General features: G+C 36.5%; 2 protein-coding genes and 1 long non-coding RNA gene across 4 annotated transcripts; all 3 read right to left on the reverse strand.

Annotated features, from left to right (window-relative positions):
- Positions 1 to 11,492: 11,492 nt before the first annotated feature.
- On the reverse strand, positions 11,493 to 12,105 carry LOC123320864. Of its 2 annotated transcripts, XM_044908323.1 has the most exons (3): positions 12,011 to 12,105; positions 11,755 to 11,954; positions 11,493 to 11,675 (listed from the first exon to the last, which is right to left on the reverse strand). In XM_044908323.1, the coding sequence occupies exons 1-3, from the start codon at positions 12,085 to 12,087 to the stop codon at positions 11,590 to 11,592; spliced, it is 363 nt and encodes a 120-aa protein (XP_044764258.1). In that variant the 5' UTR covers positions 12,088 to 12,105; the 3' UTR covers positions 11,493 to 11,589. The 2 variants fall into 2 exon arrangements, with proteins under 2 accessions (XP_044764258.1, XP_044764257.1); XM_044908322.1 differs by having other exon boundaries at positions 11,493 to 11,954.
- A 2,932-nt stretch (positions 12,106 to 15,037) lies between these two features.
- On the reverse strand, positions 15,038 to 15,181 carry LOC123320906. The gene is made up of 2 exons (XR_006538819.1): positions 15,152 to 15,181; positions 15,038 to 15,094 (listed from the first exon to the last, which is right to left on the reverse strand). It is a non-coding gene; the product is annotated as an uncharacterized LOC123320906 (long non-coding RNA).
- A 49,472-nt stretch (positions 15,182 to 64,653) lies between these two features.
- LOC123321070 lies at positions 64,654 to 68,665 on the reverse strand. The gene is given in 4 exon segments (XM_044908574.1): positions 64,654 to 64,900; positions 67,717 to 68,209; positions 68,339 to 68,396; positions 68,504 to 68,665. Coding segments are annotated over 4 exon segments (960 nt in total).
- Between the last annotated feature and the right edge of the window lie 3,424 nt (positions 68,666 to 72,089).

Raw genomic sequence — 72,089 nt, forward strand, 5'->3', positions numbered from 1 at the left:
TTTTCATTTTTTATTTGTGCTTCCACTAATGCTTGTTTCTTGACGGATAAGTTCCCATATTCTTCCATAGTTTTATTGCAACTGAGGGGATTTTTCAATAAAAATCTATCGCTAGGTGATGTTTGAGACTGCGTGGTTTGGGCCACTGTTGCTGTCACTAACGGTGTCTGGGCCACGGTTGAGTTCTCGGACACTGTCGGTGCCTTGGCCAATGCTGCTATCTGGGCCATTGTCGGTGACTGGCCTGTGGGTTCTTCCCCATGGTTCCTCAGCATCTCATTATCATAATGGGAATTTTCAATTACCGCTTCCACAATAATGAAATTTGAATTCTGTGTATTCTCCTTATCTGGTTCATCCTCCCGAATGTATGCATTCTTCGCTGGTTTTCAGCACGCGTTTTTCAAATGTTTTCTTCATGTTCCCAAATTTCGCCCTTAACGTTTTGACACTTCTAAAACATATACCAGAGATGCTGTTAAATTCTTCAGCAAGTTTGGTTCATGTTACCTCTGTTGTTTCATTTTCTAAAATATCACAATATTTTTGGACCAAAGTGGTCAAAAGATCCTTTTCTGAGTCTGGAAAGTTAGGAACTCTTTTTTGACTCATATTCACTTAACGCTTAACCTCTTCTTGTGTGAATTTTATATTTTCTGATGGTCCTCCTTCGGAATGTATGCATTCTACGCTGGTTTTCAGCACGTTTTTTCCAAATGTTTTCTTTATGTTCTATATTTAGACCTTAACGTTTTGACTCTTCTAAAACATATACCACAGATGCTGTTAAATTCTTCAGCAAGTTTGGTCCAAGTTACCTCTGTTGTTTCATTTTCTAAAATATCACAATATTTTTGGACCAAGTGGTCGAAAGATCCTTTTCTGAGACTGGAAAGTTATGAACTCTTTTTTGACTCATATTCACTGTAATGAACCCCAGTTTTCTGAGGAAAATTGGAGTTCATCTTAGTGAATTTTTTCGTTTTAAATTTCCGTCTTTGAAAATATTTTAATTCTCGAATATTCCGTACGTTCATTCCGACAGGCAGAGTAAATGTAAAAAACCGCTTATCTGTATTTCACGTTGTTTTTCTTACATGCCGCTGAAGATTTCAACGTTTTTCATCTGTTGATATGCGATAAACCGGAGCTGACGACGTTTTTCAGTCTTGTCGCATTCTGGAATTTTCAGATTTTTACCGTGAGAGGGGATATGCCTATAAAAGCAAATTTTCCCCCCGCGACGGTCACTTTTCGACTTTTCGACTGTTACTTCAGTTCGTCGGCTGACTTTTGAATTTTACTTCAGTGCTTTCCTTTCGCTTGAGTATTATTTCGCTTTCTAACGTGGTTTCTAACTTCTAGTATAAATTCAGTTGATTTTCCGTAGTACTTTCGCCGTTGAGAATAATCATTTTGTGTTATTTGCATCAGTGCTTAGAATTAATTTTTTTTAGTTTTTCTTTTTTAAATCCTTTGAGTTTCGAGTGCTTGAAACAAAGGAGGTAGGTCCCCGTCTGTACCGTTCAGTTTCTTTGTTAGACCTACGCCGTTACTTCTTTAACTTTGACACTGCTGTACTGTATCGTTTCCTGTTGTATTTTATCGTTCTTTACCCTGTTTCGCGAGTCTGACTTTTCCCTTCGCTATCAGTCATGGCGTGTTAACCCTTGGGGTACTGAAGGGAAAGTTCCGTCAACCCCCCTGTCCGCGTCATAAGTGTTAAATCCGAAATCTCTTCTTTTCTGTCAGTCATGGCGTGTTAACCCTTGGGGCAGAGAATAAGAGATACCGCAAGTAGTCAGTGAAATCCCGTAGTTGCGCTAAAAATAGACATTTTCTTCGCTGTCAGTCATGGCGTGTTAACCCTTGGGGCAGCGAATGAAAGTCTCGAACAGATCCGCCCTTATTGTGTTTCATTCCCGGAGAAATACAACTACACACCGATACCGTATAGCAAGTCCTTAGCATTCGTCAGTTCTGGTTGGCGCATTTTTATTGAACCGTTAATTTTTCACTGCACCCGGTATAAATTTCATAAAGTGCTCGTGACCGGATAAGATTTCCCGAATGTATTTTCACTGATAGAATCACTCATATTTTATATCACACATATCTCCCTTGTACATGTGATTAGTTTCCGAAGTTGTGAATAAACTTTTACATAGTTCGATTTTGACTTCTTCGTTGTCGCTACTACCCTAGACAACACCGAGCTCTGTCTCTGGCTAGCAGCTACCCTGGTAGGTTTGCTATTCTTCCTATTGAAAAGAATAGCTGGCGCTCGAGATTAAGGCTTCTCCGAGAAACGCACGTTACAAAATGGCGCCCGAGCAGGGACCGTGCAAAATCTAGAAGGAAACAACAGAGGTGAGAAACATTAACCGGACAGTGAGTGAATTCCCGAAACAGTGAGTAAAACCTAAGAACAGTGAGTAACTATTTCTTGAACCGAGAACTGTGAAAAATAAACTTGATCTGTGTTTTATTACCTGCCACTCTGTATTGAACTGTTATACTGTGAATTGAATTGGACTATATTCTGAAAATTTTCCTATTGTTGAAACCTATTGGAAATTATTTAATTATTCCTTTTGCCGATTACTTTATTGAGTTATTGAAAACTGAACTGTTGTTGCGCCTTAATATCAGTGAAAATTATTTCCGATTTCTTATTATTCCTGATTTATTGAATAGAACTGTTTTAATTTCGCATTGAAGGTGAGTGAATTTCCGAACATTGAAAATTTATTGTCACAATTGGTAAAATTTAATAGGTTTGATTTACCTATCAGTTTAATAGTGAATCACCTATTACCCTATTGATAACTTGTCTACCTGCTTTTATTTTCTTTTGACCTGTACTGTTGAAACTTACCAATTATTGCTGATTTTTCTGAAATCTATTGCGATTTATTTTCTGGATATTGAACTGAAAAAAACTATTTGGAACTTAACCTGTGCGTTCTGGTGCGATTCGAATTTCGGGACATTTTCCGGACTATACGAAACGACTTGCGAGTGAATGCGGTATTTCGCGAATATTTTCGGACTTTAGTGGGACTGATTGAAATTTTCGAGTAACGTTGAACTTGTAAAATTTTTGGTGCGATACATTTTAGTGCGCCGGGACTTGAACTCAGACTTATTCTGATATACCGGGACTTAGACTTTATTTTTTTTTGGGGTTACATCGATACCCACTTCGAACTTAAGTGAGTAGGTTAGCTAACGATTAACTCACCGGGTTGGACTTAGAACTTAAACAGATTGTGAAAGACATACCGAGTGTGAAAGATTGGTGCGTTCTGAATCGGACTTAGTTGAAAATAATATGTCGAACATGGATGTGAACCGGTTACTCAGTGATGAACTTACATACGAATTACAACTGAGAGGACAATCGATACCGGGTACTGTGATGACTAAACGGAGTCTACTACGACAAGTACTTCAGTCTAATGAACCTCTATTACCCCCAACATCATTGAACCCCGCCTCGGAGATTGAGATTTGCCAAAATAAACTCACCGATTTAGTGGAATCCCTTCAGAACTTCAATCATGAGAATGCGGCTAACGAATTTTCGCGAATTTACACCCGATTAATACACATACAAGGAAGGCTGGACTTTATTGTTACTGCAGACACAACACGGTTACAACTAGTTGGACAAATGAAGGCGACTACAGCTGAGGCGTTGGAAACACTACAGGAGCTACGTCAGAAGAGTAATCGTGAACAGCCGCAGCCATCTAACCGACATCAGAGGTCTCTCTTAGATGTGGAGGTGCCCAGTTCACCTGGTGTGTCACCGATCCAACCGGAACGGATTTCAGGGCTCCGAGAGCCATCACTTATCGACTTGGGAGATGGTGTCGACCCTCCTGTAGCAGTGGAGGTCTCACATACTGGAACACCTGTAAGGAATCCAACATTAGAACAGGTCATGAATGAGACAAGACAGACATGTACAGCGTTACTGCGACAGTTGCCAGCGATACCTCTCACGCAGTCACAGGACTGTAGAACAACAACACCTGAGGGTCTGACACAGGGTAGATGGATTAATTCTACACGAAGGGTGTCTTTTCCACACTTACCTGCACCGTGGATAAGTTCTGGCCGACCAGTCATCACAACACCTGCCAGATCAGAACCGGAGTCCCGATCAACAATACCGACTGTCCCAGTACACAAATGGAACATTTCCTTTGATGGCACTGGAAGTGTGACCGGATTCCTTGAAGAGGTGGAGAGGCTGGCCGAATCCCGTAAAGTGTCCCTGGAACAAGTTTTCGAATCAGTTTATGAATTACTACGGAAAGATGCAAGGGATTGGTTTATTCCCAGGAGAGGTACTTTCGAGGATTGGGAGGATTTCAGCAACCAACTGAAAGAAGCATTTCTGCCTGTCAACTATGAGGAGAGTCTGTTGGAGGAAATAAAAAGACGAACACAAGGTCCTGAGGAAAAGCTGCTTCTGTATGTTACCCGGATGCAGAACTTATTCCAGAAACTCACCTATACAAAACCATCCGAGGTGGAGCAGATCCGACTCATCCGACAAAGGTTGATTCCGCCCTTACAGCAGGCCTTGGCCTTCCAGGAGACCAAGACGTATGATGAACTTCTCCGTAAAGGAAAAGTTTTTGAACTGGTCCAATGGCAGATGAGCCAGTACACCCGGCCACCCTCAAAACCAGGTTTCGTGGAGGAACCTCACCTAACGTACACTCCCCGCCAACTGAACCGATATCAGGCGAGTTTTTCTGTGGATACCGGAGAACAGGTACAAACAACTGATCATAGGAAATCAATCCCGCCGACACCAGCCGACCAGACACGACTTTCTCCGCAGGGGGAAAGCCGTCCAAAGTCACACCGATCCAGAGAGTCAATAGTCCGGCAACAGGAATCACACCGTCCAACTTCTGGAGACAGGTCCGAAGGTAGATCCGGAAATTCAACACCGCCACCCCGTCGTCGAGCCGAAAATAACCACGCTGACCGGACCCAATCATCATCAGGGAGGAAAGTGTCCTTCCAGACACAGTGTTTCCGATGTGGTGGATATGGCCACATGCGTCGAGAATGTCGCAGGCCACCGAAAATTTTCTGTTCTCGATGTCAGAGGGAGAACATTCTCTCACGAGATTGTCCCTGCCGTCCGGAAAACTAGACGGAGGTATGGAGAAGGAGTCGACCATATCTCCCAACACATTGACTCCCATAACATCGACTGCCTGGAATGATAACCGACCGCTTGTCGAAGTTAAGATAGCCGGAAAGCACTACAAAGCATTAATTGACACTGGAGCCACGAAGAGTTTCGTAAGTAGGAAAGTGGCAGAACAATGTGAAAGCAAGGGAATCACCGGACAACATGTTGAGAATGGTTTCGTGGTGGTTGCAAATGGTCAACCCACGACAACACCCAAACTCTACACTACCGCTGTTCACCTGGCTGATTATTCCTTGACCGACGTAAAATTTTTGTTGGTGCCTGATTTACCAGTTGACCTCATTCTAGGAATGGACGTATTAGGAAGGTTCAATTTTTCCATTAACCTCAGTACCGCGGACTGTTACCTGGAAGGTCGACTGATTGCCAAACCAACACCGAAAATTCAAGAAACTGTTGAGGTGCAGAACCGGAGAAAATCCCTGAATACACCTGCGTACAACCCATCACCTAAACCGTTACCGTCCGTAGATTCCGTATACCTGGCCGAAACAGAAACAACCCAGTGCAAATGGTACAACAAGAAGTTGCAGGAGGTGGAAAGGGACCCAACAAATTTTCCTGACTACGCCGTTGAAAATGGAAAACTGTTACGACATTTCTGGGACTCATCCGACTTCACAGAAGATGGAACCGGCCAACCCTGGAAACTCTGTGTACCATCCGAACAGCGAACAGAAGTACTGCAGGAAAACCACGACTCAGAACTAGCAGGTCACATGGGGATTGCCAAAACGATTGCACGGATAGCCAGAAACTACTACTGGCCAGGGATGTTTAGAGACATTGCGAAATACGTGAGAAACTGCACATCGTGCCAAAAGTACAAAGTTTCGCAACAGAAAACCCCTGGTAAGATGCAACCACACCGAATGGCGGATGCGCCGTTCAAAGAAGTATCCACGGACATTGTAGGACCATTGCCACGGTCAAAGAAGGGAAACTCCTACATCGTGGTAATGCAAGACCGGTTCACAAAGTGGGTAGAGTGTCGTCCGTTGCGGAAAGCCACCGCCAAAACTGTTTATTCGGCCCTCTACGAACAAGTCATCCTGAAATACGGTTGCCCAAAACTAGTAATATCCGACAATGGAGTACAATTCGACAGCAGACTATTCAAGAACAGTCTCCGAGAGCTGAACATCGCTCACCGTTTCACACCACCGTATACTCCTCAGTGCAACCCTGTAGAAAGAGCTAACCGTACCCTAAAGACCATGATAGCACAGTTTTGTGAAGCCGATCAACGAACCTGGGATGAAAAGATAGGAGAGTTGACGTTTGCCATCAACACCGCTAAACAGGAGTCTACTGGATTCACACCGGCATTTTTGAATTATGGAAGGGAACTAGAAGTCCCAAGGGCGATTTATTCGACAAACCCCCACAATAATGAAATGAACGGAGAATCCAACCGTCCAGAAGAGGAAAATAGAGACATGACTTACCGTACTCAGCAGATCAAACATCTCCAGGAGGCTTATGAGTTCGTCCGTACTAAACTGTACCGTGCCTTCCAGCAACAGGCTCACCACTACAATCTTCGACGAAGAGAAATCCGATACCATGTGGGAGATAAAGTTCTACGCCGGGACCGTCCTTTATCTTCGGCCGTTGACGGTTTCGCCGCCAAGTTGGCTCCGAAGTTTTCCGGACCGTTTACCGTTGATAAAGTTGTTTCACCTGTCATCTACGACCTGAAAGATACTGAGGGTAGAAAAATCTCTAATATACATATTAAAGATTTAAAACCATTTCATGCATAATATATATTATTGTCATGATCCGTTAACCGTTCTATAGAAATAACCTCTAAAAGGAGGAAATCCGTTATTTTTTTCCGTTACCGATTATGTTATTAGTTTCTGTTTACCTGTTGATCCGAATAACTGTAGGTGCACTAACTGGAAATTGTCCTTGTCATTCTCAGCACTGTCAAGGAGGGGCTGCCGTCCAGTGTTATACCCCTAGTGCATCCACCCAATCCGAACCACCCTGGAAAAAAGTTGAACAAGTTCCGCATGTCAATCCGTAGGGAATTAGCCCTCCGTGCCTGTCCAAGAAACCAAGGCCACCTGCAAGGAGAAATCTCGTAAATTTGAAGCACGTTATTAAATAGAATTATAACCGATTACACCGTAACAATTCCGTTCAAATTCCGTACAGGCACCACCGTTGACCGAAATACCGTATTACAGATTTTCATCCGTTCAACATGCAATTATAAATCAAACCTGTTAAAACTGTCCGAAAAATCTGTTATTTATGTAAGGAATACCAATAAAGGATACTGTTTCACATTACTACTGAGTATATCCGTCTATTAATCCAATAGATCTAACCAATTTCTGTCCTGAACCGAATCGAAATTACTGTACCGTCAATTTAACACTGTTCACCTGAAGAAAACACCGTCTACCTGAAAACAGAGTACAGAGAAAAACCGTTCCAAGAAGAAAAGTTGACCACGAAGAACGATGAAGATTGGAGAGTTTATTGTTAGAAATTACCCACCTGCAAGTCTCATACCGGATCCGAGAGTCTCAACGTCCGTACAGCCGGGTCACACCAGCCCATTGAGCCCCCACGTCGAGCTGTTGGAGGCTTTCCACCTGTTGCAGCTCCCACGATTCCTGGGTAACCTACAAAACCACGATGGAATTCAAACACCCGCCAAACACAGTTAAATTAGGTACTCACCGGAGGGATGAAGCATGGCACGTTTCCGACCAGCGATGAAGATGAATTTCCACATAGAGAAGGAAGATTTTCCACTATTAAATACCCACATCATGTGTCCACGGAACGCTGAACAAGGTGCTTTGACAAGATGGCGGAGACCTGCGCCGAAATGACTGACGCTGACGTTTCTGCGTGCGCATTGGAACTACCAGTGGCCAACCATAGAGAAGATAAGTACTATCGAATACAGCTATTGTAAACTGGTCACGAGTATATAGGTGGCGCGCGCGAAAGTCAGGTACTAGGGGTAGATAGAGTCGTGAAATTAAGCTCACTATTTCATCGTAAGTTAATTTCTTCCGAGGTGGAGGTGGTGTAATGAACCCCAGTTTTCTGAGGAAAATTGGAGTTCATCTTAGTGAATTTTTTCGTTTTAAATTTCCGTCTTTGAAAATATTTTAATTCTCGAATATTCCGTACGTTCATTCCGACAGGCAGAGTAAATGTAAAAAACCGCTTATCTGTATTTCACGTTGTTTTTCTTACATGCCGCTGAAGATTTCAACGTTTTTCATCTGTTGATATGCGATAAACCGGAGCTGACGACGTTTTTCAGTCTTGTCGCATTCTGGAATTTTCAGATTTTTACCGTGAGAGGGGATATGCCTATAAAAGCAAATTTTCCCCCCGCGACGGTCACTTTTCGACTTTTCGACTGTTACTTCAGTTCGTCGGCTGACTTTTGAATTTTACTTCAGTGCTTTCCTTTCGCTTGAGTATTATTTCGCTTTCTAACGTGGTTTCTAACTTCTAGTATAAATTCAGTTGATTTTCCGTAGTACTTTCGCCGTTGAGAATAATCATTTTGTGTTATTTGCATCAGTGCTTAGAATTAATTTTTTTTAGTTTTTCTTTTTTAAATCCTTTGAGTTTCGAGTGCTTGAAACAAAGGAGGTAGGTCCCCGTCTGTACCGTTCAGTTTCTTTGTTAGACCTACGCCGTTACTTCTTTAACTTTGACACTGCTGTACTGTATCGTTTCCTGTTGTATTTTATCGTTCTTTACCCTGTTTCGCGAGTCTGACTTTTCCCTTCGCTATCAGTCATGGCGTGTTAACCCTTGGGGTACTGAAGGGAAAGTTCCGTCAACCCCCCTGTCCGCGTCATAAGTGTTAAATCCGAAATCTCTTCTTTTCTGTCAGTCATGGCGTGTTAACCCTTGGGGCAGAGAATAAGAGATACCGCAAGTAGTCAGTGAAATCCCGTAGTTGCGCTAAAAATAGACATTTTCTTCGCTGTCAGTCATGGCGTGTTAACCCTTGGGGCAGCGAATGAAAGTCTCGAACAGATCCGCCCTTATTGTGTTTCATTCCCGGAGAAATACAACTACACACCGATACCGTATAGCAAGTCCTTAGCATTCGTCAGTTCTGGTTGGCGCATTTTTATTGAACCGTTAATTTTTCACTGCACCCGGTATAAATTTCATAAAGTGCTCGTGACCGGATAAGATTTCCCGAATGTATTTTCACTGATAGAATCACTCATATTTTATATCACACATATCTCCCTTGTACATGTGATTAGTTTCCGAAGTTGTGAATAAACTTTTACATAGTTCGATTTTGACTTCTTCGTTGTCGCTACTACCCTAGACAACACCGAGCTCTGTCTCTGGCTAGCAGCTACCCTGGTAGGTTTGCTATTCTTCCTATTGAAAAGAATAGCTGGCGCTCGAGATTAAGGCTTCTCCGAGAAACGCACGTTACATCACTTAACGCTTAACCGGAGTGGCAGGAAATTTTAACACTACGTGCGTGGCGGAGTCTCTGGTATACAGGGTGGTAAAATTTTCAAAAATAAATCGTACATTATTAATATCTACGATACCACTTCAGATATTTTAATGAAATTCGCCATACAATTGAATCAAGAGCCATTTTTTAATGTATCACTTTTTTTTTATTTCCACCAGTGGCGTTCGTTCCTAATTTGACCTATCTATTTTGGCAGACATTGATGGTACGCCACAGATTTTTCCTGAATTTAAAGACTGATGAACTGTTACACGCAATAATGACAACCGCCTTGACAACAGAAATATCAATTCTTGGCCACAGCCTACTACGATAAGTAACAATTCTTTCTTCCTTACATAGATAATGTGATTTATTTCAATGCAGAGAAATGTTTTTTATGTTTATAAGCGAAAACTGCGCATCGGATCGAAAAAGATCAAGTGATCAACTTTGGTAACAAATGATTAGGAATTTCAAAAATAATTTTTATTTCAGGAAAAATCTTCTGATGATGGCGATGAAAATTCTGACTAAGGTACAAATCTCATTGCAGAAAAATCAAAAATTACGAGTAACTTATAGTTTCAATGCACCGAATACAAATTTTTTTGCTACATTGCAGACAAATTGGTTTTTTGCAGTTTACACATAAATGGGCAGATTTTCTATTCAACTTCGGATCACAATTGGAACAATATTTCTTTCGATTCCTGGGAAAAATATCTTCAACTTCTGCTGGTTCTCCTGTCTAGGGTGCAGTGTCCAAGATTCTGATTAGTCCGTATCTCAGTTCTCTTGACAAATTGGTTTTATAGGACCTCTCAACGAGAAGCGGTTCAAAGAGTTGTTTGGCTAACACCTTGAAAAAGTCTAGTCGTTCAAGTCGTTTTGAGCCCACACAGGACTGGTGGATAATATATGCGTTAACCGAACTCATATTAACAATTCTGTAGTATAGGACCATGAGCCACCGTTGTGTCCTTCTGCTACAACTAAACTTGGAAGTTTTCTCGTCAACTGCATCCACTCCTGATTTCGTTGAATTATAGAATGTGATTATTTCAGGCAGACCATTATCACCATGTTTGGAGTGATGAATCGACGAAATGAGGACAACACATTTAATTTTTTTTTAATTTGTCACTACAAAATAGTGCAATCTTTAAATTTCCTAATTGAGTTCTGAAATATCAGAAATAGTATTATTTTTTTTTTACCATCCAATGGTATCATTCTTTATGGTTACATAATTCGTATGGTTGTGTCATTGCTGACCCGAATTTTTCAAATATTTTTTTTATTTGGGTGAATCAACTTTCAAATGTCCACTCATGAAATTGTGGAGTTTTATTTATTTTTTCTCATTGTCCACATTTAAATATTTTATTTGAATAATTTTCTCTTGTTTTTGATCTTGTAAAGAGCAGAGCTGTTTCTTTGGGAATTTAGTGAATTTGACTGAAAATAATTCACCAGCCCATATATGCTGTGTCCCTTGGGCCATTATTCAAAACCCTTTCAAGACGATCGCTCCGCTGTCCATCTAAGAAGAGGGATGGTAAGAGCAATTTTCACCAACTTCACTCAGGGGCGGTCCCTGCAAAATTTTCCGTCGTTCCGAGATCTCAAAGCTAAATACAAAAAGTTGTCATTTTTCTACGATTTTGAATCTAGTGACCAATGCACTTATCTTGAACAATTCTTCTAGATTATTTGGTGTCTCATCTGCGGCATCGTAATAAATTAACTGTTTTTTTCTTCTGGATCGAACAAGTACTCTAATATATATGATGAAGAAATTAATTCAATATGAGGTACTGTAAAGTAGTAAAGTATTGCGTTCAACTATTTGTATCACAAATATTTAGGAAGACCTACAATCAGTATTTGCTGTACCACTTTCAATATCTGTCTCCATTGCACATGGCCCCTTCATGGAAGGAATGCTTTCTGCATAGGGAAAAAAAGAAAATTGGATTCAATATATGATGAATGATTATTTCGTCAGAGATATCTGTAAAGGAACTACCATCAGTATTCAAAGCATCATTTTCATTAACGCTCTTCATCGCATGTGGCCCCTTATTGCATGGGATACTTCCTGTATACAACAATTTTCGTGGAATAACCGTTTTAAATTGACTTTCAATGAAATGTTCACTGCACATAGTATATTCTTTGTCCAAGTCATTGTCATTACGACCTGCGAATTCCATCCACTTCAGAGCACTGAAAATAAAAATCAATGAATGCCCAAATCACTTAGTACGATTTTCAATACTTACATTTCCATTTTCTTCGGCAAACTGAAGAAACTTAATTTCGGAAAGTCATTTTTATTATTCCGGCAGGTCTTCACCATACAGTACTTTCCATAAGACATATTAGTGAGAAAAATGAACAACAACAGAATACAACAACACAGGAACAACAACAATATCGAATAATTGATAATAACGAGCGAAAAAGCGGCGAGCGATACGAAAAACGGGAATAACAAAAGTAACAAAATGGCCATCATGATACTAAAACAACTAGATTATCTGTAAAGTTGTATTAGTATCATGATGGCCATGTAAATATAACCAAAGTGAAATCTTTCAATAAAAAGTTCAGAGAGAGGTTAATCTCAGAGACAACTCTGTCACTGGTTCATATTATAGAGAAAGGGTTCATACGTTTCTGCAAATAGCCTCCACTCAAGCTAATATTTTAACCAGTTTTAATAACACGCGTGACACACAGATGGCGCTCATATCACCGTAGTCGCTTCGTTTCCTATCTTTCTACTCTATAATCTTTGTCACGAGTATTTTGTACCCTCAGCTCATGCTCTATCGTCATCTGCTCCATTTTGAGCTTTTCATTTTTTATTTGTGCTTCCACTAATGCTTGTTTCTTGACGGACAAGTTCCCATATTCTTCCATAGTTTTAGTGCAACTGGGGGATTTTTCAATAAAAATCTATCGCTGGGTGATGTTTGAGACTGCGGGGTTTGGGCCACTTTTGCTGTCACTAACGGTGTCTGGGCCACGGTTGCGTTCTCGGACACTGTCGGTTCCTCAGCATCTCATTATCGTAATGGGAATTTTCAATTCCCATAATAATTCCACAATAATCAAATTTGAATTTTGTGTATTTTCTATATCTGGTTCGTCAACTGCTGAAAAATCTGAGCGGCTTGGCAACCCTACCATACTAGCACCTGAAAAAGCCATAATTCTTCAGCAAGTTTGGTCCATGTTACCTCTTTTAACTGGTTATTCACCATATTGGTTGTTTTATTTTCTGAAATATCACAATATTTTTGGACCAAAGTGGTCAAGATTTCCTTTTCTGAGTCTGAAAAGTTAGGAACTCTTGTTTTGACTCATATTCACTTAACGCTTAACCTCTTCTTGTGTGAATTTTATATTTTCTGATGGTCCTCCTCCGGAATGTATGCATTCTACGCTGGTTTTCAGCACGCTTTTTTCAAATGTTTTCTTCATATTCCCATATTTAGACCTTAACCTTTTGACTCTTCTAAAACATATACCACAGATGCTGTTAAATTCTTCAGCAAGTTTGGTCCAAGTTACCTCTGTTGTTTCATTTTCTAAAATATCACAATATTTTTGGACCAAAGTGATCAAAAGATCCTTTTCTGAGTCTGGAAAGTTAGGAACTCTTTTTTGACTCATATTCACTTAACGCTTAACCTCTTTTTGTGTGAATTTTATATTTTCTGATGGTCCTCCTCCGGAATGTATGCATTCTACGCTGGTTTTCAGCACGTTTTTTTCAAATATTTTCTTCATGTTCCCATATTTAGCCCTTAACGTTTTGACACTTCTAAAACATATACCAGAGATACTGTTAAATTCTTCAGCAAGTTTGGTCCAAGTTACCTCTGTTGCTTCATTTTCTAAAATATCACAATATTTTTGGACCAAAGTGATCAAAAGATCCTTTTCTGAGTCTGGAAAGTTAGGAACTCTTTTTTGACTCATATTCACTTAACGCTTAACCTCTTTTTGTGTGAATTTTATATTTTCTGATGGTCCTCCTCCGGAATGTATGCATACTACGCTGGTTTTCAGCACGTTTTTTTCAAATGTTTTCTTCATATTCCCATATTTAGCCCTAACGTTTTGCCACTTCTGAAACATATACCAGAGATGGTGTTAAATTCTTCAGCAAGTTTGGTTCGTGTTACCTCTTTTAACTGTTTATTCACCATATTAGTTGTTTTATTTTCTTGAAAATCACAATATTTTTGGACAAAAGTGGTCAAAAGATACTTTTCTTAATCTGAAAAGTTAGGAACTCTTTTTTGACTCATATTCACTTAACGTTTAACCTCTTTTTGTATGAATTTTATATTTTCTGATGGTTCTCCTCCGGAATGTATGCATTCTACGCTGGTTTTCAGCACGCTTTTTTCAAATGTTTTCTTCATATTCCCATATTTAGCCCTAACATTTTGCCACTTCTGAAACATATACCAGAGATGCTGTTAAATTCTTCAGCAAGTTTGGTTCGTGTTACCTCTTTTAACTGTTTATTCACCATATTAGTTGTTTTATTTTCTAGAAAATCACAATATTTTTGGACAAAAGTGGTCAAAAGATACTTTTCTGAATCTGAAAAGTTAGGAACTCTTTTTTGACTCATATTCACTTAACGTTTAACCTCTTTTTGTATGAATTTTACATTTTCTGATGGTCCTCCTCCGGAATGTATGCATTCTACGCTGGTTTTCATCACGCTTTTTTCAAATGTTTTCTTCATATTCCCATATTTAGCCCTAACGTTTTGCCACTTCTGAAACATATACCAGAGATGCTGTTAAATTCTTCAGCAAGTTTGGTTCGTGTTACCTCTTTTAACTGTTTATTCACCATATTAGTTGTTTTATTTTCTAGAAAATCACAATATTTTTGGACAAAAGTAGTCAAAAGATACTTTTCTGAATCTGAAAAGTTAGGAACTCTTTTTTGACTCATATTCACTTAACGCTTAACCTCTTTTTGTATGAATTTTATATTTTCTGATGGTCCTCCTCCGGAATGTATGCATTCTACGCTGGTTTTCATCACGCTTTTTTCAAATGTTTTCTTCATATTCCCATATTTAGCCCTAACGTTTTGCCACTTCTGAAACATATACCAGAGATGCTGTTAATTTCTTCAGCAAGTTTGGTTCGTGTTACCTCTGTTGTTTCCTTTTCTAAAATATCACAATATTGGTATAGAATGCAAATATTAGTGTCCACCACAATAATTAATAAATTGATAACTGTATTTTGCGGGATAAGGACAAACTCTCAAAAGATCTTAAAGTATATTCAGCAACGTTTCGCAAACTCTCGTTTGCTTCATCAGGCCTAAAAACATTATAAAAATGTCATACAAAACACTTACAGTAAAGTATAAATAAATACCTCTATACTATAAATAAGACATTCAGATGTAAAAACTTCAAAAAATCGACGGCATCAACTCTATATTCCACGTCAAATCACAAAAAAACAGCTTAAAATACTAAAAGTTTGGCTCAAATTCATTTGGAAAATTTAAGAATATTTACATCTAAAATAAATCACAGGAAAACATAACCTGAAAACACAACAGAACAAACCAATACAGTAAAACAATATCAAGGTTGTCAAACACAGAATTATCTTCATTTTCTTTCAATGAAATACCGTACATTAATTAGTTTCCACCAAGCTCGCACAGCACTATAAATGCACATATTTGGTCAAGACAGAATTGTAAAGTTTGCTTAAATGTTCAGTATCAGATCTAAAATTAACAGTGTTGTTAATGTTAATATGTATCATTTCTAAAATGTTCCTTTTTCTAAAATGTTGTTCATTGTCTAATATTTTTACATTTGAAAAATCGAACCTGTGATCGTCTTTGAAAAAATGTGAACACAAGGCTGTCCTTTCTCTATTTTTCACATCTCTGACATCGTATGCATGTTGTTTAATCCTATTTTGTAAATACTGTCTCGTCTGTCCTATATACATTTTATCACAATCCAAACATGGAATCCCAAATATCACTCCTGATCTATGATCTTTATTTATTGGATCTTTTATTTTGCTGTATAACGACCCAACTGTTTTCATGTTGTAAAACATCAGCTCACTATTTTCCGTTTTAAGGGTTCTTTTGATTTTTTGGGACAGTTCTGGGACATACGGAAATTTGAAGTAAGCTTTACTCATTGTGGTTGTATTGACAGTTTTGTCATTGTTTCGTTTACGTAGAAGTTCTGAAACAATTCTATCAACGAAAGGTTTGGGGTATTTATTATCTCGTAATATGTGTTTCACTTTTTCTATGTTTAGGTCATGATACACGGGGCTGCTCAAGTTGATTGCTCTGTGAAGTAAGTTGTTAATAGCACTGATCTTAAAGCTGGTAGCATGGTTTGATAAATAGTTAAGTATGATACCTGAGCTGGTGGGTTTAGTATACCAATTCGTTATGATTTTTTGTTCTTCCGTACGGTGTAAGCAGACGTCCAAAAAGGGTAAAGAACCTCCAGTTTCAACTTCAAACGTGAACTGTATCTTGTCATGGTAGCTATTGAAAATTTTTACCGTTTCATCAATCATGTCAAATGGTAAAGCCATGACAGAGTCATCAACATAGAACTTGACAAAAGGCACAGGAAAGGGTAGTTGGGACACAATTGTTATCACCAAGTCATTCATTACAAATTTTCCAAAAATGGGACTCGCAATGCCACCCATAGTTGTTCCCTCAATTTGTAGGTACGTTTCTCCATTGAACATAAAATAACTGGATTCAAACAGAAAGTCAACCAACATCAGGAAAGTTTTTCTATCCAGGCATGTATAGGCTGATATTGTCTGCCAATTCTTTTTAATGATCTGTACAGTGAGGGCATGTGTGATATTAGTGAACAAAGAAGTGACGTCCAATGAAACCAAGACGTATCCGTCAGGTAAGACAACATTTTTCGAAAATTCAACAAACTCAAAAGAGCTATTCACTTGGTGTTGAAATGTAGTTGCTACATCACTTAACGTGTTGTGTATGAATGTTGCAATATTTGATGAGGGAGAATTAATTCCACTGACTATCGGCCTCATGTGTAGACCTTCCTTGTGTGTTTTCCGCAGACAGTATAGTCGGGGAGGAACCGAGTTGTGTTTTTTTAACTTTTTCTTTTCAAACTCAGAAATGAATGAGTTTTCAAATAAAGAGTCTACAAGAGCATTTGCTCTTTTTTGAAACGAAGATGTGGGATCTTTTTTGAGTAATTTATATGTGTTCACATCACTCAGCATTCCCTTAACATGGTTAACGTAGTCCTCACGATACATGATCACTATTGATCCACCCTTGTCCGATTTTTTCACTATGATGTCATTGTTATCTTTAAGAAACCGTTTCGTTATATTAAAATTCCTCACCATCTTATCATGGAATATCAGCCTATACATGCCTGGATAGAAAAACTTTCCTGATGTTGGTTGACTTTCTGTTTGAATCCAGTTATTTTATGTTCAATGGAGAAACGTACCTACAAATTGAGGGAACAACTATGGGTGGCATTGCGAGTCCCATTTTTGGAAAATTTGTAATGAATGACTTGGTGATAACAGTTGTGTCCCAACTACCCTTTCCTGTGCCTTTTGTCAAGTTCTATGTTGATGACTCTGTCATGGCTTTACCATTTGACATGATTGATGAAACGGTAAAAATTTTCAATAGCTACCATGACAAGATACAGTTCACGTTTGAAGTTGAAACTGGAGGTTCTTTACCCTTTTTGGACGTCTGCTTACACCGTACGGAAGAACAAAAAATCATAACGAATTGGTATACTAAACCCACCAGCTCAGGTATCATACTTAACTATTTATCAAACCATGCTACCAGCTATAAGATCAGTGCTATTAACAACTTACTTCACAGAGCAATCAACTTGAGCAGCCCCGTGTATCATGACCTAAACATAGAAAAAGTGAAACACATATTACGAGATAATAAATACCCCAAACCTTTCGTTGATAGAATTGTTTCAGAACTTCTACGTAAACGAAACAATGACAAAACTGTCAATACAACCACAATGAGTAAAGCTTACTTCAAATTTCCGTATGTCCCAGAACTGTCCCAAAAAATCAAAAGAACCCTTAAAACGGAAAATAGTGAGCTGATGTTTTACAACATGAAAACAGTTGGGTCGTTATACAGCAAAATAAAAGATCCAATAAATAAAGATCATAGATCAGGAGTGATATATGGGATTCCATGTTTGGATTGTGATAAAATGTATATAGGACAGACGAGACAGTATTTACAAAATAGGATTAAACAACATGCATACGATGTCAGAGATGTGAAAAATAGAGAAAGGACAGCCTTGTGTTCACATTTTTTCAAAGACGATCACAGGTTCGATTTTTCGAATGTAAAAATATTAGACAATGAACAACATTTTAGAAAAAGGAACATTTTAGAAATGATACATATTAACATTAACAACACTGTTAATTTTAGATCTGATACTGAACATTTAAGCAAACTTTACAATTCTGTCTTGACCAAATATGTGCATTTATAGTGCTGTGCGAGCTTGGTGGAAACTAATTAATGTACGGTATTTCATTGAAAGAAAATGAAGATAATTCTGTGTTTGACAACCTTGATATTGTTTTACTGTATTGGTTTGTTCTGTTGTGTTTTCAGGTTATGTTTTCCTGTGATTTATTTTAGATGTAAATATTCTTAAATTTTCCAAATGAATTTGAGCCAAACTTTTAGTATTTTAAGCTGTTTTTTTGTGATTTGACGTGGAATATACAGTTGATGCCGTCGATTTTTTGAAGTTTTTACATCTGAATGTCTTATTTATAGTATAGAGGTATTTATTTATACTTTACTGTAAGTGTTTTGTATGACATTTTTATAATGTTTTTAGGCCTGATGAAGCAAACGAGAGTTTGCGAAACGTTGCTGAATATACTTTAAGATCTTTTGAGAGTTTGTCCTTATCCCGCAAAATACAGTTATCAATTTATTATCACAATATTTTTGGACTAAAGTGGAGGAAAGATCCTTTTCTAAGTCTGGAAAGTTAGGAACTCTTTTTTGATTCATATTCAATTCGAACGATTTTTTTCGGTTCCAAATGGCGAAATGGTTCTTGTTTCGTTGAAAAGATAATAAAAGTAAGACATTGAAATATAATTCAATATTAAAATGAAAGTAACATACAATAAACAACTCAAAACTTGAATGTTCATATACAGGGTGTTTCCTAATTGAATGTCAATATTTTGGCGGTATGTGCTGGGGTGAGTTCACGCCATTTGAAGAATGGCGTGCTCTTGGGGTGATTGTTTCGTCCCACTGCTAGGGTCGGACTCATCAGGTAGGTTAATGAACCCTAGCAGCTACCTACGACAATCGCCGAAGCAGCGTAGTTTGTGCCTGCTATAAACGCCGGTTACGTCGAGGGTATAGAGTGTTGCGTCGCCGGTGGCGCCATCGTTTGGCGTATGCTGCACCGCAATAGACGTATAATCTACCCTGTGATCGCAACCGTCGTGCGCAGTGATGCCATCGTTTGGCTACCCTTGGTACCATCATGGTGAGATGTAGTATTCCTCTGCCATGGGTACAACTACGCCGCCACAACACTCCCCCACCAGCGGCGCTGACTGGGGAAGCGATAGGATACGGTATCGAAATGGGAATTTTCAATTACCGCTTCCACAATAATCAAATTTGTATTTTGTGTATTCTCTATATCTGGTTCGTCAACTGCTGAAAAATCTGAGCGGCTTGGCAACCCTACCATACTAGCACCTGACAAAGCAATAATTCTTCAGCAAGTTTGGTCCATGTTACCTCTTTTAACTGGTTATTCACCATATTGGTTGTTTTATTTTCTAAAATATCACAATATTTTTGAACAAAAGTGGTCAAAAGATCCTTTTCTGAGTCTGAAAAGTTAGGAACTCTTTTTTGACTCATATTCACTTAACGCTTAACCTCTTCTTGTGTGAATTTTATATTTTCTGATGGTCCTCCTCCGGAATGTATGCATTCTACGCTGGTTTTCAGCACGCTTTTTTCAAATGTTTTCTTCATATTCCCATATTTCGCCCTTAACGTTTTGACTCTTCTAAAACATATACCACAGATGCTGTTAAATTCTTCAGCAAGTTTGGTCCAAGTTACCTCTGTTGTTTCATTTTCTAAAATATCACAATATTTTTGGACCAAAGTGGTCAAAAGATCCTTTTCTGAGTCTGGAAAGTTAGGAACTCTTTTTTGACTCATATTCACTTAACGCTTAACCTCTTCTTGTGTGAATTTTATATTTTCTGATGGTCCTCCTTCGGAATGTATGCATTCTACGCCGGTTTTCAGCACGTTTTTTTCATATGTTTTCTTCATATATTCATAATAATATATTATTAATATCTACGACTCCACTTCAGATATTTTAATCAAATTTGCCATACAATTGAATCAAGAGCCATTTTTAATGTATCACTTTTCTTTATTTCCACCAGTGGCGTTCGTACGTAATTTGACCTACCTATTTTGGCAGACATTGATGGTACGCCACAGATTTTGCTGAATTTAAAGACTGATGAACTGTTACACGCAATAATGACAACCGCCTTCACAACAGAAATATCAATTCTTGGCCACAGCCTACTACGATAAGTAACAATTCTTTCCTACTTACATAGATAATGTGATTTATTTGAATGGAGTGAAATGTTTTTATATTTTCATAAGCGGAAACTGTGCGTCCGATTGAAAAAATCTAATGATCAACTTTGGTAATAAATGATTGGGAATTTCAAAATTAATTTTTATTTTAGGAAGAATATTCTTCTAATGATGAAGATGAAAATTCTGACAATGGTACAAATCTCATTGCAGAAAAATCAAAAATTACGAGTAACTTATAGTTTCAATGCACCGAATACAAATTTTTTTACTACATTGCAGACAAATTGGTTTTTTGCAGTTCACACATAAATGGGCAGGTTTTCTATTCAACTTCGGATCACAATTGGAACAATATTTCCTCCGATTCCTGGGAAAAATATCTTCAACCTCCGCTGGTTCTGGTGTCTGGGATGCAGTGTCCAAGATTCTGATTAGTCCGTATCTCAGTTCTCTTGACAAATTGGTTTTATGGGACCTCTCAACGAGAAGCGGTTCGAAGAGTTGTTTGGCTAACACCTTGAAAAAGTCTAATCGTTCAAGTCGTTTTGAGCCCACACAGGACTGGTGGATAATATATGCGTTAACCGAACTCATATTAACATTTCTGTAGAATAGGACCATGAGCCACCGTTGTGTCCTTCTGCTACAACTAAGCTTGGAAGTTTTCTCGTCAACTGCATCCACTCCTGATTTCGTTGAATTATAGAATGTGATTATTTCAGGCAGACCATTATCACCATGTTTGGAGTGATGCATCGACGAAATGAGGACAACACATTTAATTTTTTTTTAATTTATCACAACAAAATAGTGCAATATTTATTAAATTTCCTAATTGAATTCTGAAATATCAGAAAACGTGTTATTTTGCTTTACTAACCATGTTTACTTAAAGCAATGTCATACCAAGCAACTATTGTTACTATGAATTTAAAGTGTTTCATATGCTGTCATAATGACAAGGCCTCCGATGCTGCAACTGAGTCCTTCGTTTCTTCATGAAGATCCAAAAGAGCATCACGAACTGAAGGAAAGTTGTAGCGCACAGAAGCAATGCTTGAAACACTACTCTCCTAGCGAGTTCCGCAAATTTTTATCAAGGATAACCCTTCAATATGCTTTGATATCACTCTCATCGCTTTGTGGAGCCAGAGAATAAAATGACGAGTCTTTGAGGAAACTAATTTAGTCGAAGTTTTTGCTGTATCAGCAATTTTTGTGGATCTGTGGATTGGTCTAAATAAAAATCCTCCAAATTTTTTCTTTTTGCAACTCTTGCCAACTGCCAGTGATTCCTCGTTATCACTAACAGCTGATGATGTGACAAGTCCGTTTTCGATTTCTTTAATTTTCTTTTTTGCATCCTCATAATGTTCTAAATCGAAATAAGCAAACATGTTGAAAAATACTCAAGGTGTCACGAACGCCCTGTTACGAACTGCAATGGTTGGTAGATCCCAAAAACTTAACTACTTTTATTTGTATTTCATAACATCTAACACATACCTGTGTTATGTTTGATCTTGATGGCACATTCCAAACTTCTACTTTTATCGATGTCTTGGTGTTCCTTTGCTGCCATTGCCCAATGTCTGTCCCGATAAAAATATGTTGGCCATAGTATTTGGGTAAATCCTCGGTCTTGAAAATCCATTTACTCGAAATAATCGAGGTCGGAAAGGAGATATTTCTTTTTTCCTTGTAAAATTCAACAATAACATATTCACTGAAATCAATTTCATGATATATATATATATATATATATATATATATATATATATATATATATATATATATATATATATATATATCATTATATCATCGTACACAAATGGTGTAATTTTCATTACTTCATATGAAGTTTCCAGTTTTTCCAAAACCTAATATATAACATACATATTTACAGACGAAATATTATTTCGAGACAACCGATGAGTTAGAGGATAACACACAAAATCATTTTTAAATGGCATTATGCCTTTGAATAAGACTTTATTTACAGGAATCTTTATTTCCTTATCTAACGGACGCAATATAAACATGGAAAAAGCATTTTAATCTGTAGGTTATTCAAGAAAAAAACCAAGATTTTTATATTCTGTACGAATTAAAAACATCTCATTATTCATTTTGTATATTTTGTCAATCTCATTATACCAGTTTCATGGTGAACACAGCTATCTGCAAGTTTTGTAGACATTGTGAAACATTTAAACCTTAGTCTATGAGAAACAGTTTGGTTGCCTTCATTTGTAGGCTTTCCTTCAAAATAAACGTTCTCAAAAACTTCTCCTAAAATACTGCTTCAGCAATACGATGGATTACTTGTTGAAAAGGTTCATTGAATTTTCGCAAACTGCTTTTCAACTGGTAAAAATAATTCTCAAATGGAAAACAATGTCTTCCAATGAACCGAAACGTTTGGCATCGTCTGCTATGTGTATGAGACTATGCACATTGTAAATACAAAAAATATTTCCATATATTTCAGTTCCATTACGAACAAATAAATGCAACATAGCATTTGCATATGAATTGTTCAACGATGAATTCGATAAAATCATAATACCAAATTTAAGTAATAAAAAATTACAGTAAATTTTTTTTGGTAATAAATCGTGTAAGACAACTGTAGCTATGTATGTAGAGCAAAAACTGGCGATACTCTTTCGCTTTCCAGAATTCAAGTTCGCTAATTGATCGAGGTTTTCTATCGAAGTCAGCAGGCCAATACTTATTGCGTATATCACTTATTCTTTAATTCAGTGAAACACTTTTATCTTTAGTTAAACGATACAATATGTCCATTGTGAAATAAGCTTTTTCATGACTCCTAAATAAACTGAATGCATATAGTCACCAGGAAAAGAAGTGACTAATCGGATTAACGAAATATAAAATAAAATTTTAATGTAAGACTAAAACATAAAATCTTCATTCTTTCTAATAACAAACTACTCTAGGTATCACAAAACAAACTTATAACATCACTTATTATTTCACACTTATAGGGAGGTCATCATAGAATCCCCAACACTCTTGGGGTATGCATTTTTTTATTGTCTGAAGGTGCTCATACTTTGTTTTCGTAATATTGTTCCTCCCTTTATATAGGGCCGGAACCTCAGCAAGTCCAAAATCTTTTATTTTATTTGGTCTGTTAGGCAGCTCAACGAATTCATTGCTGAAGTCTAATTTATATTTAATTATACCTTGAGAGTATTCCAAGGCGCGAATATCGGTCATAAATGATGGTTTGTTTGGTTTTATTGACTTATATTTCATCAAGTCTTTCCTACTGAAATCTCTAAAGAAATCGAATTCTTTTGTCTTGGCCATATAAGGTGCCCTAGGTCTAGCTTGAATTGTGATTCTTAAATAATCACTTGGTAGATACATTTCTTTATTTTTAAGTCGCCGTTCGATTGCGCTATGCACTGAGTGGCATTCCATTTGTGTGCGACTCATGAAATTGTGGATTTATATATTTTAACCACAAACCTGTGTTATGTTTAATCTTGATGGCACATTCAAAACTTCTACTTTTATCGATGTCCTGGTGTTCCTTCACTGCCATTGCCTCTGTCTGTCCCGATAAAAATATGTTGGCCAATAGCATTTGAGTAAACCCTTGGTCTCGAAAATCCATTTACTCGAGATAATCGAGATTGGAAAGGAGTTATTTCTTTTTTCCTCGTAAAATTCAACAACAATATATTCACTGAAATATATTATTATATCTTCATATACAAATGGAGTAGTTTTCATTACTTCATATAAAGTTTCCAGTTTTTCCTAAACCTAATATGACATACATATTTACAGATGAAAAATTATTTCAAGAAAACAAATGAGTCAGAGGATATCACACAAAATCATCTTTGAATGGCAAAATTATACTTTTGAATAAGCCAATATAAACATGGAACAAGTAGAGATTTTGATATTCTGTACCTGTTAAGAACATCTCATTATTCATTTTGTATATTTTTGTCAATCTCATTATACCAATTTGATGGTGAATACAGCTGTTTGCAAGTTTTGTAGACATTGTCAAACCTAAACCTTAGTCTATGAACAGTTTCACCTCCATTTGTAGGCTTTCCCTCAAAATAAACGTTCTTCAAATTTTTAACTTCTTCTAAAATACAGTCTGCTTCAGCAATACAATTACTTGTTGAAAAGGTCCATTGGATTTTCGCAAACTGCGTTTCAACTGGTACAAATAATTCTCAAATGGAAAACAATTGATGTCTTCAAATGAACCGAAACGTTTGGCATCGTCTGCTATGTGTATGAGACTATGTACATTGTAAATACAAAATTTTTTTCCATATATTTCTGTTCCATTATAAACAAATAAATGCAACAAATCATTTGCATATGAATTGTATTTTTTGTTCAAAAATCAATTCAATAAAATCGTAATACCAAATTTGAGTTACAAAAAATTACATTAAATTTTTTTTGGTAATAAAACGTGTAAGACCACTGGAGCTATGTCGAGCAAGAACTAGCGATACTCCTTCGCTTTCCAGTATTCAAGTTCGCTAATTAATTCAATACGCTTGATAATGGGGCTACATCTTTATGGTGCTCTCTGAACTGATAACTGGAAAAGTTTTCATCTGTTTGTGAAGTCGCTTCACTATCCACGAAAGTCATTCTTCTGTCTACATAAACACCCCTCACAGAACATTTATCACAACCAGTGTAGTGATTGTCTCTAACAGTACATTTAATATAAGCCCTTCCTGGTGTGTCGCAGCAAAATGCTACCACACTGGAAACAACCTCCTCTTTAATGAATTTGCCTTCTATCAAACAAGTGTTTAACTGTTCAACGAATTCTTCAAGATATTCCTGAATAGGTGGTTTACCAGGGCCATAGTACATGGCCACTCAGAATAATGCATTCGAAGGCAAGCCGTGAATGCGGCATAAAATTGGCCAAAGAGTTTTTTTAGAACTTTTGTGAATAGGTAGGCCATCTATATTGAAAATAAGATTACATTCAAGAAATCCATATATCTCAAACTGTTTTTTCAGTCCAGAATGAATACCAAAATAATGAAACAATCCATCACCCATAGTCTTGATATTGGACTCCATGGACTTCTTTATATCAAACGAACCGTGGAAAATAAAACAACTTGATGTTTTTAAAGTTGAAGAATTACTGTGACGAACTTATTAGGGAATGAAACAAACTCGTTGAGGTTCAGTTTAAGGCTGACTATTTATTCAAATTGGAGGAACGCATAGCGTGGTTCCCAAAAGACATTAACAAAAGTGGTACATAGATGGCGCTAGTGGCAGGTCATAGAATAAATGTTGATTTTCACTACCAACACCTCCACTAAATCAAATTTATTTTATGTCAAATATACCCAATTCCTGTGAGAATTTATCATGCTTGACAAAACTTAAGCCTTTGGTTAGTACATCCGCAGGCATATCAATGCTAGGCAAAAATTCAACAGAAATAATATTTTTACTTAATGTTTCTCTGACAAAATGATATCTGATATCAATATGCTTGGTTCGCTTGTGAAAAGTTGGGTTGAGACACAACTTCTGTGCACTTTGCTTATCATTAAACAATGATATGCACTCAAAGTTACTTGTTAATTCTCCAAGCATATTGAATAGGTAAATAGCTTCTCTTGATGCTTCTGAGATTGCTATGTATTCCGCTTCAGTGCTAGACAGAGAAACGGAACTTTGCTTTTTACTTTCCCAAGACACAACCGCACCAGAAAGTTTTAAACAGTAACCACTATATGATTTTCGATCTACAATGTTTGCTGCCCAATCAGCATCAACAAAACCTTCTAATGCTAATGTGTCTGATTTTCTATACACAAGTCCTTTACATTTAGTGCCTTTCAAGTAACGGAGCACTCTTTTGGCAGATTTCCAATGCGTCTCATTAAAACAATTGTTAAACTGACTTAAATAACTTACACAAAATGCAATATCAGGCCTCGTGAGCACTGCCAAATACATTAAACTTCCTATTAAATTTTGATAAGGAAAATTTGTGTTTTTTCCTTCGCATTTTTCCAATTTTAGGTTACATTCCATGGGAGTACTCACGGGTTCACAATTTATCATATTGAATTTTGATAACACGGAATTAATAAAAGCTTCCTGATCCAAAGTTATCTGGCCTTTTGTTTTATCAAATTTGACTCTTACTCCTAAACATTGTCTTAAATCACCTAAATCTTTAAGTTTAAATCTTGAGCTCAATTCCTTCTTAACACAATCTGTTTCCTTGTCACAATTGGAAAAAATGAAAAAATCATCTACATACAATACTATCATTACTTTTACATTTTTGTCATTCTTCAAAAATAAGCATGGTTCATATTTTGATTTAACAAAGCCTAATGAAAGTAAAATTTGTTCAACGTTTTCATACCAAACTCTGGACGATTGTTTTAGACCATAAATGGCTCGTTTTAATCTGAAAACTTTATTATCATGATTACCTTTATTAAAACCTTCAGGCTGTACCATGTACACCGTTTCATTTAAGGATCCGTAAAGAAAGGCTGTAGTAACATCTAAATGGGTAATTTTTAGGTCTAAATGCAGAGACAAGGCTATTAAAAGTCTTAAACTAGAGTGTCTCACAACAGGCGAGAAGGTTTCGTCGTAGTCCACATCAGGTTTTTGCGTAAAACCTTTTGCCACTAAACGAGCTCTATGAATAATGTTTCCCGCACTATCGAGTTTTTGTTTGAATACCCACTTACACTGCACAACACTTGCGTTCCGAGGTTTCTCTACCAGCTCCCATGCGTCATTAGCTTCAAAAGAGTTCAGCTCTGCATCAATGGATTTTTTACACATTTCCCCATCAGGTCCAGAAAGAGCTTCTGCCACATTTGTTGGTAAGTCCTTCATATTCTCATTTGCTAGACATGCATATGTAACAAAATCATCGAAAGCTTTTGGTTTTCTTACCCTTTCCGTTCTTCGTAGTGGTAAAACATTATTTGTGTCACCTACACTTTCTTGGAGATATGATGAGTCACAACTGTTCATTGAATCTTCCTGTGGATCATATTCATCGAGGCTACTCAACGATTCTTCAGTTTCAAGGGTGGAATCCATGTTTTTCCCTACTGAAACTGACAGCTTTTCAGGGGTGACATCATTTGGCAATATACAGTGCTAGTCAAAAGTCCCCTCCCCCCCTCGTATCTTTTGAACGGGTATACTTATAATAATGAAATTTGGAGGGTGAAAATAAACGGATGAAGGCTTCTCAACTGGTCATAACAGGTGACGCAATAGTCATAAATGACGTCACAAGGCCACTGTGACCAATAATTTTAAATGGCAAGTGACAGCTCGTTTGAAAGGTATTGAAAATACCTATTCAGTCATACCAATTTTGTTTGGGTTACGATTTTGATTGATAAATTGAAGAAATACGAAAATTATAGTTTCGCATTTAATTAATAAAGATTTAAGAACCAGTTCTTATAATAAGTGTTCAAAATGTGCTCCATCTACTTCCTGGCAGTAATGCATCCTATTGCTAAACTCTTGTCGTACTCGTCCCAGTGTGTCAGCGGAAATTGCCCTACATTCTTCAACAATTCGTTGTTTCAGAATGGCAATACTGTCAGGTGCTGTAGCGTAAACCTTAGATTTCAAGTACCCCCATAGAAAAAAATCTAATGGTGTAAGGTCCGGTGACCGAGCTGGCCATTCGATCGAACCTCGTCGTCCAATCCATCTACCACAATATTCTTCATCTAGGTAACGTCTTACATCACCGTAATAGTGTGCAGGAGCACCATCTTGTAGAAACGTTATTTCCAAGTTGTCGAATTCATCTGGATTATCTCCTAGAATTTCAAGAATTAACGCCTCAATATCATTTTGTAACATCTCCAGATACAATTCACCGGTTAAGTTAGCATTGAGAAAATCAAACATCAAAAAAATTAACAAACATAAAAATAAAGGAACATCAGAAGAACTAGGATGCGAGAAACAGTGACAGCTTAAAAAAACTCGTCAATATATATATAGAAATACTTCATATTTACACTCTTGCCGCAACAATAACACTTCAAATAACAATTATTAAGGCTACCTTTGCACATTGTTATTCCCTCCTTGAAGAGGCTACCAAGTTTTTCATTTCACACAGAAATTGTTCTTGGAGCTTCATCCTCTCCTGATGGCGTCGATTTCTGCACTCTTCCCTTCTCTTTTCTTTAGCTTCGAGAAATTTCATTAGTTAAGACGTCCGACCACGACTACTGCTTCTGCTGGGCTGCTCAATCTCCAAACCTTGGAGGTTCAACGAACTGCCTAAAATAATATTTGTATATAAAATCTGAGCCTTCATTCACATGCTGAATCCATTTCCATATAATTATAAAATTGGCTAAATGATTAACTAACTACCTCTAGATGAGCATGCCAATGAAACTGGTCTGACATTGGGCGATCTCCAAATATGGTGTCCATTTCCTCGAAAAATTTGAAAAAAAATCGGTGCTTCACCAGAACCTCTGGACCCCAAATTATCCACAGCTCTCATATACAGTTTTTTTAAGTGCTTCCACTTGAACTCGCACTGTTTGGAAGTAAAGCTGAAACCATCAGTTTCTATCTCCGAAGAAATAATCCTCCAAACAGCGTCGTTCCTATAGGAACCGCACTTAAATTTACTGCCATTTTCCTGATAGAGCTGAATTAACTTTCTCGCCGCAACGTCAGACCATACGCACTTATTTGTTCTTGCACTAGGTCCCGACACTGCCGACTCTAAGCTAGACGCAGAACTACCAGCTTGCTGAGGCTGAGAATAAAACGCCATTACCTCAGGCGTTTTGAGGACCTCCAAAAGCTCTCCGGTGCCTATTAAATTAACAAAGAAATTCCTAATTAAGATTTTTATTACATTTTCGCTCTTCACCATACCTTTATTCCTCAGTATTATGGTATCATTTCCAATAGAAACAATTTCGTGATCCATTTTTTAATAAAATAAATATGAAAAAAAATAAATAAAACTATTCGAGCTTCTCACTAATTCAAACAACACAGCACTGTGCGATCGCAGGACAGAACATCACGTCTGACCACAGATTACATGAAATCAACGCGATTTATGTCAAAACTGTCAGAGTATGACTTTACCCCCTTCAAAAGCATAGTATGTCAGAGTTTACTCCGAGGAAGTTTATGAACGCTTATAGCGCGTACTCCGTCTTCCTCGGAGTAAGTTTGTGAACGCTTCGGCATATCCAGAGCTTACTCTGAGTATGTTTGTGAACGCACCCCAAGTCTGCAGTCGAAATCAATACACCATCCCTGTTGTATATTTCACAACCCTGGTCGGTAAAGACTACTCTGTTGCCCTTCTTGGTCAGTTGCGAAACAGATAAAAGATTTGTCGAAAGCTTTGGGACATATAAAACATCATTAACAACTATGTCAAAACTTTGTTTATTTACTTCTGTTGTGATATTTACCTATCCTATGCAATCTACATTTATATGCTCATTATTTGCAACTGTTATTTCATGGACGTCGGCTGGTTCTGAGTTAATTAACCAATCTTTTCTTGTGGTTACGTGATTAGTTGCTGCAGAATCAACATACCAATCATTGACATTTCATTTACATTTCGTCGGCTTAATTCTCAGAATCAGTCATTGGATCTGCAAGTTCCGATGATAAATTCGTATTTTTGAGTCAATTATGCGTTCTATATAATTCAATAAATTTTTATGAGGCTTTTTATTCAAAAATTGTAACTGATGGATTAATACGTCTAGGTTGATAAGATCAACTTTAATGGAATTATCTGGGTGCTTGGCAAGTGGGGGCTATTCGATTCAAACAACCATTGTAATAAACTATCTCATTTCGATTGGATCGGCCATTTTCTGTTTTGACGTTTTGTCCGTAACTTGTGCTGCCACCTTTCGGATGTTTCCGATGGTTCGTTCTACTGGCTTAAAGCGTTCGTTACTTTGCTGCGCGCGTCGTCATCTACATCCATGTCCATCAACTTCGTTTTAATTTGGTCTGATGATATCGTTTTCCGGAATGTTCCAGCGCCATTATCATCGGACTAAAGCGATCAGGTAGACCTGCGAGAAAAAGGGAACCAATCCACTCTTCACCTATTGGAAAGCCCGACCTGTCCAATTTTCTTGAGGTGTCGATAACTTGGGTTACGTACGCTTCTTCACACAATCGGTATGTTTTCATTAAGTTTTTGAGGGTTTTCCTTATCATTTCTGGATTATTATTGACGTTATCAATTTCATCCTATATTTTGTTTTTGGTGTGTTCAATATTTTGCGGATATACTCTTTAGATTTCAAATATCGCCATAAAAAAGTCCAATGGGCTTAAGTCGGGACTGTTAGGAGGCCATAGAATGTTCCCGTTCCTGCCAATCCACATATCGTATCTTTCATTGAGGTATTCTCCAACAGGTAGTACACTATAAGATGGTGCTCCGTCTTATTGCCAAATTATTTTTCTAAAAATATTCAAAGGAAGCATATCAATTTCTTCCTCAATATGATTTCGAAGGAGCTCCAGATATCTTATTCCTGTAAGAGATCAATGGTAGAACGATTTTCCTATGACACGATTTTTTAATAAACCGCACCACACACCAACAGACTGTCGTCCTGCTCTCTGACTTAGTAAAGTTTTTCTTGGATTTTTCGTTGCACATTAATGTGAATTTTTTTAATTAAGTTGGTTGGCCGTGTTAAAACTGGATTCATCAGTCCAAAGAATATTATTAAAAAAATCTGGATTTCCTTCTAACTGGCGCAACATAAATCTAAAAAATTCGAATCGCCTTTGTTTATCCAAATTAGTTAATTTTTGAACTTTGGTATGTAAATACCAGTCGTCCATATGATTTTGTTTTAATATTTTGCACCTTGCGGTATGAACATTGCAAATCTCGACTACAATCGCGAATGGACTTACTTGGGTTTTGTAGAAAAATGTGATTATTTCACTCATGTTGCTTTCAAATGAATTGATTACCTTGAAAATAGAAAAGAATATTTAATTCTTGATTTCCATTTTCCCGAAGAGTCCTGGGCTTTGACCCACTATTTCGTAAACGTTTATATAAGTTTACGAATGTTTTCCCACTTGGAAATCTCAAATCTTCTGCTTGGGTAGAGTCGCCTATACTCCCGACGCGCTAAGCTTTGGTTTTGATTCGTTTCTATAAAAACTGAGACAATTTTCTTGCTCAGAATAAATCATTTTCAACTCTCAAATTATGAATTCAAAAAATAAAATAAATATAAACTGTGAAGTATTACAAAAACTGTATTTTTGCCATGAATATTATCGATACGAAAAATGTACAGTAACTGTATATCAAATACTGCATTTGTTGAATGAAGAATTAAAAATACAGTAAAAAGGAGGTTTTTTATTACAGTGACTGCACAAGTAACTGTAATACAAAAACTGCATTTTTAAAATGCAGAATTATCGATACAGAAAATGTAGAGTAACTGTATATCAAACACTGCATCTGTCGAATACAGAATTATCAATAAAAACTGTGCAGCATTGTATACAAAAACTGTATTTTTGCAATGCAGAATTATCGATACGAAATATGTACAGTAACTGTATATCAAAAACTGCATTTGTTGAATGCAGAATTATCAATACAGAAACTATGCTGTCACAAAAACTGCATTTTTAATATGCAGAATTATTGATACAGAAAGTAGTAACTATATATCAAATACTGCATTTGTTGAATGCAGAATTATCAATACAGAAACTGTGCAGTCACTGTATTACAAAAACGGCATTTTCAAAATGCAATATTGATAAAGGAAATGTTTATGGATAAAGAAAATGTACAGTAACAGTATATCAAACACTGCATCTGTCGAATACAGAATTATCAATACAGAAACTGTGCAGCATTGTATTACAAAAACTGTATTTTTGCAATGCAGAACTATCGATACGAAAATGTACAGTAACTGTATATCAAAAACTGCATTTGTCGAATGCAGAATTATCAATACAGAAACGATGCTGTTATGAAAACCGCATTTTCAATATGCAGAATTATTGATACAGAAAAAAGTAACTATATATCAAATACTGCATTTTTTGAATGCGGAATTATCAATACAGAAACTGTGCAGTCACTGTATTACAAAAATTGCATTCTTAAAATGCAATATTGATACAGAAAATGTTTGTTGATAAAGAAAATGTACAGTAACTGTATATCAAAAACTGCATTTGTCGAACGCAGAATTATCAATACAGAAACTGCGCAATCACTGCATTACAAAAACTGTATTTTCGCAATGAATATTATCGATACGAAAAATTAACAGTAACTGTATATCAAATACTGCACTTGTTGAATGCAGAATTATCTATACAGAAACTGTGCAGTCACTATAATGAAAAAACGGCATTTTCAAAATGCAGAATCATTAATACAGAAAATGTTTATGGATACAGAAAATGTACAGTAACTGCATATCAAACACTGCATTCGTCGAATGGAGATTCATCAATACAGAAACTGTGCAGTCGCTGTATTACAAAACTATTTTTGCAATGCAGAATTATAGATACGAAAAATGTACAGTAACTGTATGTCGTGTATGTCGAATACCGCATTTGTTGAATTTATCAATACAGAAACAGTGCAGTCACTGTTTATTATCGATACAAAAAATGTTTATGGATACAAAAAATGTATATCAAACACTGCATTTGTCGAATGCAGAATTATCAATACAGGAACTGTGCAGTCACTATAAAACTGCAGTATTAAAAAGCAGCATTATTGATACCGAAAATAGTAACTGTATATCAAATACTGCAGTTGTTGAATGCAGAATTATCAATACAGAAACTGTGCAGCCACTGTAATACAAAAACTGCATGCTTAAAATGCAGAATTATTGATACAGAAAATGTTAATGGATTCAGAAAATGTACAGTTACTGCATATCAAACACTGCACTTGTCGAATGTACAATTATCAATACAGAAACTGTGCAGTCGCTGTATTACAAAACTGTATTTTTGCAATGCAGAAGTATCGATACCAAAAATGTACAGTACCTGTATGTCAAATACTGCATTTGTTGAATGGAGAATTATCAATACAGAAACAGTACAGTCACTGTATTACAAAAACTGCATTTTTAAAATGCAGAATTATTGATACAGAGAATGTTAAAGGATTCAGAAAATGTACAGTTACTGCATATCAAACACTGCACTTGTCAATTATCAATTACAATTATTAATACAGAAACTGTGCAGTCGCTGTATTACAAAACTGTATTTTTGCAATGCAGAAGTATCGATACGAAAAATGTACAGTAACTGTATGTCAAATACTGCATTTGTTCAATGGAGAATTATCAATACAGAAACAGTGCAGTCACTGTATTACAAAAACTGCATTTTTGAAATGCAGAATTATTGATACAGAAGAAATTTATGGATGAAAATATATACAGTAACGGTATATCAAACACTGCGTTTGTCGAATGCAGAATTAACAATACAGAAACTGTGCGGTCACTGTATTACAAAAACAGCATTTTAAAATGCAGAATTATTGATACAGAAAATGTGTATGTATATAGAAAATGTACAGTAATTGTATATCGAACACTGCATATGTCGAATGCAGAATTATCAATACAGAAACTGTGTAGTCACTGTATTACAAAAACTGCATTTTTAAAAAGCAGAATTATTGATACAGAAAATAGTAGCTGTATATCAAATACTGCATTTGTTGAATGCAGAATTATCAATACAAAACTGTGCAGTCACTGTATTACAAAAACTGCATTTTTGAAATGCAGAATTATCGACACAGAAAATGTTAATGGATACAGAAAATGAACAGTAACTGTATATCAAATACCGCATTTGCTGAATGCAGAATTATCAATACAGAAACTGTGCAGCCACTGTAATACAAAAACTGCATGCTTAAAATGCAGAATTATTGATACAGAAAATGTTAATGGATTCAGAAAATGTACAGTTACTGCATATCAAACACTGCACTTGTCGAATGTACAATTATCAATACAGAAACTGTGCAGTCGCTGTATTACAAAACTGTATTTTTGCAATGCAGAAGTATCGATACCAAAAATGTACAGTACCTGTATGTCAAATACTGCATTTGTTGAATGGAGAATTATCAATACAGAAACAGTACAGTCACTGTATTACAAAAACTGCATTTTTAAAATGCAGAATTATTGATACAGAGAATGTTAAAGGATTCAGAAAATGTACAGTTACTGCATATCAAACACTGCACTTGTCAATTATCAATTACAATTATTAATACAGAAACTGTGCAGTCGCTGTATTACAAAACTGTATTTTTGCAATGCAGAAGTATCGATACGAAAAATGTACAGTAACTGTATGTCAAATACTGCATTTGTTCAATGGAGAATTATCAATACAGAAACAGTGCAGTCACTGTATTACAAAAACTGCATTTTTGAAATGCAGAATTATTGATACAGAAGAAATTTATGGATGAAAAATATATACAGTAACGGTATATCAAACACTGCGTTTGTCGAATGCAGAATTAACAATACAGAAACTGTGCGGTCACTGTATTACAAAAACAGCATTTTAAAATGCAGAATTATTGATACAGAAAATGTGTATGTATATAGAAAATGTACAGTAATTGTATATCGAACACTGCATTTGTCGAATGCAGAATTATCAATACAGAAACTGTGTAGTCACTGTATTACAAAAACTGCATTTTTAAAAAGCAGAATTATTGATACAGAAAATAGTAGCTGTATATCAAATACTGCATTTGTTGAATGCAGAATTATCAATACAAAACTGTGCAGTCACTGTATTACAAAAACTGCATTTTTGAAATGCAGAATTATCGACACAGAAAATGTTAATGGATACAGAAAATGAACAGTAACTGTATATCAAATACCGCATTTGCTGAATGCAGAATTATCAATACAGAAACTGTGCAGCCACTGTAATACAAAAACTGCATGCTTAAAATGCAGAATTATTGATACAGAAAATGTTAATGGATTCAGAAAATGTACAGTTACTGCATATCAAACACTGCACTTGTCGAATGTACAATTATCAATACAGAAACTGTGCAGTCGCTGTATTACAAAACTGTAATTTTGCAATGCAGAAGTATGGATACCGAAAATGTACAGTAACTGTATATCAAACACTTCATTTGTCGAATGCAGAATTATCAATACATAAAATGTACAGTAACTGTATATCAAATACTGCATTTGTTGAATGCAGAATTATCAATACAGAAACTGTACAGTCACTGTTTTACAAAAACTGCGTTTTTAAAATGCAGAATTATCGATACAGAAAATGTGTATGGATTCAGAAGATGTACAGTTACTGCATATCAAACATTGCACTTGTCGAATGTACAATTATCAATACAGAAACTGTGCAGTCGCTGTATTACAAAACTGTATTTTTGCAATGCAGAAGTATCGATACCCAAAAATGTACAGTTACTGTATATCAAACACTGCGTTTGTCGAATGCAGAATTAACAATACAGAAACTGTGCGGTTACTGTATTACAAAAACAGCATTTTAAAATGCAGAATTATTGATACAGAAAATGTTTATGTATATAGAAAATGTACAGTAATTGTACATCAAACACTGCGTTTGTCGAATGCAGAATTATCAATACAGAAACTGTGCAGTCACTGTATTACAAAAACTACATTTTTAAAGAGCAGAATTATTGATACAGAAAATAGTAACTGTATATCGAATACTGCATTTGTTGAATGCAGAATTATCAATACAAAATCTGTGCAGTCACTGTATTACAATAACTGCATTCTTAAAATGCAGAATTATTGATACAGAAAATGTTAATGGATACAGAACATGTTAATGGATTCAGAAAATGTACAGTAACTGCATATCAAGCACTGCACTTTTCGAATGTACAATTATCAATACAGAAACTGTGCAGTCGCTGTATTACAAAACTGTATTTTTGCAATGCAGAAGTTTCGATACGAAAAATGTACAGTACCTGTATGTCAAATACTGCATTTTTCGAATGGAGAATTATTATCAATACAGAAACAGTGCCGTCACTGTATTACAAAAACTGCATTTTTAAAATGTAGAATTTTGTGATACAGAAAAAATTTACGGATACAAAAAATGTACAGTTACTGTATATCAAACACTGCGTTTGTCGAATGCAGAATTAACAATACAGAAACTGTGCGGTTACTGTATTACAAAAACAGCATTTTGAAATGCAGAATTATTGATACAGAAAATGTTTATGTATATAGAAAATGTACAGTAATTGTATATCAAACACTGCGTTTGTCGAATGCAGAATTATCAATACAGAAACTGTGCAGTCACTGTTTTACAAAAACTACATTTTGAAAGTGCAGAATTATTGATACAGAAAATAGTAACTGTATATCGAATACTGCATTTGTTGAATGCAGAATTATCAATACAAAATCTGTGCAGTCACTGTATTACAATAACTGCATTCTTAAAATGCAGAATTATTGATACAGAAAATGTTAATGGATTCAGAAAATGTACAGTAACTGCATATCAAGCACTGCACTTTTCGAATGTACAATTATCAATACAGAAACTGTGCAGTCGCTGTATTACAAAACTGTATTTTTGCAATGCAGAAGTATCGATACGAAAAATGTACAGTAACTGTATGTCAAATACTGCATTTGTTGAATGCAGAATTATCAATACAGCAACAGTGCAGTCACAGTATTACAAAAACTGCATTTTTAAAATGCAGAATTATTGATACAGGAAAAGTTTATGAAATGAATAAAATAAATAGATACAAAAAATGTACAGTAACTGTATATCAAATACTGCGTTTTTCGAATGTAGAATTAACAATACCGAAACTGTGCAGTCACTGTATTACAAAAACTGTATTTTTAAAAGGCAGAATTATTGATACAGAAAATAGTAACTGTATATCAAAAACTGCATTTGTTGAATGCAGAATTATCAATACAGAAACTGCGCAGTCACTGTATTACAAAAACAGCATTTTGAAATGCAGAATAATTGATACAGACAATTTTTATGTATACAGAAAATGTACAGTAATTGTATATCAAACACTGCATTTGTCGAATGCAGAATTATCATTATAGAAACTGTGCAGTCACTGTATCACAAAAACTGCATTTTTAAAAAGCAGAATTATTGATACAGAAAATAGTAACTGTAGATCAAATACTGCATTTTTTGAATGCAGAAATATCAATACAAAAATTGTGCAGTCACTGTATCACAAAAACTGCATTTTTCAAATGCAGAATTATCGATACAGAAAATGTTTATGGATACAGAAAATGTACAGTAACTGTATATCAAATACTGCATTTGTTGAATGCAGAATTATCAATACAAAAACTATGCAGTCACAGTATTACAAAACCGGCATATTGAGAATGCAGAATGATCGATACGAAAAATGTACAGTAACTGTAAATCAAATATGTACTGCATCTGTTGAATGCAGAATTATCAATACAGAAACTGCATTCACTGCAGAATTATTGATACCGAAAATGCACAGTAACTGTATATCAAACACTGCATTTGTCGAATGAAGAATTATCAATACAAAAAATGTGCAGTAACTGTATATCAAATACTGCATGGTCTTTGCAGATTCAACTTATTACCATATATTGGCATATTTGGGAAGCAGTTCGGTTCAATATTTCTTATTTACACCAAGAAAAGCAAATTATTTCGGCAACGAAAAACTCCCACAATTTGATAAGACTGTAGCGATTTACCTCCAGTACCAGTCACACAACAATTCAGAATGCGCGAATTCTTCGTCGTTTCCGTGACACAAACAGCTACGCTGCTCAAAACAATTTACCTACTCTACGTTGTGCTTCACTTCTTGTCTCCAGTCCGAGTTCCTTATCGTTCCCAGATACTATTTGTCGACACGCTGAACTTTTTCAATATCCAGTTTTATTTCTGCCACCAGCTGTTGTTGTTTTTTCGTCTATTATGTACTTAGTTTTCAGGGAATTTATCGTTGAACCATATCTACTAATAGTAGTAGATATTCTAGTCATAGGACTAGAGTAACTACTTGCGTTAAACAAACGGCAACAAAAACAGAAAATTCTTATCTGCTGATTTCGAGTGCACAATCCTCTTGAGAATTTCTCCATTTGGCATTGCTCTTTCATGACGGCGCCCGGTGTGCGATGCCACCGCTCGCGCTGCCCTAGGGCAGCCACTGAATTCACCACTTCTGGAATTAAGTCACCGACATTTTGTTGTAAGATAAAGAAACTCACCACATCTTCTGTGCTTTTCGGGATGAAATTGTTTTGATTCACATATCTAACATCATATTTCTGTACAGCTTCAATCTTTCCGGATCAAAGTAGTCATTATAGAATTCCGACATATAACTGTAGTCTTGAGTTTTGGAAAGAGAAAAACTTGGTTTCCATACAGGTTGTCACAGGTCTACTAACTCATAATAAGTTTTCCTGTAGAAATCTTTAGGGTCATTGAAAACAGTTGAGGGGGCACCATCGTCTAGTCTCTTCGGAGTTTTTCGAGGCCTTGTCAATTTTGTACTCTTGACATCGAACTCGGCTTTTGATTGCAAAAAAATTCAAAAATTTCATCGAAATGTTCTTCTGTTCTGAGTTGTAGAAACTTGTTCAAAACTTCAATTGATTAAAGTCCTTGTAATATAGAAAAATTCAAATGTTCGTAAATACTTCAGGAAACCTATAGCTACTAGGTGTCCGATTTAGTTTCCCAATAGAGTCGGCGGTTGGGTACTTAATAGTTACCAGAAACAAGTAAAGTTGCAAAATATTTATTTCTTCCGGTAGTACCTCAAACAAATGGTTGCCTTTGAACCTTGCATACTTCACTGTTTCATCGCAGATGAATTTGATGAATTCCTCATCGAAAAAGTATTTAAAGAGATCTATTGGCTGTAGATTTTGTTCCCGTATTTTTTTAACATAATGCGGTTCAGGTGTTGCAGAAAGTTTGGTCTTCTCAATTCTGTGCAGATCTTGAGTCACCCATTGTCTTTCTTTCATGTTTCCCCTGATCTGTTTTTCTAAGATTTCTTTCCTGAACATCGTAGCCAAAGGTGTATCATCGTCTGAGCTAAATGGATCTTCTTCATGTACTTTGGAACATATTGGTAATTCTATTGTTTCATTTTCGTGAGTTACACAGAATACCTCCATTTCTTGTCTTAGAACTCCTTTACCAATGTGCCTGATTGTTTCTGTTCCTTCTTCATCGCTTTCGGCATCATCAACGTCCATATCAACTCCGTCTTCAGGAGGACGAAGAACTAACTGTATTTCGTTGCAGTTTTTTATTTGATTTAGTCCTCATCATCCGAACTCATTTGCTCGAGATAATTCAGAAGCTCCTCCGCATCGCGAGGATCCTGGATATTGTAGAATTGAAGCTAAAAATAATCGCTAATGTATGATATTTCACACGCATCCAAAAAAGGTTATTTTTTCTGATCGAACCAATATTGAGCTATATCGCCTTAGTTACCATGTGTCATAACACACTCATATTTCCCTAGGGAAATATGGAATGTCAGTTCATATTTCCCTAGGGAAATATGAAACGTCAAATCATATTTCTTTCAAAACGTCAAATCATATTTTATTTCTTTATTTAGTAACAAAATGGAAACTGCAATTGTTGAAATTTCCAGTGAAAGTTTTTCCACCAGATACAAAGGAAGATGAAATATCTTGTTCATAATTATTCGTCGACGAGACTACAGTTTTCTTGAGAACATTCCGTGCAGCAGCAGTCTCGGACGATTCTCCCAAAACGGTCTTCAAAGACTGTGATGCTGCAAATGGCTCTCCCTCCACACCTGCTATCATCTTCGCTACCTTCTTTTTGTGCAGCATACTGTTAGCCAGATAGCCTTCTGCAACAGACGAACTTTTTCAACCACCATGTCTCTTGAGTGTTGTCATTGAGGCTCCCGCATCGGCAACCAAAGTCGCGGATGTTCGTCTTCCACAATGGCCTGTATACATTTTCGGATTATCTAATCCCAACCATTCAGCAACCTTACTCGGAATTTTTCCGAAGGTATTTTTGCCGACAGGCTGAAGAGTACACTTCCTATCTCTATAAGCTACGAAGAACCTAAGAACGCCTTGCGGACGCAACGCCGAATACTCCCGCACCAAACGAGCAGCACCCAGATCTTCTTCATCAATTATAGTGAATAGTCTGTTTATATCATTCTTAGTTTTTGAGACTTTAATTATGATTACCGACCCACGATCTTCGATATCTGAAGATAGCATATCCACCAGCTGTGTTCTGCAGGCGCCAAAGATTTCCATTATTAAAACAACCTTCAAAATTGTGAATGTAAAAATCTTATTAACAGAGGAAATCAAAATGAAACTTTTACCTTATACATCAAAAAAACGTCATTAGGAGCTTCACTCAAGAATGTCTTGAGCTGCTCCCGGGACAACACTGCTGATTTTTTAGGAACGTATCCTTTATTTTTGTTCTTAACAAATGCTTCGACTTCATCGAATAATTTGACATCAGTTTTTTCCTTCAAATGTAGCATTGATCTTAACATCGATAGTTTCGGCCATAACGTGTTTGGTGAATATTTCTGCGACTGGGGATCGAATGAATTAATCATACATCAAGAATAACAAGAATCAGAGCAACATACCAAATCTTGGAAATATGCCAACAAAATATTATCGCTCACACCGTCCACCATATTTTTTCTTTTCCACTCCTGAAAGCAATCGTACTCTCTACTGTAGGCAGCTTGAGATTTGGCCGGAACCAAAGATTCACGGGCTTTTGCCGATTGAGTTCGACATTATTTCAATAATTTTATTTCTGACAAGAAGTCAAAATGAAACCAGTCAACCATGATTTTCAGAAACATGGCCCATAGCAACGTTAAAAATTTAATTATTACAAAAATATACAATCTAACAATGATTTCCCCATAACAGATTATTTCAATCAGAAAAAAACTATTGATTACACCACGGGAAATATGAATATATTTCCCTCGGTTGTCTATACATCCCTCGGGCTCTGCCCTCGGGATGTAACTTTGACAACCTCGGGAAATATACTGTTCATATTTCCCTAGTTGTAATAATAGCTATTTGATACAATGAGTTAAATAAAAATTATCATTTTTGGTATTCGGGACTCTTAAGAACAAGTATAGAAACAACTTGTAATAGAAAAAAAATTTCATTAAATCGATATTTTACTTATTATAACCGGAGAAACTTACCTCAAAGACATTTTGTTCATTTCAACTATTGGGAGCCCAAAAAATTGTTGGAAAATCACTCACTTGCACTACTTCAATATTAAAAGTGAAAATAAATAAATCAGTAAACACAAGAAACGCAGCGCTGTTTGTTTTCTTGACTTTATTTATTTATCTAACCTCAAAGCCTGAAGTGTTTGTTATATGATATATCATACACTGAGCGTTATTGAATTAATATCACGATTATCGGCGGCAACTTCTTCTTCCTCCTCATTAGTATGCGAGTTCCCTTCAACCTCAACGAATTCCCCATTATCCTCTTCACAGCAGTGGCGTAGCGAGCTTAACCCGCGCCCGGGGCACACTACCTTTTTACCCCCCCTCCCCCATTCGAAAACCATACAGGCATAATAACATTTAATATTAAATATAAAAAATACATATAAATTTTGATGTATATTCTTAATTCTAATTTGCTGAATGATCGTTCGCAGCTAGCAATTGAAACTGAGATAGTCAGAAGTATTTGAAGTGCCACTCTCAGGTTTAAAAACATCTTCTCCATACGAGATTATAAAATTGAGAAATTCCAATGGAGTTTTAGGTTCAATTTCTTTTCTACTGCGGAGTAACATTCTGCAGTCACATAATTCGTTAAAGAGTTCTATTCCATTGAAATCAGTATTATAAAATTCACCCAAATTTTTACAACTTTTTTCAAGGTCGTTGTCAACATCATTCTTGTTTAATAAATTTTCAATATCTGGTAAAAATCCAAATTTGAAATTAAGTTCACTTAATCGTGTAAATCGTGAACATATTTCTTATTGTAGACGATCAAGAACGCTTTTCTTAACACGAGACATTTCGCTTTCTGCGGAAAGACCAACATCTCTAGCCAATTCTCCGGGCATTTTGCGACGTCTTCTCACACGTATTGTCCTATCAATATCCCATTTTTCACAGAGTGACTTAGCTTTTTCTATTACCTCTTCACAGAGCTTGTCCCGATTTTCGGCTCGTTCAGTCGCTAATGATTCAAGATCATGGAACGCTTCTTTGAAATTCATTCTAGGATATTGTAATCTGAGCTGCACACGATCAATTCTCATACCAAAAAGGAACTAAAATTATGAAATTAAAACTAAGTATATCTTGCAATAGAATTGTAGCTTCACTTCTGGTGTCACTTGTAGTGGTAGTATCTTATCTTAATTTTTCTAATAGTTCTACAATATTTTCCAGCTCATCGACGATAATCCTAACCGCTTGTATTCTGGCGCGTAACGTTGAACGTGAGAAAAACAGATATATGTTCTCAATTATTCCAAAACATGTCACAACGATTGGGTCTTATTTAGCTGCAGTAACTCCTACTAAATTCAATGAATGGTTATCACAATTTACAAATAATGCTTTATCATTTTTTTCCATTATTCTTTGTTGAACGCCAGATATGTGACCTGCCATCACGGAAGCATTATCGTATCATTGTGATCTGCAGTTCTTTAATGAAATTCCATCAGAATTTAATTTCTCTAAAATAGTATTTTCAATCGAGGCTGCATCTTTATGATGTATTTCAATAAAACTCAAAGAAGATTCTTTGATGGAAACTTTTTTATTATATAATATATAATATAATATAACTTCGTTATATTATATTTGAAATTATATAGGTACATATACATGAAATTATTAATTGACAACTGTCAATAGGTAACTCGGATTCACTCGTTCCCAACAACTAACTCGTCCCAACAGCTCGAATTTTTCCACCAATTTCTGTATTGCGGTCCGACAAGGTGCTTCACGACGTCCCAAAAATGCTCTAGTTCTGCGAAGTGTGACTGCAAATTTTTCATCATTTTTGTAGTGAATTTTAATAATTTCATTGCGTTGTTGAAGTGTGTATCGTTCCATTTTTAGTAATGGCGTAGTTTCTACTTGTCAAATATCAAAAAATAACAGCTTTAAAAGTGAGAGCTACCGAAACAGCGGGCTATTCAAAATAACACATCTTATTTGAAAACCCTTTATATTTCAATCTGATGGTAAGAAAACAATTGGAAATACTTTAAATTAACATGGTTTTATGATTCTCTAATGTTGATATGTCATGAGGAGCCATGCTCTCAAAAATGTTTTCACTTATGAAGTGCTTCAAAACTTTCAGTGGAACCTCTTTTCTCTTAATTTTTTTATTCCAGGTCTGAAAATTTCTAAGAAATATTTCTGCTACTTGACAAATTCGAATAACCGCATGACCTGGATAACTTAAGCCCCCCCTAGATTTGCTCTTTATTGAGGAATTTGAAAAGTCCCCCTTATCTCCAAATAACACTGAAACACATTATACACATTTAAATTTTCGTCCCATTTTGAATGATACAAAACCTGCAATGTAGGTTATTACAGATGTTGCATAAGGAGATAAAAATTAATTATTAATTTTATCATGTGTACTGGATCTGGTAACAAGAAGAATTTATGAGTGTCAAACATAAAGTGTGCTTTAATATCAGATACCTGGAAAGGGCAGTTTAGAAGAGAACATATGCTAAAATTAGATACGCATCCATCAAATGATACATTACTTATAGTTACCCCTATTTCCATCAATAATGTAAGGGCTTGTTTAACTAGGGAAGCTTTTTGTTGACTATTAATTCCTGCAATAAAAAAATATCCTATAGGAAATTTCCACGATTCGTTTATGCAGACTAGCATAAATACTAATACTATGTGGGCTGTGTACTCAAATAATTCAATAATTTCAGTTCAAAGAAACCTATAATTTTGAGTATATTTATTGTAGGGCTGGTAGAGCGCTTTCGGTTAGTTAGCCATCCTCAGTACCGTTGTCCTAAAATAAATATAAAGTGCCTACAGAGTGCAACGTCATATATACAATGGGTCTGGGAAATATACCATTATGAAAATGAAGGTCTAAAACGACCTAGTCACCCATACATAGAAAATAGAAACAATCATTAATCATTAATTTTTTTTGTTTTGTTAAAAATTGTTTCTATGTATGGGTGACTAGGTCGTTTTAGACCTTCATTTTCATAATGGTCTTTTGAAAAAACATGATCATTCATTTTACTTTTTTATCACAGGATGGAAGACTGATGCATTCTTCCTGACCATTAACTTGAGTTCGCTTTTCTAAATTCACAATACCCATGTACAGTTTATGCAACATAATTTCCATCTCTACATTAGAAGAAGATTGAAAGGCACCCTCGCTTTTGTTCCTTTTCATCTTTTCCTCTTCTAGTAGTAATTTTTTCACAGTAATAATTAACTTAATACTACAGGGACTCAAGTTGGATGCGTTGTCATTTTCTGTTTATCTTTCGTTTCTGATTCCGTCTGTACATCTTCAATTTTTGGTTTTAGCTGACTTAATTGATCGATATCTTCATCAGAATCACTGTTTCTATGCAAGTAATTGCTTCAGTGATTCTGCTGTCGAGTTAAATGTCCATTATCTCAATAAAGTGTTATGAGATTGGTGGCATTTGGGTATGCTGAATCAACCAATAAATGATAATCTCCATTAATATTTGGCATTATTTGTCTGAATAATGGAGACATCCTATAAACACGAGTGTCATGAACACTTCCTGGACATCCTAAATCAACAGATTCCAAAACAGTCTGTGAATATGTATGAGGCATCATAAACAAGTTTTTATACAATAGAATGGTACTGTTTCCTATTTAAGTACTTATTGTATTGGACATGTACGAAAGAGTTAAAATAGAAATACTGGTTATATCTGTTGCCCCTAACACACCATCAATACCTCCTCTCTTCTGGAATTTTCTACTTATATTTTCATATGACTCAGGCCATTTGATGTAGATTGAAGATACCTCCATCAGCGTTCTTTGGAAATATTCCCAGGCTCTACTCAATGAAACATTGAATCTATCTGCTACTGACCTGGGAAATTGTATGCACCAATACCGTTATATTAGCAATATTGAAATATTCTTGTTGTAGTATTAAACATGATTTCTAATCAAAAAAAACTTTCAAGTTAATTCATATGAATTAATTGTTGCATTAATGATCGAATTAATAAAATCATCCGACTTTGTAACCTCTTTATTCTACTGTCTACAACCAATAACTGACTGGCTTCAATTACAATATTGTGGTGGTGCGCACCGTCATGCGTACCACCGGATCAAATGGCAATAACCCAACATCTTCCCCTTCAAAATGAATTTACATATTATAAAATTTATAGCTTTATTGTCTATATACCTAGCTTTCGGCAGATAATTCTGCCTACTTCAGGGTCCCATAATGGTACCAATGATAAATAAAACATTCTGGGAGTACATCCTGAAAGGACCTACTACAATAGTGTGGGGTGTTTTTACCCAACAATGCTGGCTGTCGCAAAATTGGGTCTCGCATGGATATTCCTCTCTATTACAATCGATATTATTGATTTTTCCCTAAAATACATTGAAGGAGAGTTGGAATACTGTTAAAAAGTGAACATTAACATAAAACATTGAATGAAACTAATTGTAGGTTTCGGATATAGGCAAAGAAGTTAATATAAAAACGATTTATTTCGCTACAGTTTCGGATATTGTTTGATCCTTCTTCAGGCTGCAATAAAATTCTTATATAAGGAAAACAGATTTTATAAAATACAGAGGCGACTCACCGAGACAAACCAAACGAACCTTTACTTGTATCAATCATGAACTAAAAATCCACCGACATTGCGAACTCATAAAGGAAGTCAAAAAACACATAAAATTTTCAAAAAACCGAAATGAAATCTGTCAACACATAGAATCGAATCTCAGAGAAAACATGAAACAATATTTCATTAACCAGTTGAAAATAAATAAATTAATAAATGTATTGAATCAACCAATATAAATATACGATGTACATATAAGTAAAATATTTGAAAATGTCGAAGAGATAAAAATATAATAAATTAAAGACAAACATCAAGACTATGTATCAAAAAGAGTTAGAATAGTCCTAACAAATGGTAGACAAGAAATCTGTTTCACATGAACGAAAAATAAGAACTACCAAAAACAAAAACAACAACATAACCTAAAAGAAACACAGGTCAACTATTTCATCTATTAATTATGACATTGTATATTGAACTCAAATTGTCCAGGTCCGATCTGAAATTCACACAACTGTTGGAACTCTTGATGTAAAACATCTCAGCGAACAGCGAAATAAATCGTTTTTATATTAACTTCTATGCCTATATCCGAAACCTACAATTAGTTATCTATCAAAGGCAATCTCCCAGTGGTATTAAATGAAACGCCACACTCTGACTTTTTTATTTTTTCGTGGTCCTTTATCAATTTTAGTAAGTAATAATACATAATACATTGATGCCGAGGTAATCAGTTACTAGGTTTGAATTATCGTTATGGTTGTGGACCTCCAAGGCTTCCAAGAACATTCTCTTGCTCCAGTTTTTTTCCCTACAGATTACAACCGCGTTAACAAAGTCTGCAGTATGACCAAGGTCATGTACATGTTGTGCCAATTCACTATTAGTTTTTCCGCTTTCACAATTTCTATGGTGTTCTCTGAGTCTAGTTTTTAGATTACAAGATGTCTGTCCTATATAAACTCCCTGAGAACCTGAACACCCCACTCTGTATACCACGATAGACATATCGGTATTCTGAGTCTTGTCCTTGAGTTTTGTGAATACGATCTGGTCCAGTCTTGTATCCTCCGTACTATGCCTTCTCAGTAGGGTTATAATTTTGGATGTCAAATTGCCGTAGTCTGGAAATGAGAAAAACTTTGTATTTGCTAGGTAGAATACAATGTAATACCGAGGAGTATTACCTTTTCTCATTTTTTTCCCTTTGACCCATTCCTTATTTTTTCTTAACAGTATCCTCTCTTGAACCCTAAAGTTCAAAGTGTTGATTTTTACAATACCTCGATGAGTGTCCCTTTCCTTCACAGTTAATTCATGCATTGAGTTTTCTGACTTCACTTATACGTTCTGATACACTGTGTAACTCCTTTTTCTCAGGGTAATCGAGCGCCAGCTATTCTTTAAAGGGAAAATAGCAAACCTACCCTGGTAGCTTCGAGTCGAAGACAAAGTTCCGCGGTGTCTAGGGTGTTAGCGACAACCAGTGAAAGTCAAAATCAACATACACAAATTATATTTGTCGACTCGTAGAAGGAAACACAAATGGCACTATTAATAATAATAAAGTTTATTCTGTTAATCAACATACATTTGTTCTCACAGAAATATTAACAAGGTATAAATTCATTTGCTACATAGATTTCTTATTACAAGTTAGAAATATTGAATATTAACAATATATATATATATTATATATTCTTTTGAATGTCAGCAATACATTTTTAGTTATCAAACAATATAGCATATGTATGAGTTTTAGCAAAGGTTGGTGTAACGGGGTACCATATAATTTAGAGTATGATACATGAGCTTAGGGAAAAACCTCAGTAAAAAAACCCTGTCTCCCCGTGAGAAGTGTAGTGATGACAAATTTGTTTACAGAATAAGTTTTTAATACTGAATGGCTTCCTTTCCATTGACATAAAAATTTCTTTATCCTCTTTCCATTTCGAAATAATATCTGAAACAAAGAAACAGAGCAGAAAACGAGAAAAAAAGGGAATGATAAAGCCTTCATCCAAACTTATTCCAAGACTTGTAGATGACTGAAGAAAAAAATAAATAATCATAGGTACATAACTTGTTTTTCAATTGCATTGGAAGGAATATCATCTCTGCGTCAAAAATCTTCTGCTGATCTTGGTGGAGGATCACCCTCGTCGTTAGAAATGCCTTCAGTACTCAAATTAATAATAGCCAAATCTTGCTTTTGACTGGGAGGGCCTTTCGACCAGGTCCAGTCTTCCAAGTGATGATTCTTCTATTCTTCAGTTGTTCGAGGAACGCTACAGGACCCTTATATTGGGGAATCATCTCCCATAGATATACCAGTGGATTATTCAGTAGAAAATTGAAAAAACGGGGAAGAAATTCAAAAAACTTCTGACACTTTATTGACAATTTGTCAATAAAATCACACAACTAAATGTTCTCGTATACCAGTTCGAAATGTCCCCAGCGATTTGGAAGATCTGATGGCAAGAGGCAATTTGTTGTAAAGTTCTACAGCGGCATAGCTAGGTCTTTTTCTACCATAGTTTGTTTTTGTGTTTTTATCCAGCTTGAATCTGTCTCTATTTCTTGTATTATATTGATGGATGATGTTGCTCTCCACTGTTAGGCCGTTCTTCAAGAGATTATTGGTGATCTTGTAGACAAACATGTACGATTTTCGTAAATAGAGCTTGTGTATAGGCAAAATGGGATATCTACCATACAGCAATGTGGTAGGTGTATCAAATGGCAACTTGAATAGGAATTTCACTATTTATGTTGAATTTGGTGGTATTGCCCCATATGACTAATAAGTAAATTAGTACACTGTTTATATGAGCATTGTAGAACATCAGTTTTTCTTTGTCTGTAAGGTAATTTCGTATATGGGAAATGGGACTAATCATACTGCTGATTTTATTGATTACAGTGTCGACGTGATTGCTCCATCCAAGTTCATCATCAACAACCAACCCCAAATATTTGTAAGAGTTCACACGCTTGATTACACATTCGTTTATCTTCAGTGAAATATCGTGTTTGTTTTTTCTTTTTTTTATGGAGCTAAACAACATGTAGACTGTCTTATCTTCATTGATTACGAGTTTGTTGCAACACAACCATTTAGAAAACGTTAGTAGAGCACTATTCGCAAATGTTTCAAGTTCCTTCAGATCATTGTGGTAAAATAATAATACCGTGTCATCTGCAAACATATAGTATTTTCCTGGTAGATTCACCTTTTATACAGCAGGTATAATAGAGGCCCAAGGACTGATCCTTGAGGTATACCGGTTTTGACTTTTCTTCTTCTACTTTTTTTTCATTTATTGCAACATATTGAGATCTGTCTAGTAGAAATGATTTTATAAGTTTCAAAATCCGTACCGTGAAAGAATCGATATGATGGGTTGAACGGAAACAGCCTACTTTATACACTCGAACAGGTTAATTTCGGAATCAGATACAAACGACAATATTACTAAATTTACAGAGCACAACGGGTGGAATGAAACAGGGGATCCGATCTCAAACGTGATGCGGGATTCACGGACGTGTTCGCCAGCCAGAATAAGACGCACACTTAGCGGACAAGTATCGGACCTCAGCCAGGTAAGGGGATGAAAGAACTTATTTCTTCTCCTCACCAATAACAATACAAAATACTTCATTGAAAATAAAGGAATAAAAAGAAAATTATTTCTGGCATTTCAAAAATATGATTTGATCTAGAATTTTGGGATCCAGCCTATTCCTCCTTGAATTTGTGAGTTGCCCTGTTTTTGAAAAAATTCTTTCTGATGGAACTGAAGTTCCAGGGACACACAAATATTTTGTTGCTAATTCGTATAATTCAGGCAATATCAATTTGTGCTTACTCCAAAATTCTAAAGGATCTTTTTGTCTTTCTAATGGTGGCATTTCTAAATATTGCCTAATTGAAAGTGCAACCATTGACGATGGAGTCGAGAAGGTAGATGTTACTACTCGTCTTTTTTTCTCTTCCGTATTGACTTCAGTTGAAACGGATGGTTGGGCTGATGGAGGTTGATCATATTTATTCTGAATTTTCAGGGCATTGGGCAGATTGGCTACAGCAACACACAATGGATCTTTTATCCTCAGTATTCTTTCCATCATAATGAAACAAGAATTACATCTTGTGACAACATCTTATTTCACTTTCAAGTATTGGAAGATCCATTTGTTGCTGAACTGCCTTCAGTTTTTCGCTAGCCACAACACTATGCTTGAAGTGCCCCACAAGCGCTCTACACTTCTTCAACAATAGATTCAATTGCTCATTGCTTGTAATAGCTTCACTCACACTTAAATTTAGAGTATGTGCAACACATGGATGGTGGTACTTCCTTAAACATTCATTTATAGCCTTTTTTATATTGGATCCATTATCAGAAACAACTATTATAATTTTGTCACTGATGTTCCAATCGTCCATTATCGCTTTCAATGCGGCACCAATATTTTCTCCTGTATGAGAACCCGATATTTCCCTAGTGGATAAAACACGCGAACATAAGGTGTCTCGAAAAATGTGATGACACGTCAACGTGATGTAGGCTCTATTGCTGTCAGAAGCCGATTCTCTATAGAATCTTGGCAATAATTCATAAGACAATCGTTGTCTTGTTGGTTTGAAAATAGGATTCAAAACTGTTATAAATTCTAAAAATCCCTCATTTTCAACGATTGATAGAGGTTGATAAATCTTTGGTGATCATTTTCAACAATTTCACATCAAGTTGATTCTTATCCGCTTCTAAAAGCTGATTTCTTTCTCTTACTCCAAAAAGTTCAAGCTGTTTTGCTGGACGTTTATAATTTGCTCCTGCTGCTCTTTTTTCTCCCCCAACGCCTAAACCTGTAGATCCTGGCATAGGTTCACTAGATGATCCCGAAACAGGCTCCCCAGATGGTCCAGGTACAGGTTCCTCATTTTCTGATTACACGTTCCCGGTATTCACTTGTGATCAATGTTGTGGGATGAATTCTCAGTAAGTGTTGCTTCAGATTGTTTTTTTTTACACAATCCAGAGATAGCTGTTTTATCACTTTAGTTTTTTTGGAAATAATTCCATACAATAGATTTTTTCCAACCTGGACGCATGATGATAAGGATTAATGCTGAAAATAAAAAAAAAAACACTAGCACGATGATCAGTCAACAAGAACTAGAAAAATAAGTAAACGAATGAATGAATGAAAAACACAACTAATTAGCGAGCGATGGGAGCCTTTTAAGCAAAAATTTGGAAGGAGGGGGCGAGACTCACGACAGCTCACCCCTAGACACGTTCTGCACTCCCTGAGTATCCACGCCAGCGGGGGGTTGCTTTAATAACAGCAAAGGTGAGCGTTGGAAAACAAGAGAAAAATGGGGTTAGCCACTCCAAAGTGCGTTCTGCACCCCTTGAGTATCCACGCCAGCGGGGTGCTCTACTAGCAGTAGGAGTGGAGCTTAAACCGTGTATACCACAGGTACCACCCCTACCAAGGGTAGGAAGGGAGGCTGAAATTCCAACAGTATACAAAAACGGAGTGTCGTCTTACCTATGGTTTCGGTACGGGCGCTTGCACTCGGAAATTTTAAACCACCTCATAAAAGTGAATACAAAAAAAAACAAATTCTATTCTGGATTGCAAAAATAAATGAAAAGGAAACCCAAACTTATTCAACGCTATCAGCCAATAATGTGCAAACAAAAATGCCTCCTCATTTTAAATGTCAAGTTTTTCTTTGAGTTCAACATCAAAGTCTATGGGTTCACATTTTCAAATTCTATAAACCTCAATTTCATGTCTTTTACTTCAGACCTTCCATAAATGTGAACACTTTAAAAATATGAACAAGCTAAGTTTTATTTATGTTCACAACAGCTTACAAAACAAAAAAAAACGAATGAAGGAAAATATCACTGAAAGCCAAGAATAACATAATATATACATAAAAAAAGAACTTTATTGAAATACATAAAATAAATAAAAACAAAACAAAAATATACACAAATTTTTATTCATAAAGAGGAAAATGCCAATTTATTCTCCATCAGAATGTTCTTCCTGCCTCTTCCTCTTTCTAGTAAAAAATTGCTCCATAATATTGAGGAGCTTCTCCCTCTGCTCCTCTGTTTTTTTGAGTGAGCAGCAAGGACATCGAATTGTCTCTTCTGCTCCACCTAGTGGCTCCTCAACTACTGTAAAGCCAGATACCCTTTATTAGTTCTCGAAGTTCCCTCAGGTTTTTGAAACGGTCAGTTATGGACAGTTCAGCTCTACTGCTGTAGCTGCAAGAAGCACCCTCGTCCATTATTGGCGCTTCTTGCATGGGCATAGGGGCCTCTGGCATGGGCTCATCCTCGAAGCTGTCCACTAAATATTTCGGTTGCGTTTTATCCTTCTCGCCTAAACACCATTCAATGCAAAATTAAAAATCAGAAAATTTCAAAATCTCTTAGCCCTTATTGGCACAGAGATCAGCGAAGATATTTTGCTTGGGTGGCACGACAAATAAAAGTTCGTAATTACTTATGTTTTTGTATTTATTTAGGAAGAAATATGAATATATAATGAAAAATCAATGTAAATTTTTTTCCAAAAAAATCGTGGGACTCTATAGGAGGTGGTACATATAGTGTACCACTATGCCTGAAAGATAGGAATAAAAGTTACTTGTCGAATTATTTACGATGAGTAATTTTACCTTTGAGTGGAAATCACTCAAAACACAATGGAACTTTACAAATTGTACAGGTCCATTCAGTTCTCACTTGATTAATTTTTGTGCTGCATACTGCGCATCTTCTTCTGGTGCTTCTTCCAGGTTGATGTGCTGAACTGTCAAGTCTGACTTCTATGGATACTTGCGGTTTATGCTTTTTAATTTCTAATGGACTGTTGTCTCGTTTTCTTTTTAATGAGACAATCTTCTCTGCTACTAATCCATCTACAACTCTTCTCCTAAAATCTTTATGTGCGATTTCTTCACCGCTCAAGCGATATGAAATATAAGAGTTCACGACGGCGACATCTACAAAATGGAAAAAAATACGATGCCACCACTTGCGGCTCTGACGATTGATTTCGAAGTAAGTTTTCAACTGGTCTAATTGATCAACAAATCCCATGCTTTTATTATAGTCTTGGAGTACGCGAGGGCACTTCACGTCAACAGAGGTTCCATTCTTTTCTTTTCTCTTCACTATTGTATACAGATTAGGGTCATGATAGTTGGAGAGGAGATGCACTGACCTCTTGACTTTCCATTTGAAAATGGATAAGCCGCTTTCACTAGTTTTCCAATCTGTTTCTCCTCCAGTTAACTGTTTATCATCTTTCATTTTCGGGATATTCCTTCTTGTATAATTTATGGTGCCACAAGTCCAAATTGCATTTTCTTTCAGGTAAAGAAGTAGCGGATATGACCAAAAACAATTGTCCTTTCTCCTAAATTTGTTTCTGCCACGTTTCCGACCTTCCCGGTATAAATTTGAAATCTATAGAGACAACCACTTTGATCCGCCAAACACCACACCTTATATCCCCTTTTTATTGGTTTTTTGGAAGATACTGTTTTATTGAACTTCTACCTTTGAATCTGATCATAGATTCGTCTATTGCTATATTTTCATGGGGAAGAAGGCATTTTTCGAAATTTACAGAGAAGCATATCTAGAAAAGGACGTACTTTGTACAATTTGTCGTAATTTGGCTGGTTCCTGTGTGGAAGGAGAGAATTATCATTTAGGCGCAAATGAGTGAGCAACCATCCAAATCTATTGACCGACATGAACTGGCTTATATATAATTATATTTTTACGCTCTAAGTTCACTTTTTAAAAAAACAACTTTATTTCTCGAAGCAAGTTTATTTCAAGCAGGTCTGAATAATAATGAATCACAAAACTACATTTCTACCAGAATAGTGAGAGTTATGTCTCAGTAAGTGCATTGTCATTTTTATTTTTTAATATGGTTTTAATTGATCGCGATGCTTGATTGATGTTATTATTGCATTTGTAATCCAATTTACTTGCAGAATTCCTTCCCTAAGAAAATGCTCTCTACCAGATTCTTTTGCCAATTCAAAAGCTGTTTTTCTCACCATTTCAACTGTAAGGCCAAAACCAAGTTCTTGCATCTTGACAATATAATTCAATAGCTTTGTTTCAATTTCTGGCGTCAAGGCATATGGCCTTTCAAGTTTAACTTGTTTCTGGTTTTCCATGGTATTCCAGTTTCTTTGCTTGCTCTATAGATTGTCATTTTGGTTTCCCTTACGAATCTACCAGCTTCTATTATAACAGATATTTCATAATTGCGATATTTTTTTGTTTCTTTGCATTTCAAATCTGCAAAATAAATAGAATAAGTAACATTTTCTTTACGTTACATTCAAAGTTTATTGTATTAACGACAGATGTTCGAAATATTGGATAATTTTATTGCGCTCGAAGAAAGATATTCACAACCGAACAGACCCTACGTTTTGAAATCCTCAACACATGTAAAAAAACGCCAGAAATCAGCTCCACGGAATAAGCGATTACGGCGAAACCACACCAGAATGTTTAAATCGCACTTGAAAGAAGGGTTGCCCATCTCAAATAATATAATCAAAATGAATTTCATTAACTTACCTCCCGGATATCCTGTTGAAAACAGCAGATTACTTTGCAGAAGCAAAACCGGCCAAAACTCAATACGAAATACGCACCACATGTTCGTGATATCGGAACGCTGTTGGTGACGACATCTAGTAGCATTATTCACCTTCTACTAACCAAACAATCATCCATCGTAAGCAATGGCCAACATGCTGACAAGTTTTTATAATTCTATCACGAAATTACCTTACTTCACCCTATATACCTTCATTAGATTAGTTTTGAAGTCTCATTTCTGAGACTTTTCTTCCCACTCTTTTGTTTTAACCAACTAGCCCTTTATCACCAATTCCACATCGGACTCTGTAATCTTCCGATGAATTTTCATTACAGATTCTGTAAAATACGAGAGATAATTCAAATATGGAATTATAATTTTGTGTGAAGCTAATTCGGTAAGATATCTTGACTAGTTATTACATCAAACATTGCTTCTTCATATACAACAGTAAATTCTTCACAAAGTCTCACCTTTCACTATATCAGACAAATTAAATGCAGAAAAAGACATCTTGACTAGTTATTACATCAAACATTGCTTCGTCATATACAACAGTGAATTCTTAACAAAGTCTCACCTTTCACTGTATTGGACAAATTCAATGCAGAAAAATTATCTTTTTTTTTTTTAAATCCTAGCCAGCTATAGTTCATAGCAAGAACATCTGTAATTAACCTTTCCAGGAGTCTTTTCGTCATCACTTTATGATTAGACCCCCCAGTTTTTGAAAAAACTCGCAAACCTATTATAAAACAACAACCCAAATGTAACACAAATAATATGTTATGGATTTATCTAATCCTATCTGTTAGATAGAGTATACCTTATAATATTACAATTAGAATTTTCTAAAGGTGAACAAATTTGAACAAAAATCTATTTGAATGTAATATTTGGATACATCACAGAAATCAGTGAACAGTGAAACTTACCACTCTGGTTTTATTTTCTCCAATTTTTGTAATTCGCCAATGTTTTTATGTGAAAATCAGACTTTTCAAAAATTGATTCTTCAATTAGTTCATCATCATTCTTATTCTTCTTATTATATACTCTTATTATATTATATCAGTAATTTTTCTACGTCCTCTGTCAATTGATCCACTTTAAAATTAATGGTTGAGAGCTGTCTCAGCACTTGTCTTCTGAAGGTTTTCGCTAAACAATAAAGAAGATAACTTTTTGAATAGTGGGTACATAAATAGGAAATATGTACCACCAAATTAATCCTGATACAATCAGTATTGCGAGAAAGCATCTCATTTCGTCACCAGTTATAACAGAGATTTTGCAGTTCTTCATAGCCGCATAGTTGTTACTTTCTTTTGATAAAAACTTCACAATATCTTCCGTTATGAAGCATTCAAATATGTCGATGGAATTAATATTTCTATATTTAAAAAAATCACATTCTGGAAACAATACAGCTGATGTACATGGCAGGTCTTTTTTTGTGTCCATCTTCTCTGCTCAGTTTTCTTTGATAGTTTAGATATTGACGCAATGGTTGTTAAAGGGACGTACGTCGTTTGGAGTCTCTTCTTCGTCACCACCTTCACCATCATCGAACATATAAGAATTCCCTAATCTTGAGCCACTCTCCATGAGAAGTTCTGAATTTGCAACTAATTGTTTTCCGGATAGATTGTGGTTTATTGGATAATAAACTGCTCTAAAACTAGATGCAGACGGTTTAGAATGACCGAGTGTCGTCTATTGTCACTATCAGGTGGTAAATGATCTGAAAACATATTCCCAAGAAAAAAAAACGCTACTGATAAAATGTTCGGGTGTATTTTAGCAAGACATATTCACTGTTCCTTATATGGAACGTTAGTACATAATGGGTTTCTGGTCACCTCCGCGTCACTAAGGCTCTGTTGTTCAAATCTGGTTTAAACCGAGATTAAAGTTAATCCTGTATTAACGTGACAGATTTGAACGTAAATGTCAAAATTAATCCAGGATTAACTTTAATCACGAATTGAACAACCGGGCCTAAACAAATCGCACACTCCTCTATATCGTTCCAGGTCCGTTTTGTCAATATTAATCATACTTCCAAATTTATCAATGAGTTCCCCAAAATTGATATCTCTTTCTGAATAGTTTTTACTGAAGTAGGGTTAGGAAAACTCATATTTTTGAAAATTTCATCATGTCTCTCTTGCAGATCTGATGCGCCCTCAATGCAAAAACTTGTAATGAATGCTTCTTCTGATGGTGTCGTTTTCAAAAGTTCAGTACATTCTGGTCCTAGCTATACCTCTTCAGTAGGGAAAAATATTGCAGGGTTTTTCAAATTTAGTTTAGATAAATCTTCTTTTGCGAGAACTTCCGCTTGAATGTAGATTGGACAATGCTGTTTCATTAGCAACATTCATTCGCTGTGTAATACATGAATAAGCGGTTTTCTGTATTGGAAAAGAATATTGAAGGAATTAAACATTTTTAGTCTATATTTCAAAAATAGTGATAGACGTAATTTGTCTTCGTGGACCGCGTCATATCTACTTAACCACCTTGTTGTTGTGTGGAAGTGGAACTCTCAGGTGCAGGTTCATTTTCAATCTGGAAAAACCAATAGCTGGTATTCAAAATTGACCAAATGAAAAAATTCCACATATATGAAAACTTGAATGAAGAAATGCGAAAGTATTGCAAATTCACTTACGTTTTGAAGTAAACTGCCTTCCCGCTCATTTTCAACATCCTCCCGTTCGGAGTGCTCAGGTTCTATTGTGGAAATTCCAGAAATTTGTGTCTCTTGATCGCGCAAGAAATCAACTTTTTCGTAATACCAGAGGTTTAGAATGTATTCGTCTTCGGCACCGGCTCTAGACCTCTTGCTTTGTTCCACTTTTTTTAGTTCACTCCTGTACGTTGTTTTTATATTGTTCAACCCTTTTCTTCAAACTATCAATGTGCGCATTTGGATCGATTTTTTATATGCTTCCAAAAGTGTGTCCCACCCTCTATTTTTTTTATTCCGATCTTTAAATACATCGGACTTCACTTTCCATAATTCGGGCAGATCTCTCAAACATTCGAAGAAATCCGCCCAATCTGAATTACATGAAAATAGTTATTGGACAATTAATTAAAATTCAATTCAGCTATAAAAAGGCATGATGCTTTTTCCTTCATAACGTTCTGCTATTAAAGTTTCATAAAAGAAAGTAGGTCCACATTTTGCCTTTGATTGATGCATACTGAACTCTGAAATTTTTCTTGGATGCTACAAGGTTAGGTAATCAGAACCTTTTCAGTTTTCTGATAACATGTCAATCTTTATGGAAACAAATGAATATCTTTTTTTCAAAATCGGGTGGCATATGCCAACGGATACTCCAGCCACTTGAGATGAAACCTTAACAGAGGTTTATCGAGCTTCTGTCATCATATTTTCATTATTGCTGAACTCTGGAGTTTTCTTCTTTTGTCGACCACTTCCTTTTTTGTTTGAAAATACCTGTTTCGTCAACACATCGCAAAACCGTACAATGGAAAAATTCATACTTAATGATCTACAGCAACATAGGCTTCTATGAAGTCGCCGGAACAGAATATTTCCATTCTCCTTCAATTTTCTTCCCAATTTTGAAGTAGGATATAACAGGAAACTTAATATTATTTTTTCACGAGGTGTGGATGAAAAACATTTGCAATATGTTCATAGAACGTTTCACTAGTCATCTATTAGGGCTGCGACCACTTCCCCATTCCGGGTTCAGCAATTTTTTCTGGAAATCTCATATAGGGATAAATTATCATAGGTACACAAATATCACCACTGGCTGAAAATGAAAACATTACATTTTATGAAATGGTCCATATAAGTGAGGAATTCGGTAGCAGTCATCCATCCTGAGCTATTTTCAGGTCCAACTGACTCAGGAGGGCCATCCCGTAAAAATAAATCTTTATATTTCAAACGAGAAAACACGAACATTGGCGGTATCGTATTTCCTGCGGCACTGGCTGCTAGCTCCACAGTAACCAAAGTACCGCGCTCAGCAGCCACTATAGCACCAACCTATTTGATACCTTTTTGGGCTTACTATCTTCTCACTCCTTACCTACGTGGATGTTGGGGGAGCTCGCACCTCAATTCTCGGTCTCACAGTCGGTCTGCCCTCGTGGAGAGCTTGTGACTGGCTCGACCTCCTTTCCGTGTTTCCCCCTAGCCTTGATTACGGAACACCAGCATGTAGGGGTAGATCCTCGGAAGGTCTTGACTAGGCTCACTTCCGGTTGGCCAACAAACTAGGTGAGCCGTAATAGCCCTGGTCCCTCGGGAGATTACGCAGTGAGGTTGCGGTGTCTGCCAGACATTAACGTTACTCCTTGGGTCTCCTCTGAATCCGGGATTCTTGAGGGCCAAGTAAGTAATAGTCTCTCTGACGTAAATACAATCTGTGCCCCTTGGATCTATGCCATGCCCATGGTTCCTAGGGGGGGAAGTGAGGCGTACTCCTTGCGTCCTCGCTCGGATTCCCGGCGGGGGGTAGGCAAGTCGTAGTTACTCGTGGTCGAAGCCCTAACGTTACTCCCTGGGTCAACCCCGTGCCTTTAGACTCGAGGGGCCAGTTAAGTCATAGTTGCTTCTTGCAGGTGGTACTAACATTACTTCTTGGGTCTACCCCCTGTCCGCAGACTGGGGGGCTCGGGAAGCCTTAGTTGACCACGCCTCTTCCTCCTGCTAACCACCCGAAGCCTTTTCTTGCTAGCTCTGTCTCCGGCGGTTTCAGCGCCTAGACTTTAGCCCTTGGATTGAAAGGAATTTGGGTTTGGGGTTTTTTGGTGTGGAGTGCTAACGTTACTCTTTGGGTTTAGCCCGATCCGTAGGTTCGGGGGGCCAATAAAGTCATAGTTACTTCTTCTTGTTTCTTCTTTTTTCCTTCTTTCGGCCATGGGTTCCTTCCTCCACCTCTTCTGCGTGCTTCATGAGTAAGTACTAACATTACTCCTTGGGTCTACCCCGAGTCCGTGGTTTCGAGGGGCCAAGAGAGTCATAGTTACTTCTTGTTGTTGTTCTTCGTCTTTGTTGTCTCCTATGTTGTGTTATCCTAGCCTAGTGATACCTGCCGTTTATTTCCTTTTCTCCTTCCACTTGTGCTTTTTCCTGAAGGATGTGATGAATCACATTCCTGATCCATTCTGTAATCGTGTTCCACTTTTCCTCGCTTTCCAACATTTAGCCCAAAATGTTGTGTCTGTTGAATTGGAATTCCGGATCTCCTTCAGTTGTTTACTCAATCTCCTTCCTTGATTCCTCCCACTTCTTGCAGAGGACTATGTGGTCCGGCTTGTCCAGACCGTCACAGTACCAGCATTTGGTGCTGCTACTCCCGATCTTTTTCCTGAACGTTCCAAAGCATCCGTGCCCGCTCAGAAATTGCACCGTCTCGTATTCGAGCTCACCGTGCTTTCGGTCCATCCATCTCAGGGGATCTTTGATCAGGGTCTTCGTTCACTTTGCCCGTTTGTGTTCTTCTACTTCGTCCATCCATTTCTTGCTTGTCTCTCCCCTGGCCTCTTTCTTGTTCATTTGATCTTGGTAGATTTCTCTTCTCTCTTCGGCTAGTAGGTCGGCTGGTAGCATTCCCGCGATGATAAGTGCTGCTGTACCAGAGGTCTTATAACCTCTGATGGAACTTACCACGACTCCTCTTTGTGCTCTCCTGAGCTTTTCTCTTCCGGTCTTGAATTTCCTCAGACACTCCGCCCATATTTCTGCTCCATATAGTAGCTTGGACATTGCTGCCGCTACTAGTACCCTCCTTTTTCTTGTTGATGGGCCGTCGATTCTGGGCATTATCTTTCTTGAGGCGTTGGTGGTTTCTCTTGTTCTTTCCACTGCGTATTCAATGTGTCTGAGGAAGTTGGTCCAGTATCACCCCTAGGTACTTCAGCTGCTTTTTTGCCTCAACTTCTGTTCCTTCTATTGTCGCCTTGGTCTCCTGTATCGGTCTTCTTCCTGTGACTGTGAGTATTTCTGTTTTGGCCGGTGCGAGTTGCAGTCCTCTGCTTCTCATCCATTCTCCAACTTTGGCTGCCATTTGTTCTGTTTTCTTCCATGCTTCGTTTTCGGTCTTTCCGGTTGTTATCATGGCCAGGTCATCCGCATATGCCACCAGTTTCGTGTCTAGGTCTTCTGCTGCCTGTTCCAGTACTCCATTGTACAGGATATTCCATAGTGTTGGACCTAAAACAGACCCTTGTGGAACCCCACATGATAGTCTTACCTTTTTGTGTGCTGTCGTTAGTGTTCTGTCCTTGGAGTAGCTTTTGATCACGTTTTGTACGTGATCGGATATGCCTTTCCTCTTTAGTTCATCCAGGATCTCCTTCCACCCGGCCGTGTTGAAAGCATTCTTGACGTCGAATGCTGTTAGTAGGGTTATACGGTGGGTCCTGTGGGTTCCTTCTTTTGCCCATCTTGCAAATTTGATCACTTCCTCTATGGCCGTTATGGTTGATCTCGCCTCCCTGAATCCGTGCTGGTTGTCCGCAATCGCTTGTTTATCTTCTAGTTCTTTTTGTAGTCTGCCTTTTATTAGTTGCTCGTACAGTTTTCCGACGACGCTCAAGAGGCATATGGGCCTGAAGCTGCCTGGTTTCGTGTCTGTCCAGCTTTCCTTATCAGTACCAGCTCCGCTTCTTTCCATATCTCCGGGAATTCAGCTCCTTTCCATACTTCGTTGTACATTTCCAGGATCTTTTCGCTGATACCCTCCAGCACCATCTTCATTATTTCCGCCGTTATTCCATCTGGACCTGGTGCCTTTTTTTCTTCATCTTTCTAGCGGCTGCTTGGAGTTCTTCCATGGTGAATGGTTGTGCTTCCGTCTCCAGGGTTCTTTCTTCTATGCCTGAAACATTCCTTGTTGGGAAGAGTGTACTCACGATTCATGTTGTTCGGTATCTATCAAATTTCCTTTATAACCAATAAGATTGAATTTTAGTATATAATTATGAATTTTGGGATGAAGACTTGGTTTTTAAAAAACACTTCATTTACAATAGAGAATATTTGGATATTCTGTGTAAACTATGACTATCGACTAAGGCTCTAGATCTATTTCTTCAATGAAGGCAAGGAAGAAGATGCTTTTATACAAATATCTTATCTAAAGGATGTGACTCAGCACTGCAGGTGTTCACTGCTGACTTTGCAGGCTGCAACATAGTCATATACAATCCTTATGGTTTATCTGGATAAGTAACATTGAATTAATATGGGGTGCGATTACATAATTATATATAAATTGCCAAAAAGTTTTCCTTCAACCAAAGTTCCTTTTGATGAATTTATTTTAACAATTCCATTTTTGAAGTTGACTTCAAATTTCTTTCCTCGATTCTTCTTACCGACAATAGATTGTGTAAAAGTTTTGAGCATACTAGTACATTCTTGACTGTTATTGTCCTTCCTTCCTGTGTTAAAACTTTCAAGTCACCTTCTCTTCGAGCTTCCACTGTTTCTCCTAGTTTAGCAACTTGAATACTGTGGTATACATCCTTCACATTTATTAGATGCTTTTCCAGTGCTTGACATATCAAGTGGTTTGATGCACCACTGTCAATAATGAACTTTATCATTACATCATCATGATTTGCTTTCTCATAATTTTCACTCGAGGTAATGAAAGCAATCTCATCTTCTTTTGCTACATGACATTCATTTCTATTTTTATTTCTAGTACATTCCGTCCTTTCAAACCACAATCATAACATTTGAATGGAAAATTTCCTTGTTTATTTTTGTTGGTTTTATTCTCGGTTTTACTATACCTATTTCTGTAACCAGTGTTCTTTTTCCAACCAAGAAATGTTTGTGGAGAATCACTATTATTGTTTGTTTCTTTCTTCTGTCTTCCCTCTTCATTCAGAAGTTTGTTTTTAACTAGATCTAAGGTTATTCCTGCGGGATTTTGAGTAAATAGAATGTCACTTGCTGTGACCACTGGTTGGTACGATTCTGGCATTGCAGACAACAGCTGTGTTACCACTTCTGTGGTTTCTATCGTACCACCACAACTTTTTATTTCCATTATAGTCTTTTCAAATTCTATAATGAAGTCATTCAAGGATTGTTTTTCTAAAAACTTCATATTCCTCAATTTGCTTTGACATTGCACCAAATTACTTATTCCTTTTCGGGAGTACGTTCCTTGCAACTCTGACATTATTTCCTTCGCATATTTCTTGCTTTTTATCATGTCCAGTATGTTATCCGCAAGACATTGTACTATTATGTTCCTCGCTTTCGTATCTTTCTTCTTGAATTCTGCCAATCTCGTCGAATCACCTGGGGGTTCCACTTCCAGGGCTTCCAAAATTTCATAATGCTCCAATAGTAGTCTTATTCGAAATTCCCAGTTCGAAAATGAGTATCCATCGAACGGCTTCACATTTATCAGAGCACTAGGAGTGGCCATCTTGGTGTTCCAGAACTTTCTGTCGTGGAGTCGATTGGGCTATTTACCTTTTCAGAGATTGTTTTCCACTTTTGATTTATAACTGGCTTACTGGGCCTATAACCTGTTGTTTTCCGTGGAATAAATCAAAAGATTCTAGTTTAGATTTTAAGTAATTTATTGTAATAAAGAATGCAACGTATAATGTAGTTCCATTAATTAATTATTTATTTCTACTACTTGTATTGATCTACGCATGTCATACATGAGCATAGAATAATGAAATGACCACAGAAATCAGAATTGTTTTCTTTCTTCAACAATTCAGTCCTCGGTTTCCTCGTCCAGGTTTTCCCTTGTGCATATTTCCATCTTTTTCACCAGAATTCTGTATCCTTGGCCCCATATGTCCTCGTCCAGGTCGTTAACACATTGACGGACAGTACCTATTTGGCAGTTGCTTGCGATATGACGCTCATGTATACTGATTTAATATGGTTCAAAATTGGAGTGATATACATCAAAATATTAGTAGTGATTTAGAGGATGTGAATATGGAAAAAAAAAACAACAGACGGCTTTAGACGTCAGTGTCATAACATGAACATATTTCTTCATTTTTTTATGACATGGGCGTCCAAAGGCGTACTAATTTTTTCGACAAAACAAGTAGAATTGCTCTTCATTAGATTAAGTAAGAAAGTTATAATGGAAGTTTAACACGGAAACTACGTAATTTTCGAGCGTAACACTCTCACATTTGAACAAATACTGAACACGCTGAATGGCTGTGTAGCGGTTGAATACTCGGTATGGCGAAGCGAATGATTCGATCAAGATCGTCATCTTTCGGGTTCAAAAAATTCAAAATGTGTGAACGATGTGACGCTTTTTCATAATATCACGCTTTTCCAACGTCCAGGAACGTCATGTCGATGTTAGACGAGTTTATAGGAAGACGTCTATAAACGTCTAAAAACTGTGCCGTCACATCATGCACAGTGACCTGAACGTCTATAGACGTCGTTGTCCGTCAAGGTGTTAATGAGGTCCTTCCATTTTTGTCTCTTGCTTCTTTTTATTGCCATTTTTAGTTCCCTTCTTGCTTCTGCATATACTTTATCGTTCTTGCCTTGGAGTTTCTTGTTCAGTCGTCTCCCTGTGTTGCAGGCTCTGCTGAGTTCTCTTATCTCCTCGTTCCACCAGTAGGCCGGTTTCTTGTTCAGTCCTTTGTTTTTCCTGGAAGCAAACTCATTACATATGTGTTACTTACCAGTTCGGTAAAGCTGTCTGGCTCTAGCGCGGGTGCGTTCGTGCTTAGCCTTGGATGGTCCCTTTGTATGACCTGAGCATTGAACATGATAGCAACATAGCTTTCAACATCAACGATCCTGTAATATACTTAATGCAACTTTGTAATTACTGCTTGTTAAAAAAATTGACTCAGTTGTATTTGTAGCTTCTCCTAGGACTGGATATATTTGCCTCATCCAGAGAAATAAAATCTCCAGGTTCAGGATTTAGTATCCTTGAGTCCTGAATGTGAATATTATTTTTAGTACATTTATTTAGATTATTGATTATGCTTGATGCTGAAACTCCTGCTTTCCTGCTTTTCAGTCGGAGAACTACATGTCTATAGTACCAAGTCATTAAGATAAGCTTTTAGGTCAAAAAGAACATCCCTTTTTTTCCAGGCACTAGGAACTATTGTCAACCCTCTCTTGCCTCTCTCAAGTGTTTGAACGATTTTAAACATCCTGAAAAAACCTTTCATTAGAATTGACGAAAAAGTGTTGAATATCAAAACGGTTTTCATCACTAAATATTTCTGAACAAAAATTTTTGTGTACTGCTACAAAATGAGCTATATTGAATGACAAATGACATAGTACCTACTTCTATACGGGGTGTCCCGGAAAATGTGGGAAATCTCTCGGATTCAGAAAGAACATTTTAGTGGAATATGTTTCAAACTACTCGATATAATTTGATGAAAATTTGATATGATAGATAGTGGTAAGGACCTCTTATATCACCGCACTCAAATTTCAATTAGCTTGTTCGGTTTACCAGAGGCGGACTGGGTTGTACATTGTAATGCTTACATTTTTAAGACCCTATATGATGAGGTGCTAAAAAAAACAAATTTGGATAACTTGAACATTAAGCTAAAGAGAAGGTACTCTTGTTCAGTGTCGATAAAATGAACCGTTTTCGAAAAAAAATATAATGAAAGAAGTAAGTAATTTTTTAATTTCTATTGAAAAAAAAGTCTAGTTTTTTTGTCTGCAAAAAAGTGTGATACGAAAGTTATTGAAGGAACAAAAAAGTTTTATTTTGTGTTATACAACAATAAAAAAAAAAATTTTTTTTAAATAAACTCACTCAAGCTTGTAACGATTGAATTTAATAACGGTCATTAGAAATAGTCAATTAAAAACTTCAAAGGTGGGTTCAACATGTGCCCCGTGAACTCTGAGGCACTCCTGGGCGCGACGAATAGTGGAATGCTGTACTCGCCACAACAACCCAGCATTGTTTCTTATCCCATCACAATGAAATTTGATTCTCTGTAAAAGTTCCTCTCTAGTATGAACTGGAGAGGAATACACCAAGGTTTTGGGATGACCCCACAGGTAAAAGTCCATTGGCGTTAGGTCGGGAGACCGTGGAGGCCAGGCAATAGGACCTCCTCTACCTATCCAACGGTTTGGATAGACGTTATTTAAGTGGTCCCGTACAACAACGCTAAAATGAGGTGGGGCCCCGTCATGCATAAAATACATCCTTTGGCGGGTTGCAATTGGCAAATGCTCTATTGAGTCGAGAAATTCATTCTGAAGGAACTGTAAATAAAGTTCACCATTCAATCGTGGCGGCAATACGCATGGTTCAATAAAAAAATTGCCAATTATTCCTGCCTAAATATTAATTGTTTGGAACTGATGTTGTGAATGTTGAACAACAGTGGCATGTGGGTTTTCATCATTCCATACATGCTAGTTATGCAAATTTACAATACCATCTTTGGCAAATCCTGCTTCATCGTTAAAAAGAATAGTGCTAATAAAGTTTGGGTTTCTTTGTTGCTGATCTAACAGCTAGTTTGCGAACTGGATTCTGCGAGGAAAATCTACAGGAAGGAGTTGATGCACCTTTTGCAGATGATACGGGTATAACAACTGTTCTTGAAGTACTCTATGAATTGTCGTTTTTGTCGTGTTGAGCTGCGCGGCTAATCTTCAAGTGCTTATCGAAGGAGTGGCAGCTACAGTATCCGAAATATTTTCCTCTAATTGCACCGTACGAATTGTTCTTCTCACTACTTTTTTGTACAAAACTTCCTAAAAAATTAAAGGAAATCAATAATGTTACCTTATCAACTGGAATTGCCAACTTGTCTCTCTTAGACGTTCGTCGAGTCGCTGAAATGTTTTGTGATCTGGAATGATGCGATTGGGATATCTTTCTGCATACAACCTTCTTGCTTCCAAGTTTTTTTATTCCTCTCCAGTTGATACTAGAGAAACACATTATTTCATTGTGATGTGATAAGAAACAAATTTTATCGGATTCAATACCATGAACTGAAACTTGTGTGTTCCTGACTGACCAGGGCAGTCGATAAAAGGTTTTTAGTAAAAAACAAGGAGGTCCCAGATGTATTTTTACAGCAATAAAAATCAATTTGATGACTTTATTTTTAATATGAACAAAAGGTGATTTTTATTTTTGGCCAGTAAGTATTGCCTTCGCAAATTTATTACTTTCTTGAATTGGCCTGTTGTAATACTAGGCGAATGTGTCGCTCACTGAAGAACAACTGGCCGTTTTTTTTTTGTCGAGATTAATGCCTTTCCTATTTGCCGCTAAAGTGGAAGCATGCCTAGTGCTATGAGCGGTGAACATATTGGTATCCAAGCCGCTTTCTTTCAATACCTCCTTTATCCTCCTGCTAAGAGTTTGACTAGTAACTGCCTTGTAGGGTTTTTTGGAGATATGAACAACGTTTTTGTGGATGTTCTTATTTATCTCATTCTCTCTAAATATACGAACATAAGGCTGTGGCAGGGCAGAGGTCCGACTTTTCCTGAAAATACGGAATCATTAGGACTGGTTGGGGCCTTCCTGCTCCAGAAGTTTTTATTTTTTTCGGGATCTTTATAACGATTTCTCTCTCATTTTTCTCTATGTTCCTGACCTCTATTAGAGATAGGGTTTGGACCCTGTGAGCTGTTACTAGGGCCAGTAGAGTAATCACTTTTTTGGTGAGCTGCTCAAGTGTAATAATATCGTTGGAACCAAGCGTTGTTAGATAGTCTAAAACGATTTTTGGATCCCAGGTGATCTGATATCTCGGTGTTGATGGCCTTCGTTTGAATACTCCCCTTAGGACCCGTCTAATTCTGTAATCCTCTCCAACCTTGGGTGATAGGACCAGCGCTTATGCTGATCTGATGGTGTTCAGTGAGCTATATGAGGACCCTTTCTCAAAAAGTTCAGTGAGGAATCTTAAAATATTCTCCGCTGAGAAAGCGTAAATACCTATGTTTTATTTCTGACACCAATGCCACCAGAGTTTTAGGCCAGAATTGTATTGTTTTATTGACGTCTCTGCTAAGGATGAGATGGAGATTTCAATGGCTTCCTCTGGATATCCATTCCTCCTCATACCTTCCCTGATAACCGCCCTGCAACCAGGGTAAGTTTGCTGTGTAGGGGGTGGGGTTTCCTGTCAACATCGAAAACTAAATTACTAGAAGGTCCAAAATATAGGGGTTCTCCTAAAAGTAATTTGTTGTATAGTGGGAACCACGGCTGTGTTGGCCACTGTGTTACCACGACTATCCCTTCTGCCTTATCGGCTATAATTTTTTGCAATACTTTTGGTATCAAAATGAAGGGGGGAAATGCATATAATTTCATTTCATCCCATGAAATTGTGAAAGCATTTGTGCATACAGCCTCAGGATCTAGGGCCAAGAGATGAATTTTCGACATTTTGCATTATTTCTGGAAGCAAAAATGTCAATCTCTGGAGTGCCAAGGTATTCCTTGATTTTCAAAAAGGCTTCATCGTTCAACTCGTATTCTGTTACTGAGCTTTTATATCTAGATTCCTGATCTGCCTCTATATTTTCTGAGGATCTTATATATGATGCGTAGATAAAGATTTTTCTATCTTTGCACCACTTCCAAATGTTCCTCGCTAATTCATTCAAGTGAGGATACTTAGTTTATGTGTGAGATGGCTGTGGTATTATCGATTCGCAATAAAATATTGCATTGTTCCAGGCATTTTGCGAAACACTTTAATCCCAGAAAAGCAGCCAGAAGTTCTAGATAATTTATATGTTCTTCCCGTTCTTCTTCATTCCACTGACCATGGGCCTTTTTGTTTCCACATACAACACCGCAGCCAGTAGCAGACGCATCGCTATATATTTCCTTTTTAAAGACCAAGAATTCAAGGGAACTTTATCGAAGACAAGACCAAATCGGTCTTTCCTCAAAGTTCATAATGCGTTAGGGTGATTTTCCCAGTATTTCAATAATTCAACATCCCAATGATGTTCGAAAGATCGAAAAACAGCCTTATCTAAGGGTTGTAATTCGTGGGTAGTATTAGATGGCAAACAGTAAAGTGAGATATTTTTCAAGTTGAGCTCACTTGTAATATATGTGACTTTATTCCTTCTTCCGTTGTGAAGCAGGCTTCTTTCACGACAATTTTCTTTGTCTTTCCTCTTTCGGGCAGTACGTGAAAATTTGCGTATTTTCCGATTTAAAAACTTTAATCAGTTTTGAATAATCGTTATGGTTTGCGATGTGGATTTTCATTACGCCTGTGTGATATTTTATTTGAAATTTCTCCTCCACTATTCGTATAACCGTCTCATGGAATTTTCGGTGGTCTTCTATTTTTGAGGTCTCTATTACCGGGGGGCATTTGCGAATTTGTATTATGTTGTTAGACGGTTTATCCAGTAGGGTCTTTCCGGTATCTATGGACTCTTCGGCATTAAGGATTCCAAATTTATTCATTGTGGAAATGATTGTTGCACTGGGAGTAGATCGCTGCCTGCATGTTTTCTTCGCAAGTTGAAATTCTTCTAGTTCGTTAACATTACACCATAATTTGTGTTCTATTCCTATAGACTCCTTTTTATATGTAACTATGGACACGGGTGTTAGAAAAACTGTCTAAAAGAGGAAAACTGATGGCTCTTTTATGCTTCGGTTCAATGATGATGGTTTTCGAAATTTGTTGGTACCAACGATCAGAGATCTGGAAATCAACAAACACTGTCTCTACGTGTTCACTCTTCCGATGATACTTCATTATCGGGTTGAAGTACCATCAAAACATTTATGAATGGAACTCGACTTCGTTCATATGGCCACCGAGGGCATGTTTGCAGCGGTCGATTCGTTGGACCCAATTTTCGATGACCCGGCCACACATTTCGACCGAAACGGCTGCTATTTCGTGTTATTTTTTGTAGATGAATTGATGTTTCTTGAAGCGCATGTGGATTTCTCCCGACCAATAACGCATATTTTGCTTACTGATGAACCCGTCGAACCAAAAGTGAGCTTTGTCACTGAAGTTACTGAAATATCAATTCTTAACTGATTGCAGTCAAAAAAATATGAAAAAAATATTGAAGGTCAATGACCTCAATATTTCAAGTCCGTGACCTTGAGAAAATTGGAATTTTCGAACAAATATAAGAAAAATTTCAATTTTTCTCAATAATTGCCAAGAATTTGTGAGGTTATGAAATCGATGTCCTTGAATCTACCCATATGTGATCTTGGCGGAAATCGAATTTACTAATATGTGATCTTTGCGAAAAATTAAAAAAAAAATTAAATATGAAATGAAGAAATATTATGAGCATGATACCTTGAATTCGATATCGTATTTCAAAAGGAAATAAAAAGTTTCATATTATTACATATCGAGTTCGTTTTCACTCTCGTAATTTTTCATAAAAACTTGCTCTTTTTAAAGGGTATATTACTGCCCTTTGAACAAAATAAGTTTTGTATATTTATTTCTTATGCTGGTCACATTCGTTTTAGACTTACCTATAAAATGCAGTCTCACATTCAAATATTTCATACAAATACATTCAATTAAAAAATATATATGATTGACAGGGTTGTCCAAAATATGATTCTGCTGTGATTTAAATAATTGAGCACTAACACAATCCACAATAACTGCATTGGTTAATGCCAACAGTTTATTTTTTTAATGCAAAACATTATTGTGTATTTTTAAAAAATATTCAGATCTTTTGCATATTTTTACAACATCATCTGAAGGATATGTTAAACCTCCATAAGTTTTTTGGCGAATGAGGGAATCCAAATAATTTCTTGGATCCCCTATTAGTGCATTAGCGCACATTTCACAATTAATTTTTTCTTGCAAATGTTGTACAATGAAACCTGCTATGTAAACTATCACCTGCGAGGAATAATGAAAATTTTCAGTAAGAACATAATCATGATCATTTATTATGTTTAATGATGCTTGGTTCTCGACATGATCAGATTGTTCATAAATTCCAGAGGAAGTTGAGTTTAATGTGTCTTCTGGAATAGAATGTTCAGTCCTACTTGACACAACCAAAACTGGAATTTGGTCAAGAGGTATACAATTCCCCATTCCTCCCTCCCTCACTTCCCCTCTTACGAACAGTCTTTTATAAGCCCCCATAAATTGGCATGCTGTTGGATTGTTGTTCCAACCACCTTTAGAGCGAATTGATGAGAAAAATAGCTCTATATGATTTTGGGAGACTTTATAAATTGGTATATAAACCAATAATTTTTGATTTTGAACAATATCATGGTACATGTCCAATGAACTTTTAGAACACGTCAATATACCTATAAAGCCCATTTTTCTATTTGAATTGATTAATAACTCCCCATTTGGATATGTTAATTTTGAGATGTAGTCGTAAGCAAAATGCACAAATTCAATATTCATTTTCAAATTTTTATCACACATTGCCTTTTTAAATCCGGGTGCTATTAAGCTTCTACTATTGAGAGATTCAAAAATATTGTTCATGATTTTCAAGAACAACACTGTCCCTTTGCAGCCTACAAACTGATCTAATTTTAGAATACACACAATATTCAATTGAATCAGCCACAGATTTGCTGAACAACTGAACAGCTAGCCGGACCTTCATTTTTTGATTGAAGAACTCCACATGAGCTTTTCGAAGATTATTGCCCATATATATTTCCATCTTTGTCCTTAAATACGTTTTTTCCCCAAACGTATTTCTAACAAGTTTGACCATGTGGATTGGATCGAAGAAAAAATAACAAGGAGCTCACTGAAAAATTAGTTTTTAAACTGGATATTTTATAGGAGCATCCTAACAGATTACCCATA

The sequence above is a fragment of the Coccinella septempunctata genome, chromosome 9 (genome assembly GCF_907165205.1).
Source record: "Coccinella septempunctata chromosome 9, icCocSept1.1, whole genome shotgun sequence".
Taxonomy (NCBI): Eukaryota; Metazoa; Arthropoda; class Insecta; order Coleoptera; family Coccinellidae; genus Coccinella; species Coccinella septempunctata.

Bases quoted from the DNA above. Each gene is read 5' to 3' on its own strand.
- LOC123320864 (XM_044908322.1), bottom strand. From the start codon at position 12,087: ATGGTGAAGACCTGCCGGAATAATAAAAATGACTTTCCGAAATTAAGT. The intron at 11,955-12,010 runs GTAAGTATTGAA...TTTTATTTTCAG, and splicing joins TTGCCGAAGAAAATGGAAAT to TGCTCTGAAGTGGATGGAAT.